At 42.8% G+C, this 71362-nt stretch overlaps 5 protein-coding genes, 1 long non-coding RNA gene and 1 pseudogene across 11 annotated transcripts; 1 reads left to right on the forward strand and 6 right to left on the reverse strand.

Annotated features, from left to right (window-relative positions):
* The first annotated feature begins 10123 nt into the window (after positions 1-10123).
* On the forward strand, positions 10124-11503 carry LOC127315115 (F-box protein CPR1-like). Its single transcript, XM_051345639.1, has one exon. The coding sequence runs from the start codon at positions 10124-10126 to the stop codon at positions 11501-11503; it is 1380 nt and encodes a 459-aa protein (XP_051201599.1).
* A 922-nt stretch (positions 11504-12425) lies between these two features.
* Positions 12426-12830, reverse strand: LOC127315113 (uncharacterized). Its single transcript, XM_051345637.1, has one exon. It carries the CDS (start codon positions 12828-12830, stop codon positions 12426-12428), a length of 405 nt encoding a protein of 134 aa, XP_051201597.1.
* Positions 12831-20889: 8059 nt separating this feature from the next.
* Positions 20890-26731, reverse strand: LOC127315112 (BTB/POZ and MATH domain-containing protein 1-like; annotated as a pseudogene).
* Positions 26732-27548: 817 nt separating this feature from the next.
* Positions 27549-30081, reverse strand: LOC127311989 (14 kDa zinc-binding protein). Its single transcript, XM_051342464.2, has 6 exons — positions 29938-30081; positions 29775-29834; positions 28538-28624; positions 28305-28452; positions 27955-28072; positions 27549-27846 (listed from the first exon to the last, which is right to left on the reverse strand). Exons 1-6 carry the CDS (start codon positions 29991-29993, stop codon positions 27779-27781), a joined length of 537 nt encoding a protein of 178 aa, XP_051198424.1. The 5' UTR covers positions 29994-30081; the 3' UTR covers positions 27549-27778.
* Positions 30082-35345: 5264 nt separating this feature from the next.
* On the reverse strand, positions 35346-38980 carry LOC127311987 (F-box/FBD/LRR-repeat protein At1g13570). The gene is made up of 5 exons (XM_051342462.2): positions 38827-38980; positions 38178-38293; positions 37092-37958; positions 36845-37000; positions 35346-36048 (listed from the first exon to the last, which is right to left on the reverse strand). The coding sequence occupies exons 1-5, from the start codon at positions 38864-38866 to the stop codon at positions 35740-35742; spliced, it is 1488 nt and encodes a 495-aa protein (XP_051198422.1). The 5' UTR covers positions 38867-38980; the 3' UTR covers positions 35346-35739.
* Positions 38981-39766: 786 nt separating this feature from the next.
* On the reverse strand, positions 39767-42360 carry LOC127311988 (uncharacterized). The gene is made up of 4 exons (XM_051342463.2): positions 42215-42360; positions 41401-42103; positions 40948-41304; positions 39767-40287 (listed from the first exon to the last, which is right to left on the reverse strand). The coding sequence occupies exons 2-4, from the start codon at positions 42089-42091 to the stop codon at positions 40244-40246; spliced, it is 1092 nt and encodes a 363-aa protein (XP_051198423.1). The 5' UTR covers positions 42092-42103; positions 42215-42360; the 3' UTR covers positions 39767-40243.
* Positions 42361-45439: 3079 nt separating this feature from the next.
* Positions 45440-50052, reverse strand: LOC127311990 (uncharacterized). 6 transcript variants are annotated; one of them, XR_011749595.1, is made up of 8 exons: positions 49996-50052; positions 49202-49280; positions 48999-49108; positions 47379-47553; positions 46875-47032; positions 46353-46554; positions 46137-46211; positions 45440-45852 (listed from the first exon to the last, which is right to left on the reverse strand). It is a non-coding gene; the product is annotated as an uncharacterized lncRNA (long non-coding RNA). The 6 variants fall into 6 exon arrangements; XR_011749592.1 differs by having other exon boundaries at positions 46345-46554; XR_011749593.1 differs by lacking the exon at positions 47379-47553 and having other exon boundaries at positions 46345-46554.
* Between the last annotated feature and the right edge of the window lie 21310 nt (positions 50053-71362).

Raw genomic sequence — 71362 nt, forward strand, 5'->3', positions numbered from 1 at the left:
TGTGCTTCATTGTCGGATCTTGTGAGCTGCCTAACATGATCAAGATCATCTATCTGTAATTCTATATGTTGCGTTTGTTGGGATCCGATGAATAGAGAATACTTGTTATGTTGATTATCAAAGTTATGTCTATGTGTTGTTTATGATCTTGCATGCTCTCCGTTACTAGTAGATGCTCTGGCCAAGTAGATGCTTGTAACTCCAAGAGAGAGTATTTATGCTCGATAGTGGGTTCATGCCTCCATTGATATCTCGGGACAAGGATGAGAAAGTTCTAAGGTTGTGGATGTCTTGTTGCCACTAGGGATAAAACATTGGTGCTATGTTCAAGGATGTAGTTACTGATTACATTACGCGCAATACTTAATGCAATTGTCTGTTGTTAGCAACTTAATACCGGAGGGGTTCGGATGATAACCTGAAGGTGGACTTTTTAGGCATAGATGCATGCGGATGGCGGTCTATGTACTTTGTCGTAATGCCCAATTAAATCTCACTATACTCATCATAATATGTATGTGCATGGTCATGCCCTCTTTATTTGTCAATTGCCCAACTGTAATTTGTTCACCCAACATGATGTTTATTTTATGGGAGAGACACCTCTAGTGAACTGTGGACCCCGGTCCAATTCTCTATACTGAAATACAATCTACTGCAATACTGTTCTACTGTTTTCTGCAAACAATCATCTTCCACACAATACGGTTAATCCTTTGTTACAGCAAGCCGGTGAGATTGACAACCTCACTGTTTCGTTGGGGCAAAGTACTTTGGTTGTGTTGTGCAGGTTCCACGTTGGCGCCGGAATCCCTGGTGTTGCACCGCACTACATCCCGCCGCCATCAACCTTCAACGTGCTTCTTGGCTCCTCCTGGTTCGATAAACCTTGGTTTCTTTCTGAGGGAAAACTTGCTGCTGTGCGCATCATACCTTCCTCTTGGGGTTCCCAACGAACGTGTGAGTTACACGCCATCAAGCTCTTTTTCTGGCGCCGTTGCCGGGGAGATCAAGACACGCTGCAAGGGGAGTCTCCACTTCTCAATCTCTTTACTTTGTTTTTGTCTTGCTTAGTTTTATTTACTACTTTGTTTGCTGCACTAAATCAAAATACAAAAAAAATAGTTGCTAGTTTTACTTTATTTGCTATCTTGTTTGCTATATCAAAAACACATAAAAAATTAGTTACTTGCATTTACTTTATCTAGTTTGCTTAATTTACTGTCTTGCACTCTACATTAAAAATACAAAAAAATTAGTTACTTTTGTTACCATGTCTAGCTCTGAACCTGTTACTTCTTCGCCTGAAGAATTAGTCTTCACTTTTAAACAAGGGGATGAGGAGAGTTTTAAGGATGCTTGGTCTAGAATTTTTACTTCTTATCGTAAAACTGAACCTCAAATGACTCTAAGTTTGCTCCTTAGTAATTTTTATTTTGGTCTTATGATTCGCTATAGATATGCTTTGGATGCTTTAGTGGGAGGAGATTTCCTTCATTGCAATGGGGATCAAGCTTTTAATGCCATAAAGAAGTTGGTTGCATCACATGATTCAGCTAATAACTTTGATTCAGCCCTCACTAGCATTTATAATAGATTAAACAATCTCGAGATAAGTACATCTCGCTTGGATGACAACTATTGCCATGTTCGTAATCGTCTTGAACAAGTTTTAGTGAACTCTAAACTTTCATTATGGGATCCTACTGTTAAAATTGTTATCGGTGATCGAACTCTTCGTGCCAACTGTGATATTATGTCTGAATTTTGCCTTATACCTGAGAGCGTTTATAAATCTTTGAAACTTTGGGGAGTCGATGAAGGAGGAGAAGAAATAACTCTCATTGATAACTCTGTTATAATTCCTAAGGGAATAGCCGCAGGTGTGCATACAACCATTCTTGGAAGAACAATATCCATTGATTATCTTGTTATTGAATGTGTAGGGACAGGAAAAATCACACTCGGAAGATCCCTGCTGAAACTATTGGGAGCAGTCATTGATGTGGGAGAAGGCACCCTGAAATTCACCTCTACACCGGGGGGAAATCATATATTTCCTAAATCAAAGGGAAAGAAAAACAATAAGAAAGGTAAGGGTAAAGCCCAAGGTAAGGTTGACACACCATCTCTTGATAATACTTGATACACACTTTCTGCGCCTAGCTGAAAGGCGTTAAAGAAAAGCGCTTATGGGAGACAACCCATGTTTTTACCTACAGTACTTTGTTTTTATTTTGTGTCTTGGAAGTTGTTTACTACTGTAGCAACCTCTCCTTATCTTAGTTTAGTGTTTTATTGTGCCAAGTAAAGTCGTTGATAGAAAAGTTCATACTAGATTTGGATTACTGCGCAGAAACAGATTTCTTTGCTGTCACGAATCTGGGCTGTTTTCTCTGTAGGTAACTCAGAAAATTATGCCAATTTACGTGAGTGATCCTCAGATATGTACGCAACTTTCATTCAATTTGAGCATTTTCATTTGAGCAAGTCTGGTGCCTCGATAAAATTCGTCAATACGAACTGTTCTATTTTGACAGATTCTGCCTTTTATTTCGCATTGCCTCTTTTGCTATGTTGGATGAATTTCTTTGATCCATTAATGTCCAGTAGCTTTATGCAATGTCCAGAAGTGTTAAGAATGATTGTGTCACCTCTGAACATGTTAATTTTTATTGTCGCTAACCCTCTAATGAGTTGTTCTAAGTTTGGTGTGGAGGAAGTTTTCAAGGATCAAGAGAGGAGTATGATGCAACATGATCAAGGAGAGTGAAAGCTCTAAGCTTGGGGATGCCCCGGTGGTTCACCCCTGCATATTCTAAGAAGACTCAAGCGTCTAAGCTTGGGGATGCCCAAGGCATCCCCTTCTTCATCGACAACATTATCAGGTTCCTCCCCTGAAACTATATTTTTATTCCATCACATCTTATGTGCTTTTCTTGGAGCGTCGATTTGTTTTTGTTTTTGTTTTGTTTGAATAAAATGGATCCTAGCATTCACTTTATGGGAGAGAGACACGCTCCGCTGTAGCATATGGACAAGTATGTCCTTAGTTTCTACTCATAGTATTCATGGCGAAGTTTCTTCTTCGTTAAATTGTTATATGGTTGGAATTGGAAAATGATACATGTAGTAAATTGCTATAATGTCTTGGGTAATGTGATACTTGGCAATTGTTGTGCTCATGTTTAAGCTCTTGCATCATATGCTTTGCACCCATTAATGAAGAAATACATAGAGCATGCTAAAATTTGGTTTGCATATTTGGTCTCTCTAAGGTCTAGATAATTTCTAGTATTGAGTTTGAACAACAAGGAAGACGGTGTAGATTCTTATAATGTTTACAATATGTCTTTTATGTGAGTTTTGCTGCACCGGTTCATCCTTGTGTTTGTTTCAAATAAGCCTTGCTAGCCTAAACCTTGTATCGAGAGGGAATACTTCTCATGCATCCAAAATACTTGAGCCAACCACTATGCCATTTGTGTCCACCATACCTACCTACTACATGGTATTCTCCGCCATTCCAAAGTAAATTGCTTGAGTGCTACCTTTAAAATTTCATCATTCACCTTTGCAATATATAGCTCATGGGACAAATAGCTTAAAAACTATTGTGGTATTGAATATGTACTTATGCACTTTATCTCTTATTAAGTTGCTTGTTGTGCGATAACCATGTTCACTGGGGACGCCATCAACTACTCTTTGTTGAATTTCATGTGAGTTGCTATGCATGTTCGTCTTGTCTGAAGTAAGAGCGATCTACCACCTTATGGTTAATCATGCATATTGTTAGAGAAGAACATTGGGCCGCTAACTAAAGCCACGATCCATGGTGGAAGTTTCAGTTTTGGACATACATCCTCAATCTCATATGAGAAAATTATTAATTGTTGTTACATGCTTATGCATAAAAGAGGAGTCCATTATCTGTTGTCTATGTTGTCCCGGTATGGATGTCTAAGTTGAGAATAATCAATAGCGAGAAATCCAATGCGAGCTTTCTCCTTAGACCTTTGTACAGGCGGCATAGAGGTACCCCTTTGTGACACTTGGTTAAAACATGTGCATTGTGATGATCCGGTAGTCCAAGCTAATTAGGACAAGGTGCGGGCACTATTAGTATACTATGCATGAGGCTTGCAACTTGTAAGATATAATTTACATGATACATATGCTTTATTACTACCGTTGACAAAATTGTTTCATGTTTTCAAAATCAAAGCTCTAGCACAAATATAGCAATCGATGCTTTTCCTCTATAGAGGACCATTCTTTTACTTTCATTGTTGAGTCAGTTCACCTATTTCTCTCCACCTCAAGAAGCAAACACTTGTGTGAACTGTGCATTGATTCCTACATACTTGCATATTGCACTTATTATATTACTCTATGTTGACAATATCTTTGAGATATACATGTTACAAGTTGAAAGCAACCGCTGAAACTTAATCTTCCTTTGTGTTGCTTCAATGCTTTTACTATGAATTATAGCTTTATGAGTTAACTCTTATGCAAGACTTATTGATGCTTGTCTTGAAGTGCTATTCATGAAAAGTCTTTGCTTTATGATTCACTTGTTTACTCATGTCATATACATTGTTTTGATCGTTGCATTCACTACATATGCTTTACAAATAGTATGATCAAGGTTATGATGGCATGTCACTCCAGAAATTATCTGTGTTATCGTTTTACCTGCTCGGGACGAGCAGAACTAAGCTTGGGGATGCTGATACGTCTCCGACGTATCGATAATTTCTTATGTTCCATGCCACATTATTGATGTTATCTACATGTTTTATGCACACTTTATGTCATATTCGTGCATTTTCTGGAACTAACCTATTAACAAGATGCCGAAGTGCCAGTTGCTGTTTTCTGCTGTTTTTGGTTTCAGAAATCCTAGTAACGAAATATTCTCGGAATTGGACGAAATCAACGCCCAGGGTCCTATTTTGCCACGAAGCTTCCAGAAGACCGAAGAGGAGACGAAGTGGGGCCACGAGGTGGCCACACCCTAGGGCGGCGCGGCCCACCCCTTGGCCGCGCGGCCCTGTGGTGTGGGCCCCTCGTGCCGCCTCCTGACCTGCCCTTCCGCCTACTTAAAGCCTCCATTGCGAAACCCCCAGTACCGAGAGCCACGATACGGAAAACCTTCCAGAGACGCCGCCGCCGATCCCATCTCGGGGGATCCAGGAGATCGCCTCCGGCACCCTGCCGGAGAGGGGAATCATCTCCGGAGGACTCTACGCCGCCATGGTCGCCTCCGGAGTGATGAGTGAGTAGTCTACCCCTGGACTATGGGTCCATAGCAGTAGCTAGATGGTTGTCTTCTCCCCATTGTGCTTCATTGTCGGATCTTGTGAGCTGCCTAACATGATCAAGATCATCTATCTGTAATTCTATATGTTGCGTTTGTTGGGATCCGATGAATAGAGAATACTTGTTATGTTGATTATCAAAGTTATGTCTATGTGTTGTTTATGATCTTGCATGCTCTCCGTTACTAGTAGATGCTCTGGCCAAGTAGATGCTTGTAACTCCAAGAGGGAGTATTTATGCTCGATAGTGGGTTCATGCCTCCATTGATATCTGGGACAGTGACAGAAAGTTCTAAGGTTGTGGATGTGCTGTTGCCACTAGGGATAAAACATTGGTGCTATGTTCAAGGATGTAGTTACTGATTACATTACGCGCAATACTTAATGCAATTGTCTGTTGTTAGCAACTTAATACTGGAGGGGGTTCGGATGATAACCTGAAGGTGGACTTTTTAGGCATAGATGCATGCTGGATGGCGGTCTATGTACTTTGTCGTAATGCCCAATTAAATCTCACTATACTCATCATAATATGTATGTGCATGGTCATGCCCTCTTTATTTGTCAATTACCCAACTGTAATTTGTTCACCCAACATGCTGTTTATTTTATGGGAGAGACACCTCTAGTGAACTGTGGACCCCGGTCCAATTCTCTATACTGAAATACAATCTCTTTGCAATCTTTGTTCTACTGTTTTCTGCAAAAAATCATCTTCCACACAATACGGTTAATCCTTTGTTACAGCAAGCCGGTGAGATTGACAACCTCACTGTTTCGTTGGGGCAAAGTACTTTGGTTGTGTTGTGCAGGTTCCACGTTGGCGCCGGAATCCCTGGTGTTGCGCCGCACTACATCCCGCCGCCATCAACCTTCAACGTGCTTCTTGGCTCCTCCTGGTTCGATAAACCTTGGTTTCTTTCTGAGGGAAAACTTGCTGCTGTGCGCATCATACCTTCCTCTTGGGGTTCCCAACGAACGTGTGAGTTACACGCCATCACACGATCTGGCCATGGTGACCACGTCGCGTTCTGTGTGATGCCGTGTGTCTACTGGCCAGGGCTCGCGCCAGCAGGTACAGGGGAGTGAGGCAAGCTTCCAGGACATGGTTAGGGAGAGAGGGGAAGAGAGGGGGCAGGTGTGACAAGGTGGTGACCATGATGATTGGCATGGTGCTGTCCTTGAGGTTTTTGTGCATAACTCTTGGTTTCAGTGGCATGGCAAGGTCAAGTGGGGTGAGTCCAGGCTATTTGACAAGGTTAGCAAGGTTGGATAGGTCTAGGGCTTGTAAAAATAATTTTTGCCAAAGTTGTATGTGACACATGCAAGTACTTGGCATAGTTGATGTGTGATGATCATGGACAATCTATGTGAGGTCATGGTGGGGGTTTAGAGGTACCAAGGGCACTATAGAGAGGTACAAGTGAGGGAGAGAGGGGAAGTACAAAGTTGGTGGGGTGATTGTACCCTAATTTTTACTCTATGTAACAAAAAGATCACATGCAATGGTCTCTCTTGGGTTTGATTTTTGGCCAAATTTCTGCATGGGAGTGGTCTACATAATGTTTGGCACTCATTGGTGGTCTTGGTTTGAATTTTGGAAATGATTTGTGAAGATTCGAAAATTGGAGGGAATCTAGATTTGGTTTCAATGTTGCAACTTGGCTTGACTATTGTGAGCAATGGTCAACTCTCTGGTTAAAGTGGTCAACATCAAAAGTGTTCATCTTGATGAGGTCTTGGATGACATGGCAATGGTTGACCAAATTTGGTTGCAGAAACAAAAGATAGATGGGTGCAAAGTGGGGAAGAAATTATAAATGGCCCAAGTGACCATTATCACATGTTATTGAAATTTGATTTTTCTCTTGGTTTGATTCTGGTTTCTTTGGGTCAATTGTGTTTGTTTTTCATATATAAACATTCTACAAGCAAGAGATCAAGCAATGGTGGCCTTTGGTGAAGATTTGCAAAATTGGCCTTATGTGTATGTGAGTGAAATTGGGAATTCCTCACCATTTGATTTCTCTCCAATTTATTTGATATTTCTTGACTCAAATGTGATTCTTATTAGTTTAGAAACATTTCCCAACCATTGAAACCAATTCAAATGGTCTTACTCAAAGATTTGCAAAAATGGCCATAACACATAAGAGGTGATGTGTCATATTTTATTAAACTTGTAGATTGTTGATCTTGCTTTACTTGGACTTGGGTTAAGGTCAATTTAGTGTTATATTAGGTTGAGAGATGGTTTCACATCATTTGGTCAAGGTTTAAAGGCATAGATCAAGAATTGGGTATTATGGCTATGTGTCACATATGCCTCTATGCATATGTTGCATTTGAGTTTTAGTTTGACTTGGCTTGACCCAATTGGTGTTGTTGAGTGTTGAAATGGTATATAGGAGTGATCCCACCATTCACCACAAGACTTAGGGTCAAGATTCTTAAATTCACAAATTTGCTATTTTACTCTCATATGCCTCTAAGGCATTTTTAGTTTCTTTGGAAATCACTTGGAATTGGTTTGATAGGTACTAGGCAAGGTGTATGAAGGTTTTCCAAACCTCTAAGCAAAGTAGAAAAGCTTAGGGTAAAGTTTTATAAATATAGCCATAGGCACATATGCCTCTTTCTTATTTAATTTCCTTTTATTTTAATTTAGCTAGGGTGGTGAAAAGAGGGGTGAGGTTTAGGGTTTAAGATCACCTCAAATACTAATAACAAGCAATCATAGCAATAACACAAGAATTAAGCAAGATCACTATGTATCATACTTAATTTAATAAAAGTTTTTGTTGGTTCCAAAATTTGGAACTAGGGAAATTCATTTGTTTTGTTTTGAATTTTTGGGATGCTACAATAATCATGTTATGCATGATGACACATGCGTCCATGATATACCAAAGGCATTCTTGGTCCCAAAATCTAGACGGCCTCCTCCCAATTGCAAATTGGGCTTGCAAAATCCCAAATGCTCTCTCTACATCTTTCCTAGCCGCCGCTTGTGCATTGTGAAAAGTTTATTTCTTACCTCGTTATTGAATAACCATCTTCAAAAATGTTAGCCACCTTGGATACATGCCATCGGCGAGGAAGTAGTCATAGTTATACTTGTGACCATTTGCTTCAAACTCCACCAATGGACCTTCCCGCATTGCAAGTCTTGTCATTAGTGGTGACCGTTGAAGAATATTGATGTCATTGCAAGACCCGGGCATTCCAAAGAATGCAAGCTATATCCAAGTCTCATGGTTGGCGAGCGCTTCAAGGACTATAGTGGCATCCTTCTTGTACCCTTTGAATTGTCCATGCCATACCGCTGGATAATTCTTCCAACTCAAATGCATACAATCAATGAAGCCAAGCATACCAGGAAATCCCCAGTCGGCGTTGAACTCCAAAAGTCTTGCCGTGTCTTGAGCATTGGGGGCTCTCAAGTATGTGGATTCAAAAACATTCACAATTGCCACGGCAAATCTCTTCACACACAAGATAGAAGTGCTATCTCCCATGGCCAAATGGTCATCAACTAGATCCGCCGGTATAGCAGATGCCAACATACGCAAGGTGGCGGTCACCTTCTGATATGTGGTACGAACAAGTTCTCCGGCGTCATTTCTCCATTGCTGAAAGAATCGATCATACTTGGTCACCTCCGTTGCGATGTGCTTGAACAAGTCGATGCTCATCCAAAAACGACGCATAAAATAGCTTTTGGGAAATATCGGATTCTCATTAAAACACGACCACATCAACTTCTCGTGCCCGTCAATCCTTTCTCTCCACAACTTCTGTCTACCGAACACCGATCCACCTATTTTTGGCTTCTTGACGACGCGGTATCCTAATAGTATGGATATGTTTTCTTCTTTCTCTAGGTCGTACTCGTCATCCGATGAATGGTATGATGAATTCTAAAAATATACATATGAAATTACTTCACTACAACTAGCTAGTAGCAAAAAAATTGACAAAATGATGGCGGTCGGTGGAGGCACATACCTTGCGAGCAAACCGGCGAGCATCTTGGCTGCGCCATGTTGCAGTAGGATCGACAACGATGACATGGGCGCCGCTCGAGCGCGCTGCTACTAAGAGGAGGAGGCGCGGGACAGGCGAGGAGGAAGCGTCGGCCTTGTGCCCATCGGTGGCGGTGGCGACGTCTCGGTACAACGCGGTGGAGCGGTCGGAATTGCCGGGAGGAGGCGTGGGCGAGGCGGATCTATGGCACGGCGGCAAGCTACAGCGGGGCCGGCGGCAGAATCGACCGGCGCCGGTGGAATCGTGCGGTGGCGCCGGTGGAATCGTGCGGCGGCGCCGGTGGGGAAATGGATGGCGCGGGCGAAATTTCCAGCCATTGTATATTCGCAAGTGTCCGAACATATGCTACGCGCCTCGGATGGTGCAAAAACCGCGCATCCCAAAAAATTTGCAACGCCGCCACGGATAGCTGCCTGCTGGAGGGCCGCTTTCTTCTCCGCGCGGTGCATACTGGCTGTTTTTATAGCGCCCACGCAAGATAGCGCCTTTTGGAGATGGAGAATAATTTTCCTATGTGTCCACCTCACATATAAACCCACAATAGGAACCCTTAGGAAAACTGATTTACGCGCTGACGACTTGATTTGCAATCAAAACCAAGATCCTAAACTCACGGAAGGAAGAGATTGAAAAAAGGCATGGATCGATCTGTCCGTTCTCGTTTGGATCGATCGCGTACTCCAAACCAGCACTTACCCGCCGCCGGCCATCCGGCACACCAGCGATGCCCGTCACTCCCGGACCATGTCATGGAGGACATCTTCGCGCGGCTGCCGGGCAAGTACGCGCAGAGGTGCCGCTGCCTCTCTCGCGGCTGGGCCGCCACGCTCGCCTCCGACGACTTCGTCGACCTCCACCTCCGCCTCTCCAACCGCCAAGGCGGCCCCAGGATTCTCCTCCTGCAGGACAGGCGCTGGTGCGACGGACGTCCGCCGGTGCTGCAGACATGCTCGCCGGACCACCCTGTCAGCACAACGACCATGGATGTCCCCCGCGCCCTCACGCGCGTCCGCTGTCCGTTCCCTCTCCCGGCGTTCAGGGGCATTAACGCCCCGTATAGAGCCCCGGCCAACATCGCTCCGCGCCTCGTCACGCAGCAGTGTCGCGGCCTCGTTGTCCTCGAAGCTGCCGCTGCACGGGCGCACCACGTGTTCAACCCGTCCACCGGCCAGATGGCGGTCCTTCCCGAGGGGAGGCCAACAGCCCGTGGTGTCGCCGATGCGAAGGCTTCCCACAGTTATGCAAGCTTGGCGCTTGGCTACGACACCAGCACCAAGAAGCACAAAGTTGTGCGCATCTACTATCGCGGCTGTGGTGTGGACACACGTCCCTGGCTCGCCGGATGTGAGGTCTACGTGATCAACTCCGGAGCGGGGCTTTGGCGGCCGGCAGAGGGCGGTGACCAAGCGAAACCGCCGGGCTGGGTAAATGCAAATGAGACAAGTGTCTTTGCGCAAGGACACGTACACTGGTTAGCCAAGCCTAGGCTAAACTCCTGGCGGGAAGAGATGTTTGTGGTGTCATTCTCCCTAGACAGTGAGAAGTTTCAGATTCTGCCACTGCCCTCACCGGTGGATGGGAAAATTTTCTATGAACTTAAGGCATATTCGACAGACATTGGTGGGCATCTATGTCTTTTCTGCAGCGAAAGTTTGTACACGCCGACCTGCTATGACATCTGGGTACTGCGTGAACATGAAACAGTGACATGGGATCTTCGGCACCGAATCAACTTGGCGCCAAAAATCATTGCGTTCATGAGGCCCGGGGGAGGGATCAGGCCCCTCGCCATTGCTGACAATGGTCGTCGCATCGTGCTCATACAACCATGGTTCTTGTCGTATATACCAGACTTTAGGATGTGCATATACTCTGCTGGAACAGGCCAGATGGAGGATCTCAGCTCACTCGCTGATGATAACATGATCTTCAGACATGCTGCAGTGTACGAGGAAAGTGTTGCCTCCCCTGGGAAGCCTCATGAGGACATCATCTTCCCCATGTCACTGGTGCTACTACGACAAGAAACGACTCACAAAGCACTTGCAAGGCTCAAGTGTGTTTGCCGGAGTTGGCGCACCATGATCGAGAGCGATGACTTCCGTGATACAAGACGATGGTTGCTTTAACTTCTATGTGTTAAATTATAATAGCGGCATGAATATTCTATGTATTAACAATAGGTATAAAATGAAGACCAAATGTTCGTATACATAAATTTACTTCGATGCTGAGAATGGCAAACAAGAGATAAAATAGCCAAGTTATCAAATTCACAAATTGCGAACCACTTTAAACAAAACTAATTCCTCAGTTTCAAGAAAAACTGCAAGCAGTGGTTACTTATATATTATGGAAATAATGTTTAAGGACTTTGTTTAATTACTAGTGGAATGCCCGGTTCCTTACCTTATGTGTAGTGTCACAAATATTGCACTTGTAACTAATTCATGTAAATATTTAAGTACATAAAAAACATAATATTGAAACCTCTTAAGGTTTACTTCACATAATTCAATGTAATGAGTATAAAATGCAAGGACCGGCATATTATCCCAGATTTTTTAAATCCATGGTCCATTGATGCGCGTAAGGTATCCTCAACTTCATTAGACAAGTACTTTACTATGTGTATCAAAACCTTCTTCTCAACTGGTAGCCATCATGCACAAGCAATGTACGTTAACATGAAGTTTTCTTCACATAAAAATGTAAGAATGTAAGCATAGAGTACTCGCATTGCAAACTGGATGAACAAATATTGTACCATCCCATGAGTGCATAAAACTAAATACTAACTATCCGGACAACTTTATGCAAATGAATGAAACATATCATCATCTTGATCATTAGGATGACAATAAATAAATTTCTTGCAGTGATAACGAGAGAAAATCACCTATCAGGGCTTGTTGGTATTGTAATACTATGAGAGTATTTACGTGGCTAGAAATAAATATTGGAATTCCAGCTAGGTTGTGCCATTTCAAGAGCATCATTTAGATAGAACGATCACCTTTGTAATTTTAATTGGTACATCTCCACGGTCATTTAGATAGAAACGGCCACGACGAATGTGACATCCGCTCCAGTCCCGGCACGCAGGAGCTCAGCGAGGTGCTGGTGCAAGTTAGAGGATGGCATGGGCAGCACCTGGCTCACCGGGACCATCGGCACCGGCATGTCCTTGAGCACCGTGATCGTGCACTCCACGGTCAGAGTATCATTCCAGAGGTAGCCTGACGCTGGTAGATCACGGGACGGCAAAAGAAAAACGAAGACTGGAGATGAGAAGCCTTTGCGACCACTGAACGTTCTATCCTGGCTCTTCTGTTCGGACGCTTGAAGCGACCCTCGAGGATCAACCAAACGGGCCGCTAGATTCGCCCTCACGACGTTCGTACGGCCTTGGCTGAGAAGGTTGAGCGCCGCTGCTACCCACGGAACTTGATCCATGGGAACGCGTTGTTGGCGTCCCAAACCCACCGGCGAGCAACGGCTGGCAACACGAAGAGCCGGGAACAACTCAGAGCTGCGGCTGGCCCTGGTCCCTCGAGCGACGGCCCGCAAAGCTCCTGGTACGCACGTCCCGATGCTGGTGCAAGGGCGTGCCACCTGACCTATACCTGGTCAGGAAGGTGATGGATTTGCTTCGCTTAGTTTCCTGAATGGCATACACGTAAACATTAAATACGAGCCTCGATCGGCTCTCAGGTTGTCCTGTGAATCGGCTCAAGGAGCCGATCCACCCATGGTTCGTATGAGGTCTACGATCATGGTGGTCCTGCTTGATCAATATAAAGCTAAAACGACCTACGACGATTTAGGGTTTTCACCACATAATCGGAAAGTCCTACGCGTGATTGAGCCTGGCAGCCACGCACGGTGATAATAAACCAACCCTAGACAAGGCCTAAAAACCAACACGAAGTTGATCCCCGGAACGTCCTGTCTAGGGATAGCAAACTACACCCTACGTGCTACTGGATCCTTCAACCCGTTTGCAAGGCCTAACTATGCAGATATTAAACTAATCCTTGAAGAACAAGGAGCAATCATAACAGATCGGATCTACTAAACATGGATCAAGCAAGGTGCCGCCCTTACACCTAAGATAGGTGTAAGGGCGGCTAGACGTTTAAGGGTTGCATGGACAAAAGCATGTGACACGATGAAACAATGCTAACCCTAACACATCTATGATAACTACGTTGCTCGCCATCAACAAGGCTTCAGCACGAGCAACGCATGAACGACGAATAAACGTATACTGGCTAGATCGCAAGATGCGATCTAGGCAGCATGATGCTTACCCGGAAGAAACCCTCGAAACAAAGGGGTTGGCGATGCGTCTAGATTGGTTTGTGATGAACGTGATTGTTGTTTTTCTCAATAACCCTAGATACATATTTATAGTCCGTAGACTTTCTAACGTGGGAATAATCCCAACCGTGCACGAGCCAGATTCTACCTAACCGACACGTATCCTACTATATTTACAGATACACGGGCAAACTAGCCCAAACTTTCTTGTACAAGGCCGCTTCATGTATATCTTCCATGTATATTCTTCAAGCCCAATCTTGATCGCGGCCCACCTCTAATCCAGTCAAATTCTGGTGATAACACGCGTACCCTTGCAGGATAGACGCTGACTTCCCACTCGTACCCATCCACGCTCCATCTGGATTTGATGGAGTCGTTCTTACCCATGCATGTCCGTGGTCGCGCTGTAGCCATTGAAAGTGAAATGACGTGAAAAGACTTGAATGTCCTACCCATGCCCTGTTCAGTTTCCAGGATGGTAGATTGCCATCACTGGGAGGCCAAACTCATGGGGTAGGTGCCTATACTAGGGTATGTAAGTGAAAGGTTAATGGTTGATGATCCGCATACTGAGTATGATTATTCAGGGCTATCCTTGACAGATGTAATCAAATGTTGTGACACAAGTGTGCAACCTCTGCAGAGTGTAAACCTATTCGAATAGCCGTGTCCGCGGTTATGGACGGTTGGATGGCCATACTGTACCGTTCTCAGATGATTTCTAAAAGTGATTGGTGAAGTGAAAGGTGAATTTGACTTGATCACAACAGAGTTGTGGGAATGACACTAATGTTCCCACTTGAGTTAAGTTAGGAAAATGAAGAGTCTTTGATTACTAAATGCTTATGAAATAAAACTGACTTTATGCAAATAAACCTAGAGCTTAGAACCCTCTTACTAAAATTGTTAGTACTTACACTAGTGTTAGTTTGCGAGTACTTTAAAGTACTCATGGCTGTGTACCTGGCTATTCAAATGGCCAGACTATGAAGAGGAGCAGCAGTATCAGGATGCTGGACAACAGGACATCTACGATAACTAGGATCGTCTCTTAACGTCAAGCGTTGCCTGTGGAATAGATGGATCTCTCTACTACTTATTTTCGCTATGTGTTTTGTAATTGATCCTTAGATCAACTGTTGTATTAAGACTGGATCATGTGATCCTTTGATGTAAGACTATTGTGGTTTGTAATGAATGATGTGTTGTGATATGAACTTATTATGTCTCGCAAAAACAATCTTCCTGGGATTGCGATGTATGACATAATAGGCATCTGGACTTAAAAATCCGGGTGTTGACACTAACTTACCATGTACACCATGGGATTTTATTGTCTATCCCAGGCTAGCTATGAATTTTTTTTGCCAACTCCTTAATATCTAGCTTCACGCGCCAACGTGGATGTCTTTTACCATAGAGTATCGCCTACTGAGATAAAAGAAAGTATGGTTTAGATCCATAATAGTGATAATTAGTACTCCCTCCGATCCGAAATATAAGACGTTTTAGAATTGTCCCGACCAGGTGAAAAACGGGGGAAATTACAGTAGTGCCCTTCTCAATTTGAATCGGTATCTTCCTCGATCCCGTTCTCGTCGTCCTCGATCCCGGCGATGTCGTCTTCGCTCCCGATCCCGGCGAGCACCTATCCCAGCGCTGGAAAGATCCCCGCACGCGCCCATCCCCGCGTGCGCCCATCCCCGCGCGCCTGGGCAGGTGCTCCTGATCTGGGCGTCGGTAGAGGACCACATCAACAGCAGCTTGGGGAGGAGCTCGAACGGGAACCCAGCAACAACTCACCGCCGGCGATCTGCAGTCCACGCGCGCCTAAGCAAGTGCTCCTGATCTGCACGTCCTGGGCATCAGCTTGGCAGGGGCTCGGGAGACGGGAGGACCACATCAACAACAGCTTGGGGAAGAGTTCGAACATGAACCCAACAGCAACTCGCCACCGGTGATCTGCAGCAAGATCGCCTTAGGAGCTTCTCTTCCCCATCCAAGGAGCCGATCAACACAGGAGATCTGCATCAACATCACCTCGCCGGCTTCTCCTTGTCGCCGTCCCAGTAGCAGGACATCTTGCTGGCTCCAGCAGTGAACCTGGACGGCTCCCAGCAGCCCGACACCGCTGGTTTCCAGCAGCACACCTAGTCGGAGATCTGCACCAACCCTCGCCAGCTCCCAGCAAGAGGGCACCTGGCTGGCTTGCGACAACACCTCACCGGCATGGTAATCCCGGACCTAAACTTCACTCCTCCTGGAGAAGAACAAGAAGAAATCATCACATGGGAAGTTGATCAAAATGTAGGTATAATCACAGTACAACTTTCTGCGGATTCAATTTCGTTCAATACATAGATCAATTATTCCGCGGACAAAATGCTTCCAAATGGATGAAAATTCAAGCGTCATGAGCAAATTGTCAAGTCATATTGAGAGTGAAAGTTCATTGCATGACTAAATACTCTAGACTATCAAAATTGTAACAGACTATGATTTGTTTCCATGCATTCCATTTACTAACTGAATTTTATCTCAAATTCATAAAAGAGTAGACAAGGTTGTCCAGCCACCTTTGCAAAATTGTTGCGATTTAAAAGAAAATAAAACACATGCCAAAATGGTCAATAAACTGAGTTGCTTACTGAATTTTCATACACATATGCAGAAATGGGTGAGCAACATGAAGATCATGATGAGGAAGATGCAGAAATGGATGAGAAACCTGCTCCGCAAGCAGTGAGGCACAGAAAGTCACTAAATGATCAACAAAAATATGCTGCATATGTAGCAATGCATGCGCTCTGTATGAGTAATGGTGGCGAATTTAGAAAAAGCGACAAGAAACAGATTGCAACATTTTTCAAGGCAGATATTCAAATTATACAAAGAATATGGAAGACCGCTATGAGACAGATTGGTCAAGGTTTGGAGGTCGATGTTTCTAACAAGAAGAAAGGAAGATGTGGTCGAAAGCCGATTAATGTAGATCTAGCATGTATTCCTACTATTCCACTAAACAAGAGATCAACGATCAGATCTCTTGCTTGGCAATTGGGAGCTAGTCCAACTACACTGTATAGAAGATTCAAACTCAAGCAGATAAAAAGGTGTTCAAATTCTTTAAAACCAGCACTAACAGAAAGCAATATGATGGCCAGGGTACAATTCTGCTTGGACAATCTTGATGAGGCGACTAAAGGAAATCCAGAGCCAAAGTTCACCACTATGCACAATGTTGTGCATATTGACGAAAAGTGGTTCATGATGACTAAGGAAAACAGAAACTATTACCTGCTACCAGAAGAAGAGGAGCCTACAAGAGCTGTGCAAAATAAAAACTGCATAGGCAAAGTTATGTTTCTAACTGCAGTTGCTAGGCCTAGGTTTGACAGTGCTGGCAAGGTCACATTTTCAGGGAAGATAGGCATTTGGCCGTTTGTCAAAGAAATTCCAGCTGCTAGGAGAAGTGAAAATAGACCGAGAGGAACGTTGGAGACAAAATCAATAAAGGTGACTAGGGAGGTCATGAGAGAGTTTTTCATTGAGAAAGTTCTGCCAGCAATCAAACTTGTTTGGCCTGAAGATGATGGTGGACAGACAATCTTCATACAACAAGACAATGCAAAACCACACATCCTTCCTAATGACCTTGCATTCGCAGAAGCTGCAGCCAATATTGGACTGGTCATCAAACTAATTCAACAGCCACCCAATAGCCCAGATTTGAATGTGCTTGATCTTGGGTTTTTTAGGTCCTTGCAGTCTCTAACAGATACAAGAAGTCCTAAAACTTTAAAAGATCTGATTAAAGATGTCGAGGAAGAATTTGATGATTATGATTCTTCTAAATTGAATAAGATTTTCCTAAGTCTCCAGGCCTGCATGGTTGAAATAATGAACCATGGAGGAGAAATTCGGTATGACACTCCTCATGGGCACAAAGATGTACTGGAAAGGCTAAAGATTCTACCTACAAGGCTTAAATGTCCTCTTCAAGTTTATCAAAATGCCCTAAAAGCAGTAGCGGCAGCAGTAGCAAAGCAAGCGGAAACCACGCAAGCACAAGAAACGCAAGCAGCCGAAGAAACACAAGCAGACACAAGCTCAGGCACAAGCAAGCAGCCTAAGCAATGCAAGCGCAAGAGAATAGAGGTGGGTACATCACTAGCAGAGCAAGCGGAAGCTACGCAAGCACAAGAAACACAAGCGGCGGAAGAAACACAAGTAGAAGCAAGCTCAAGCAGAAGCAAGCAGCCTAAGCAACGCAAGCACAAGAGAATGGAAGTGGGTACATCACTAGCAGAGCAAGCGGAAGCTACGCAAGCACAAGAAACACAAGCGGCGGAAGAAACACAAGCAGAAGCAAGCTCAAGCAGAAGCAAGCAGCTTAAGCAACGCAAGCGCAAGAGAATGGAAGTGGGTACATCACTAGCAGAGCAAGCGGAAGCTACGCAAGCACAAGAAACGCAAGCGGCGAAAGAAACACAAGCAGAAGCAAGCTCAAGCGCAAGCAAGCAGCCTAAGCAACGCAAGCGCAAGAGAATGGAAGTGGGTACATCACTAGCAGAGCAAGCGGAAGCTACGCAAGCACAAGAAATGCAAGCGGCGAAAGAAACACGAGCACAAGCAAGCAACCCAAGCAACGCAAGTGCAAGAGAATAGAAGTGGGTACATCACTAGCGAAGCAAGCAGAAGCTACGCAAGCATAAGAAACGCAAGCTGCGGAAGCAACACAAGCATAAGCTACGCAAGCACAAGATCAAGTGGTGGTGGTGGTGTTGTTGTTGTTATAGTCAAGTGGTGTTGTTTTTATAAATGTAAAAATCATGCAAGTGTTGTATTGCAAGTTTCAGTGTTGCCATTGAATACTCCAAGAAAATCATGCAAGGATTATTACTACTGCAAGCAAGGAGTGTTGCAAGTTTATTACTGCTCAGCCTCTCTTCTTCTACTCCACCTTTGTCTCTAAAACACACAAGCACACACACAGCATATTACACCAAGAGAAACAACAATCTTGCTCTGCAAATAGACGCTCCCCCTTGGTGACAGTACAGACTACATTGTTTGCTCAGCAAACATCCAGCGCCAATCACAGAAACCATCAGTAGTACGGAGTACATGGAGTACACTTGAATTTTTAACGTGGAGTACAGTTTCAAATCGCAGCAACCATCTAGTGCCTACACATTCTTTTTTCAGAGCTAGTGCCTACAGGCTACACATTCTACAGGAGAAAAGATACAAATTTTAGCAATAGATGGAGGAGGAAGGGAGGGGGCTCACCAGGTAGCAGCAACATGTCGAGGACGTGCAAGCACCCGCGGCAGATATGGAGGAGGGACTTGACGCCGTCGGAGCAGCGGGAGAGGGAGCTTTTGCCGGCGTCGACGTGCTAGGGCTTCAGATCCCCTTCTGTTGCTGCTTCCTCAAACGCTGGAGATTCACGCACGGCGGGCGGCGGAGAGGAGTAAGAGCCAGCAACGGGGTGAACTGCCGCCGGCGGGTGGCCGGCGAGGCTGGGCTTATGTGGCCGGCGGCAGCGCCTCCCTCGCTGCGGGCTGCTCCACCCGTGCTGATCCAGGAGGAGGTGCACCAGACGCCACTGGTCCGGGAGTTGAAGGCGGGGGAGAAGGGAATCCCTGCCGGCGGCGAGGAGCAGGGGAGCTGCCGGCGGCGGCGAGGAGCAGGGTAGCTGCCGGCGGCGCTCGATTTGGAGCATGAGAGCGTGAGAAGTGAGAGCTGAGAGGTGACAGGAACAGCTTGGTCGGTCGCGAGGCGAGGGTAATTTAGGAAAAGCGGAAATTTCGTGAACGTGCGAGAATGTGACATGTATTCCTAAAACGTCTTATATTTCGGATCGGAGGGAGTATGTGATAATAATAACTTACACAAGAACTTAAGTCCATGTTATGTACATGAGGCTCTATCAAAAATTGTATCTCGTCACATGCCACTATACACACAACCATGTTGAAATAATCCTTATCCATAGGCTTGTCCATTTTAAATGTATTGAATTTGCTTTAGAGTTAAGCTGAGTGGATAAGTTTTGGAGCTTCTCACCCATTCTTTTCTGCCAAACAATTGATAAGAATAATGATATATATCATAATAATAGTATGTACTGACACTTGATGGTTATGTTAACATGAGGCTTACTCCAAACATGTTGCATCGTCGATGGATATGATGTATTTGCATATATCGTCAACTAACTCGTGTGTTTTGGTGGACACGGTTGCAAATAGGAATGTGTCTGTTTTCTCTGCCTACATCTTGTGGGTGTTTTCTCTCTAGGCTGGGAAGTTCATTAATATCACAGCCAGATCCATTTTATTGACCTTGAGATTGATTGTATGCCGCTAAGGAATGCATCCATATCGTTTGAAATATTGCCAATCTATAAGCAATGTGTCGGTAAGACTAGACATACGAAGTTGAGTAAAGATGGGAGAATTACCATCGTTTTCAATAGTCTATGCCGGCGTACTCATTGAAGGGGAGACGGCAGGTAAGCTTTCTTTGGAGTGAGATGAAGGATTGTTGGTTGCCAACAAGGTTACCAAGGCTTGTAAGCAGATTACCAAGGCAATTGCAAAAACTTTTGCTAGAAATCAGGTGGTGCGTCGACAATCTGCTTTATTTGTTCAAACCATATTGCTGAATCTTTCTTACTAATAGGAATAAGTAAGCACTGATAAATCTACTAAAAATATGGGCTTCAACTAGTCAGATGCAAGATGTCATTTGGAAGAGAGAAGCAGATGGTAAATGAAAATGCGAGTACATGCAGATACATATGTTCTAGCGAGAACAACAATACCTCATATTTCTTATTATCAGAGTTTGCAAACTGTCGTGCCACCAATACAAAAGCACGTTGTAACAGTTTCAAAATTAAGCACGTCACATGGGCAGCCATATATATGCTAAAATAAGCTCAAATGCACATGATGAGAAGCAAACCCGAAAAGAGATGAGTTCCCATTGCTTGAAATATTTAGAACGAAATTAATTTCATAAATTTTAAGCGGAAATTCAAGCGCTAGATAATTGCTCAAAGCATACATAGAAAGCCAGACATAGATCAACATTAGACAAAAGATAGGCATCTTCAAGCTCAACTACATCATCGATCCACTGACTTATTTAGGACACATTCAGCACCTAATTATAGGCTTCAATTCCTTCTGCCACGCATGGAGATGACAATGCTAGTAACCGCTGCAGGGCAGCTTGCCTCCAGCTGCCTATACCCCTCCGTCGCCACCACAGCATCAAGGATCGCGGGAGTGCTCACGATAAATTCGACGCACTTGGCCTTGAGGTGCGAGCAGCTGTGCTTCTCAGCCAGAACCAGAGTCGCCGCTGCTGTGTCGACGGTGATGCCAGCAGAAAGCTTTATTTCACAAATCAGCTTGAGCCTGTCCAGCCCATACCTGTCAGCAGCCACAAGGAGATGCTGAGCCCATGACGTCACCACGGTCATCACCTCCTGATCAAGTTCAGGCACAGTGTCGGTGTAGACGAAGTGCAGCATTGCCTTGAAGGCTGCCGGCGCAACACCCCGCACCTGGACACGTCCAGAGCTCGTTTCCCTCATGTGCCCGAAGAACTCCGCCATGAGCACAGGGGACCTTGCAGCGAGTATGGCCTTGTGAGCAGGAAATGCCTCGCCGGCCACGACGAATGTGACATCCGCTCCAGTCCCGGCACGCAGGAGCTCAGCGAGGTGCTGGTGCAAGTTGGAGGATGGCATGGGCAGCACCTGGCTCACCGGGACCGTCGGCACCGACATGTCCTTGAGCACCGTGATGGTGCACTCCACGGTCAGAGTATCATTCCAGAGGTAGCCTGACGGCTGGTAGATCACGGGACGGCAAAAGAAAAACGAAGACTGGAGATGAGAAGCCTTTGCGACCAATGAATGTTTCAGCCTGGCTCTTCTGTTCGGATGCTGGAAGCGACCCTCGAGGATCAACCAAACGGGCCGCTAGATTTGCCCTAATGACGTTCGTACGGCCTTGGCTGAGAAGGTTGAGCGCCGCTGCTACCCACGGAACTTGATCCATGGGAACGCGTACCCTTGCAGGGTAGACGCTGACTTCCCACTCGTACCCATCCACGCTCCATCTGGATTTGATGGAGTCTTCCTCACCCATGGCAGTAGTCGCGCTGTAGCCATCAATCCTGAGCGTCCGCACCGCGCGCGCAGCTTCCGTTAGGTTTGTTGCCATCGCCAGGGCTGGAGGGTGGAGAGTGGGATGCGTGGGGAAGGATCAGGGCAAGACATCGCGGTGGAGCAGGGCGATTTATACTGCATGGTGGCGACTCCTCGGATAGAGACTAGAGAATCATGCATTCACGGGCGTTGGAAACTGAAACGCTATTACTCCAATAGTAATCGATCAGTCAATGCAGAATACCAAAAATCACCTTCGCGGTCTACTCCTCACCACCTATTAACTGCTCCGATCTTTGGCCTTCACGACGAATCGTAGTAGCGGCCCCCATGCCGTTTTGTTGAGGCAACGGGCGAAGGGGTTTGCTGGGAAGTGAGGTGAATTTTTTGGGTTCAGAAAAGCTTAACCAGTTGGCTCTTACGGACGACCTTCAGTGATAGTGATGGGTGTTTTCAGTGGCCGGCCAAAGTCAGGTAAGCAGAGATCGAACATGGGGTCCAAGAAATCGAGACACACTCAATCAGATAGAGGCAGCATGAAACATTACTATTTTCGCTCCAAATTTTAAGGCTTATATTATTTTTAGAAAATTAAAATATATCAAGTTTAACTAAAGTTTTACCAAAAATCATTAACAAGCAAAATACAAAATCAATATCAATATCATTCGATAGATAATAAAATATATTTTTATATGATAAATATTATATTTGTTGATCGATTCTTTTAAAAGTATGATTAAACTTTACTTTGTTTGATTTAAAATAAATAAACCTTAACTTTTATGATGAAGGTAGTATCATACGACTGGCTTGTGCATATAAATACGGATCTAGTGATACTACTCATGCGCATGGATCGCTATCCATGCAGCCATATCAAGCAAAATCTTTAGACATTTTATCCCTAAAATATCTTTTACCGCTTCCATGTTCCATCTATGTTAAATTTAGTCGCCCTCTCTCCTTGCTTTTAGTTTTTCATACTCATCAAAATTTCTTTGTTAACTTATACTTCTGGGAATGTTTTATTGGATATGACCAAACCACATTAGTTAGTGTTGAACTAACTTCTCATCGACCGATGCCACGTCTAGCATATGACTTTTTAGGCTAGTCATAGTATGCTTGAGCCACCAAAATTTCCACATGCATCTGACCGAGAATAGAGAGAAACGGTTGGGCCAAGCATTAACTTATGCAACGGGAGTATGTGGCATTGCATGTACAACCTCCGCCCGGTGTGTTGGGCCTACATGTATCCTTTGGTTGTCAATTTGACCAACATAATACATGATATATATTACAAAATATATAACATTAGAAAACTCAGATGTTATATTTTCTAATGGTGTAATTTCCTGTTCAGACTCTGTTTGCTCGGACGATGATGAGAACCCCGTCGCTGCCCCATTCACCTTTCTCTAGTTTTTTGACGTCATGGTGGTTTTCAGTCGATCAGCCCTATCCCTCTCCTTCTCCATATAAGCAGGGTCCCGTTGCATAAGAATCCCACTCGAAACCTAGGGTGAAACCGACCCGGAGAGGGAGATCGAACGAGGACTCTCGACTACCGCTCGAGAAGGCGGAAATCCTAGCTCGCTAGGGGAAAAGGACTTTATGAACTGGTCTCTCCTATCCCTAATCATGTAGCAATAAATAAGAACATTATCTTGCAAGAGTTTTCAACAACATACTTTAGATTTTTTTGGCACTTCCTTTTTTAACTTGAGTGTCTTATCGAGCCAACTTCTATGTCTCTTTGAACTCTTTGGTTGGACAACATTTTTTTAGGCATGCATAACTAGGAAAACCCTCATCTTGAACATTTGGCTGGAAATTAGAATACATGAATCACCCAAAATTCATGTAGATGCACTCATTTTATCCTCTACTTGCTTAGCAATACATTCTAATAAATTTTCCACCAATAAGCTACATTTTGGATCGATTGTGTATTTGTATGCAAAATCATGAAATTTATGAGAAAGAAACTTTTAGCTTAGCATAGCATCCAATTTTGGATTTTCAATGATGTTCTTTCCTTGTTAGCTTACCTCTACCATGACGTTGTTGCGTTTCACTCCACACTGTGCAAGCACAACCGCCACAACGTGATATTGCCACGCAAGTGGTCAGCGTCCTCCTAGTGTATGTGCGTACACCGCTTCTCCTCCAGATTCAACATGGTGTACATCCATGTCATCACCTAACGTCATACTCCGTGTGGAGGGCTAGCTCGCTTGTACCGAACATCTCCTCCTAGAACTCGTCTTGGACCAGCCATGATAAACATCTGCGAGGATCGGCGGACCATGATTTATGGTTTCGGCGCTGACAAGGAATGCGGAATGTAGGATTTTTTTTTGATTGGGGGGGGGGGGGGGGGGGGCACATAATGTCTAGTCATTGTGGTCAGTCACACATGAGGTTCACATGATCTATTTCCCGCCAGTCAACATACCAAATCAGCAAAAATAAAAATTAGACCTCATCTCCACGTGGTGAGAGTGGTGGTGCCCCCAATGAGATCATCGTCCACTGTTGGGAGCCAGCGGGTGGTGGCGTGGGGCGCGTAACAAAGGAGGTAGTCATTTGGTTCTTCATGCGCCAAGACGATGTTCTGCTTGATGTCGGCCATCATTGATCTAGCGGGTGACGAGTTCTGGAAGGCTCTGCCAGCGATCTCTATTGGGCGCCTAATGCATGTAGATTGTTGGATCGGATGTGATTCGGTCATGTGCACCCATATTTCTAGTCGTGCAACTTCAGGAGGGAGTAATGCGAAGTTTCGCTATCTATTGCAATCATGGGACATGTCCGTTTTCAATTTGCATGAGAAAGATAGTGGCGGAGAATGTTATGGCTGCTGAGCTCCACTAATGGCGGACTTAGTCTTCATGGCGATGCGCACTTTTCTTGGTATTACTTAACTTGCAACATCAACATTGGTAAGCGGGGCGGAAGCTCAGAAGGAGTACATAGTTCTCAGGGTGAAAACTCAATATCTGACCTTAATTGGTTGTGTTTAACAATGACCTTATTGAGAACATTGTTTTTGAGAGGATGGTCTTGCTCTAGGGTGAAAATTCAAGATTTGACCTTAATTGGTTGTGTCTGTCAATAGCTTTGAAAGCTCTTGGGAGCCTGACCTCCGGGTGGTGTGTTCCCAGTGATTTGGGTTGTAGCTACAAGGTTTTCATCACCGTTGCAGGATATGTGCGTCAGCAATGTTGTTATGATATTTCGCTGTTGTAGAAGATGAGTCTAATTGGTATCTTTACAATAGTAATATCTTTCCTCTATAAAAAAAACTTACCCATCTCTAATGGGTTCTATAATTCTATGCATGATGACGCGATTCCCACTTTCAACAAATATATCGAGGGCCCTCTCTACCGTCCACACAACTAAAGTGGCTGGCGAAATTTTAATCCTTAGCATTGCCTTGTAAGCAGATTACCAACGCAATTGCAAAAAAAAAATTGCGAAAAATCATGTGGCAGGTGGATAATCTGTTTTATTTGTTTAAACCATATTGCTCAGTTAATTTTTCTAACCTCATACGAGTAAGTAAGCACTGATAAAACTACTCAAAATAGGGGCGTCACTTTGTCAGATGCGAGATTGCATTTGGGAGAGAGATGCACATTGTAATTGTAACTGCAAGTATAAGTAAATCTTCGCCTTCCGTCCGAGTGCATGCAGATGCAGAGGTTCCAGGTAGAATAATAATACTACATGGTCTCCTTTTGAACAGTTAAAATATGTTCGCAAAACATTTTACCAGCCTATTTGTTATTTCCAGTGTTTGCACACTGTCGTGCCACTAAGACAAAAGCACACTGTAAAACAGTTTCAAAATTAAGCATCTCACTTGAGCAGCCGTATATGCTAATAAGCGCAAATGCACAGCGATGAGAAACAAGCCCGAGAAGAGATGAGTTGCCACAGTTCGAAACACGTAGAACAAAGGAAATTCCATAAATTTTAAGGGGAAATGCGAGCACTAGTTAGTTGCTCAAAGCATACATATAAAGTTTGACATACTTCACCATTAGGCAAAAGATAGTCGTAGTGAAGCTCTACTACAGCATCCATGTAGTACTTATTAGGGCCATTCATCGCCTAATTATAGGCTTCAATTCCTTCTCCCACGCATGGAGATGACGATGCTAGTAAGCGCTGCAGGGCAGCTTGCCTCGAGATGCTTATACCCCTCTGTCGCCACAACAGCATCAAGGACAGCAGGAGTGCTAACCATGAACTCAACGCACTTGATCTTGAGGTGCGAGCAGTTGTGCTGCTGAGCCAAAGCCAGAGTCGTCGCGGCTGTTTCGATAGTGATGCCACCAGCGAGCTTGCCCTCGCAGATCACCTTGAGCCTGTCTAGCCCGTACCTGTCAGCAGCTGCAAGTGCGTGCTGAGCCATCGCCGCTACAGCCTCCAGCTCCTGGTCAAGCTCAGGAACCGTGTCCGTGTAGATAAAGTGCAGCATGGCCTTGAACGCTTGCGGCTCCATGTCTTTGATGACGACACGTCCAGCGCTCGCCTCCCTCATGTGCCCGAAGAACTCAGCCATGAATACGGGAGACCTCGAGGCTATTACGAGCTTGTGCGCGGCGAAGGTCTCGCCAGAGACGAGAAACCCGTCGACGTTCCAACATATTCGCTGCCCCACCCAGATGCAGGATAGCAGTGGATTTCCCACTCGTAACCGTCGACGTTCCAACGAAATTTGAAGCACTCTTCGCTGTTCATGGTCTTGGCCGCCAAGCTGAACCCGTCGACCTGGAACAGACGCACCGAGCACACTGTACCGGTGAGCTTCATGCAAACATTAGCCATGGCGAGGGTTGGAGAAGTGGAGAGTGGGATGCTGGGGATTTGGTGGTCCGGGCGAGAAGAAGATGGTGGAAAAGGGCGATTTAAGCAGCAGCGCCTGGTTGCACTTAAAACCAGGACAGCGACTCCTCAGGTACAAGAAGGATCCATTCATGGACGTTGGAAGTTGAGAACGCCAGTAATGATCGATCAATCAATGTAGAATACCAGCAATCACCTTGAGCGCCTGTTGGAGTACTTCTACTCTGTTCGCAGAGTGACAAAAGGCCCAGTCGATCTCAGAGACTCCATGATGGTTGAGGTGGTAGTGGGGTGCAGACAACTGTAGGAATATGCGGCAACAGTCGACTGGGTTCCGATGATTTCGCCACCGCCGCATCAGGGTTTCCTCAAGTATTGGTGTTGAGGAAAGCTATACATTTCTCTGTTTACGGTGTTCCTAGTATGATTTTCACTGAGATAAACTATAGTACTGCCTGATATACTCAGCATGGGTGGTATTACAACCAGGTTGCAATCTGCAGAATATAGAGAGGCAGCAGCAAACATGACCAGACTGGCTTGTGCATGTCCATGTACAGAGAGAGCATGCAGTATCGATAATACATCAGGACAACTAAAATACTATAATGCACATGCTCAGTTTCAACCAACAGAGGACTCTACTATCTACATAACTGAAATGGCTGCCAGTTTTTCAAGAGCAAGCCCAAGCATCTCGGTTGATTGTTTGCTTGGCAGCCTGAAGCCCAGAGATAAAAGACTGCCAAAATAGAATATATGTGCAAAAACAGTTACTGAGAAGTACGAGGTAAGTACACAAGCAGTTTTAAGTTCTCAACGTTCTCGCTGAATTCTTCACACTTGTAAAGCAAGACCAGAGAAAACTGCTCAGAGTAGGGGCACCACAAGTGCAGATGCCAGATAGTACATCCACTTTGGCCAAACACTCAAACTACATGGAAGTAACTCAATACACGAGTAGTCTATGATCGATCACAGAGGAGCAGAAAAAACGTACATTGTTCAAATGTTCCTAAATTTAACCAGGAGGCCATTTCATCTGCCTTCCGCCAAGTACATGCACGTGCAGATGGTAGACTGATTGACCTGTGAGCAGAAAAACGATGCGGCGTTAGCATAGATGCTTAAAAATACTGTGATGGAAGGAGCGGAAAGAAATGTTGGGTGAAACATCTGATGCATGGGCTTGCTTACATCCTTCGGCTCCATTGTTTATGACGACGCGGTATCCATCTGCCACACCTTCCTTCTCAGCCACTACTTTTGCAGCGTAAAGAAGCTGCCCAAGAATATCAGCATGCCTTGGTTCAGCCTACATGCATGGCCTTCTATAAATAAGATGACACATTGGATATGGAGAGCTATCTAAAAAGGTTAAATTACTAACGTAGGTCAAAGAGACAGTTGAAAAGGCATTAATAGGTAGTAACATAAAGCCAAATACATACTAGGATACTGCTAAGGTGCCAATCTGCCATGGCATAACATTTAACAGGTTGAATTCCTTCAGCGAACATAGTTGATAACTAAGCAGTTGCACATACCTTATCAAGCCCAGTTAGCCCATCTCTTAGCTTTGGGATGACAAGAACATGCACAGGAGCTTGTGGATTAATATCTCTAAATGCCAACACTTTCTCATCCTCATATACAATGCTTGAAGGGATTTCCTTTGCAATGATTTTGTCAAAACTAAGAAATGGACAAAGAAGAATATTCAGAGCCACACAAAGGGTAGTATAACATAGTAAAATAAGCAATCTGATCAGAAATCTACATGGTTGGTCCACCAGTATCAGCAGTCGCTGCTGCTGCTCTGGCAGCAGTCTCTTCATTCGTTGATGAAGCAGCGTGGCGCACAAACCTAGTATAATAGGGAACACATATTAAAAATATTGGTAAAGGGCCATAAGTGTGCAGTTAGAGATGGACTCAAGAAAAATAGCAGTGAAGTTTCAAGATGGCCTTGACTGGACTAGAGGCAAGTTAGAGCGAGTCAGACAATGTTCAGGTTATTATAGATTGTTTGCGTGGGGAACCAAATTTCACATGACACGATGGAATCTGAAACGATTGTTACCAGTGAAAGCTTACATGGTTAATGGTTGAAATTGGACTACTTCCCGCCTGTGTATGGCCAGTGATGAATTCTGAACTGAAATTGGATTACTTCCCGTCCGTGTATGGCCAATCGTGAATTCTAAAACTGAAATGTCAGTTACTAGCATATCCTAACTAACGGGGATTCAGTAATGGCCTTTTTTCAGTAAGGTTTCAGTAATGGCCTTGTGAAACCAAACAAGGAACTACTCTAGGATATGAGCCCTTTTTACTTGTTGGCTTGTTGCTTACTGTCAACCGCCAAAAATTAACAGGTGCATCCACAGCAGTAAATAACTTCAAGCACATCTTCAGTGATACGCTGTTGATATTCTATTGGACCAAGGTGCCTACCAATCCTAACACAAATACTAGGGAATGACAATCATTTTAAGCCGATTCTTCATGACTCACTAAATCTGGGAATGCACATGCACAGGTGCTTGTATGTTTCTATGCATCTGGCAGTTTATCCAGACTCAGTCAAGTGCTACAAGTAAAAAACATGACTGTCACTCGAGCATATTTCAACAAAAGTATAAATTATTTCAATCGGGTAAACACATCATATCACTAGACTGAATTTATTCGTGCCTTTTCAGTTCACACAATCTGGAACTGCATCTGCACATGTCCCTCAGAGTTGCTACACTAAATCGAGTGCTATATATTATAATGAAAACCTCCAGCATTTTACACAAAAATGCGTAAACCGTTTCAAGAAGCTAACTCCAGATGCTACTAGTAATCACAAACAGTCTCAAGAATCAGCATAATCACAGAATGCCGCATAAAACAAACCAGTCCATCAGACCATCACCACACATAATCCAGAATCCTGGCCCAAATTCCCGACTGAATTGAAGAGGAATCGAAGGGGAAACTAAGATCCCTGATACAAGGAGACACCTCACCTTCGGGGAGCGAAGTCGCGGGCGACCCGGAACCCGTGCGGCCGCAGCAAGGGAGAGCGCCTGCGACAACAGGGAGGAGAAGGCGTTAGATTGACTGAAGTGGAGTACTGGACCGGATGTCTATCCGCTCGACAGGGCCGAAGGAGGCGCGGACAGAGCTTACCGGAGGAAGGAGGAGGTGGCCGCCGCGAGCGTCGCCGCCGCGGCCGTGGCCGCCATTGGAGACAAGGTCGGGAGTGAAAGTCTGCGGCCGTGCGCGGCGTGAGTGATGCTGTTGCGCAAGGTGGGCTAGGTGTATCCGGTTTATCGGCCGCCCGATGGAATAACGACGGCCCAGATGGAGCGTCATGTCCGTTGTACTCCATCGACATTTGCACAGTGAAGATGGCAATTTCAGTAAAAAAATCCCGGATAATTTATAGAGAACCTTTGTGCTAAAAGTCTCGGTTTGCTAAATCTAGGTCATTTTATGTCCTCATAAAAAAATCAGGCACCATACGAAAAAAAATATCATATTACTATGGTTCGACTTATTTTTTAGTGAACTTCACTTTTTACCCTGTACTTGTGCATTTGTGACACATATTACTCCGTTTAGTGGAACTTCTACCGAAATATCTCATTTAGGAGATCTTAAACACAGTTTTAGCCAAGTTTAGAATTTTACTTGTGTTGGTTAGATAGGTCCGGCATACTACGTCAATGTGGCGCGATAAAATGGGTAAAGATCGAAAATCAACATCGGCGATCATGTCCAAACTTAACATCTCCATTTGTTCCATCCCTTGTAACCATTCGCATAATTTCGAACCCCTTTCATCACTTCACACCTTTTTCAATGGACACACATCAAAAATGAGGGTTTGAAGCTTCTAAAAGCGGTATTCTAGATGAGTTTTCATTAAATGAGGGTAATATGTGTCACAAATACACAACTACGGGGTAAAGTGGAATTCACTCTTATTTTTATTTATTTTTTGCAAAAACTATGATTCGATTTAGACCAGTGTCGTGCCTGAGAAAATGGAGACCTTGTGCCAAACAAGATACTCGGGGCCTTGACTGAACCATTGACAATTAGAAAAATATGATATTGTTTCATATTGTACAGTACATCAGGACAAGCAATGCGACACCACCTTGTTATGCTAATTGAGCCCTCCATGGTTTTTGGTACTATTTCGGACCCCGACCTCTCTCGTCCCAGCGCGGCGGCGCCGCGCCTCGTTTGGGCGGCCGCCGGCGGATCCCCTGGCCCCGCCCATGTGCTCACTCCTACCGCCGCCGCCCTAGACATTGCCGGGCAAAGATCTCACTACTAGGAAAAGGCCTAGCCGTAAGATGGGTGTTAGTGGCGCACCAGGAGGACAGTGCGCCACTACTACTTAGCAGTGGCGCACCGAAAAGTGGTGGGCCACTATAAAAAAATGTAGTAGTGGCGCACCTCCCTATGGTGCGCCACCACTAAGTTTGACCATGGGTTTGACCCAGCCTTATACATAGCAATGGCGCACCGTGCAGAGGTGCGCCACAGCTACATGGTGCGACATTGCTATGTAAAGGGGAGGATGGACATGTTAGCATGGTGCGCCACTGCTAAGTGGTGCCCAAACATTTCCACCACCACACCCCCCGATCGCCTTTTCGAGTTTGGAAAAAATAAAAGAAATAGATAGAAATTTCAAAAAATAAAACTCTTCGAGATGACCATATGTTATGACATCTAGTTTTAATGAAAATTTAAAATCATGAATTTCGATATATTATGCAAAATGGCGTCATCTTTCGGTAAAACGGGATTTCTGGTTGCATACGACCTACGATGAAAAACTTTTTTATATCAAAATCGATCTACACGAAATTTCCTATTCGAATTCAACCGCCTACGGTCGTTTGGAGAAAAAATGGATTCGTCAAATTCAAAACAGAAACAGGACTTTTTTCAGGTTTTAGATTTTGGGCAAAAAATAGAAAAAAATTAGCGGTGGCGCACCCATGCCTTGGTGCGCCACTACTAAGCTTCCCGCCCACGAATTTCAAAATGGGATTCAAAATGGGAGGAGCCGGCCACTTACCCCTCCTTTCTCCTCCCTCCTCCTCCACACATTCTCCTGCTCTCATTCTCCTCTCCTCCTCCTGCTCTCCTCCTCTCCTCTCCTCCTCCCTTTCATCCTTTTCTTCTACTTCTCCTTTCACTCCGGCGACCTCCTCCACTATGTCGACCTCTGTGACCTTACTTTACGGCGAGCTCCTCCACTATGGTGACCTCCGGTGACCTTACTCTCCGACGACCCTCCGACGACCCTCCGGTGACCCTCTGGCCTCCATTACCTCTGGCCTTCGTCCTCTTGTTCATCCTCTCCTACATCCTCCATCTCCTCACCTCTCCTCACCTCTCCTACCTCCCTCATCCATCCTCACAGGCGGCTAGGCTAAGAAAAATGAGAATGAACATTGCACAAATAATTCTAGCAACAAGAACGAGAAAAAATAACGAGCCAAAAAAATTCGAAACAAAATGTGCCAGATCCAGATCCAGATCCCGATCCAGATCCAGATCTAGAAATTTCAAATTTTAGTAGTGGCGCACCTTGTTTCTGTCCAGTGGCGCACCTCAGACATTTAGGAGTGGCGCACCATGAAGCTAGTAGTGGCGCACTAGTACTAAAAGTTAGCAGTGGCGCACCACTAGTGCGCCACTGATGGGTATAAGTGGTGCGCCACTGATTGCCCTTTTCCTAGTAGTGTCTGGTGGTGTGGCGGCGGCGGTCCTACCTCGCCCGGTGACCGGAGGACTTGGCAGTGGCGTCCGGCGTGACCTCCCCTGAGACATCGGCAGTGGGGGTGGCGGGGACAAGGAGGTGCTGCTCCCTGGCGGCGGCACTACCGAGCGTTGACGACTTGGCCTAGATCTGGGCCTAGATGGGCTTGGGTGGGCTTCACATGCCGTTCTCATGTTGGTGCTCCGTCCGTGGTAGTGGCATTCCTGGGCTTCTCTTGCGTCATGAGGAAGCCTAGGGCTCCAGCTTCGGGCATGGTGGTCGTGGTCATCTTCTCCGCTGGAGGTGGTTAGCATGAGGCTAGGTTGTCGGATCGTGGGATCCGTCATCAAGTCCCGGCTGCGAGTAGGGAAGACGTAGTTGTCGGTGAAAAACCGAGCCGATTGGCGGGCGATGGCGGCGTTCTGTGACTGAGCAACAACTGTTGACCTTCTCCTACCGCTTCGGGGGAAACCCTAGGATCTGGTCTTCCAGACCGGACGATGTCGGCATTGTGGTGTCGTTTTCTCTCTTGGGAGCATCGCTTGAGGAGTGGGTGACAGAGGCTAGTTGTCAAGTGATGCTTGACTGGCTGGTGCTATGTTGAGTCATGCATGTTCAGCAGGTGCTACGCACGACAGATCTTTCATGGTGGTGTTGATAACAGGCTGGCAAGGTCTATGCGGATCTCTACCTTGAAGATGGACCAGTGATACGTCTCAAACGTATCTATAATTTCTTATGTTCCATGCTACTTTTATGATGATAGTCACATGTTTTATACACACTTTATGTCATATTTATGCATTTTACGGCACTAACCTATTGACAAGATGCCGAAGAGTCAGTTGCTGTTTTCTGCTGTTTTTGGTTTCAGAAATCCTACAAAGGAAATATTCTCGGAATTGGACGAAATCAACGCCCAGGGTCTTATTTTTCCACGAAGCTTCCAGAAGTCCGAAGAGGATACGAAGTGGGGCCACGAGGTGGCGCCACACTAAGGCGGCGCGGCCAAGGAGGGGCCCACGCCGCCCTGTTGTGTGGGCCCCTCGTGACGCCCCTAAACCTACCCTTCCGCCTACTTAAAGCATTCGTCGCGAAAACCCCAGTACCGAGAGCCACGATACGGAAAACCTTCCAGAGACGCCGCCGCCGCCAATCCCATCTCGGGGGATTTAGGAGATCGCCTCCGGCACCCTGCCGGAGAGGGGAATCATCTCCCGGAGGGCTCTTCATCACCATGATCGCCTCCGGATTGATGTGTGAGTAGTTCACCCCTGGACTATGGGTCCATAGCAGTAGCTAGATGGTTGTCTTCTCCTCATGTGCTATCATTGTTCGATCTTGTGAGCTGCCTATCATGATCAAGATCATCTATTTGTAATGCTACATGTTGCGTTTGTTGGGATCCGATGAATATGGAATACTATGTTATGTTGATTATCAATCTATCATATATGTGTTGTTTATGATCTTGCATGCTCTCCGTTGCTAGTAGAGGCTCTGGCCAAGTTGATACTTGTAACTCCAAGAGGGAGTATTTATGCTCGATAGTGGGTTCATGCCTCCATTTAATCTGGGACAGTGACAGAAAGTTCTAAGGTTGTGGATGTGCTGTTGCCACTAGGGATAAAACATCAATGCTTTGTCTAAGGATATTTGTGTTGATAACATTACGCACCATACTTAATGCAATTGTCTGTTGTTTGCAACTTAATACTGGAAGGGGTGCGGATGCTAACCTGAAGGTGGACTTTTTAGGCATAGATGCATGCTGGATAGCGGTCTATGTACTTTGTCGTAATGCCCAATTGAATTTCACACTACTCATCATGATATGTATGTGCATTGTTATGCCCTCTTTATTTATCAATTGCCCAACTGTAATTTGTTCAACCAACATGCTTTATCTTATTGGAGAGACACCACTAGTGAACTGTGGACCCCGGTCCATTCTTTTACTTCGAATACAATCTACTGCAAACATTGTTCTTTACTGTTCTTCGCATACAAACATCATTTTCCACACCATACATTTAATCCTTTGTTACAGCAAGCCGGTGAGATTGACAACCTCACTGTTACGTTGGGGCAAAGTACTTTGATTGTGTTGTGCAGGTTCCACGTTGGCGCCGAAATCCCTGGTGTTGCGCCGCACTACACTCCGCCACCAACAACCTTCACGTGCTCCTTGACTCCTACTGGTTCGATAACCTTGGTTTCTTACTGAGGGAAAACTTGCTGCTGTACGCATCACACCTTCCTCTTGGGGTTCCCAACGGACGTGTGCTTTATGCGTATCAACCAGCGGTTCGATGGTGGCGACGGCTTCTGAAGCGAGGGCATAGGCGCTCACCAAGGGTCTGCTAAACCGGTTGTGAGCTCTTGTTTTCGCCATAGGGTGACTCATGGATGCCCCTGGTTTTTAGGGTAACGACCCTAGCCCTGATGACAGTTTACTTCACCCATTGTCGGCTTTATAGGTCATGAGTGGTGGTTTTGGATTTTGTGATGTAGTATGATCTTGATAGTTCTATTGAATAAAGTTTAAATAAAAATGGTATGCATCACTTTGATGCAGAGGTTGAGGCTCCCCATTTTGAAAAAACAATTGTGCCCTCCCTTCAGGCTGTGCTTGTCGTTCAATGTGTGGTTTAATCACTTTAATCTGTTGTACGTGTTGAAAGTATCAAAAAAAATATAATCTTTTAATCCTCTCTAAGTGAGTTTGTCACGCTATTACTGATCACTGATGGAACAACATGATCAGGAGAAGTTGGATTGGTACAAAACGTAAGGAGAACAAACAGGGTTGCATGACCTCCACGGTCAAAAACAAAAGGTTGCACGACTTCTTTATTAATTTCTGAACTTGCCTGTCTACCAACAACAGCAAATGAATGAATTGCTTATGTTCAGAAATCTCTAACTCAAAGACAAACGAATACATCTTGTGGTTAAATCCTGTATAATCAGTACCCTATTTCTCTTTCTCTGGACAGAAATCCTGTCTACCAACATATTGTGCTTATATAAGTACCAGATAGTCTAATAAACACAACATAAATAAAGATACATGTGATTCAACTTCCTCTTTCTCTGGACAGAGGGTAAGGACGACTTTCCTGAGCCCCTTTTTCTATTGCCGTCTCTCATACCTTTAAAATATAATATAAAATATACCTACAACATAGTTTCATATCCCCTTAATAGAGAATGTCAAGGACTTTACTGAACTCTTGCCTCGAAAGTTTATTGAGGGCAATCGACGTGCCCCTGTCTATGTTAGGCTTAGCTCCACCCATGGATGGAGTAAACCAGTTATTCCTCACCACTGGATCTATGATCATACGCTCAAGAGAAGTTGCACTCCGAAGGAGGTAGAGTGCTAGCTCAACCTGACCAAGTAAACCATAGAACCCTGTCATTTTGATAGTCTTGAGGTGATGGTGAGGATGTGGCCGGTAGGCATCTTCATTTGGTTCACCGTCAATTGCCGAGTCAAAACAACACATCTGCATGATTATATTGGTGTGTTAGACATAATTAACCAAACAATATTAAATTTAGAGCCAACAAAATGGATTAAGATTTTGCCATCCCATATATGATTCGTGAAAGATGCAAGAAGAAAATAATGGCAAAATAATCATTCCATACACCCAAGAGTTCTAGAAAATTCAATAGTAGCACATTTAGATTGTAAAAGAACTTCAGGAAAAAATCATATGTGTAGTTTCTTTTTTGGATGTTGTTTTAGACAAAGAAATAATCTCCAGTGTACTACTTAGAGCATATAAGGGATATATAGGTTCATCTGCACAATACAGTCTCACTATATTACACCATGTTCAGACTCGAGCATGGAAGTAATGTAATATACTAATCAGCCACATATTTATCTCACTAAGAAACTATGAATACGATGCGTTCCAATTTAAAATAATACAAACTCATCAAGTTTGTAGCACATTGGTTGATGTAATATACTAATCACTCCATTGGTGTAATATGCTAATCACTCCATTGGTGTAATATACTAATCACTCCATTTTAATGTAATATACTAATCACTCCATTGGTATGCGTGCAACACAAATATGTATACAAAGATGTTCGTTGATGCAGGTAAACTTAGGACCGAAAATACCCCTACCAATTATTTGCACAAAACATTGCACATGCACCCTACAATTGCTCAACGTACATCTAGGATTATCCTTTCCAACAAAATACAAATACTTTTTGTTTTCTGACCAAATGCACCCAAGATCATTTTAGAATTTTCAATTGTAATGTGAGATCACTTACATGGAGTACTAACTCTTCCAAAGCAGGGGCTAACTCCAAAAGATAGGCCAAACGAAGAATCCCACCAGTAACTTCTGGTGACCCAACAATATCGATTTTCAGGACCAGACGTCTCAGATTGGTGAGTCTGGTCTGATTTTTCACAAAATTTATCACCTGTACGACAAAGCATGGAAACACTGATTGAGCCAATGACCTGCTCATAGAGCACGAAGAAATGGAAGCTGGATCACGAAGGCAAACAGACCTTGGTTTCAATTCGGAAGCTTATGGAGAGGGACTGAACATGCGAAAGAGCATCGACAAGATCAGTGAAGACATAACTGAAGCAGTCCGAGGATGTGATCAACTCGACTGTTGCCTCCAAAATCTTCACAGGTTCACCCAGCAATATAGGTATCGTACGACCAGCGAACAAAAACATGGTAAGGTTTGGAGCTCGGATATCCAACTTCTGCAGTATACAGTACTTCACCTGCAAATAATGGAGCCTGCTCAGTTCCTGGCCTATGCTTAGCTCATCCATTCTACACTTGCTGAGGCTTAGCCACTCAAGAACAGCGCAATTTGGGAGTAGGCACCGGAGATCCCCTGTGACATGAACCATTTGCAGAGAGAGCTTCTTAAGGTTTGCAAATCCACAGTGATCAGGAGGCAGTGTTAAATACACGAACCCTAGACTAAGAGACTTCACGCAAGAACCACCCGAGGCGCTGAGAAGATGCAGCGGGAAACTGTACTTGTCATCTTTGTCGCTGCTGCCCTTCGGCCCTGGACATAAATCAAGAACAACATGTTTCGCCCTCGAGGCGGCACAGAAATTGATCCATCTATCGATGTGAGGTGTGTGCCTTTTGCGAAGCGCAAACTTGACCACAAACTTATTCAGGTTAGATGACTTGAGCTGTCGCTGGATGCTGTTGATCCCCCTGATGAACCTTGTCCGCAAGGGTTTTGCAGGGCCTGTCGTGGCGGCGTTACTGCCGCGCATCGTGGCTCTAGTGAATACTAGCTTTGGGTAGCATTTCCAAAGCCTGCTCCACTTCTTGGATAGTATGCTCATCCGCACGGCTTCTTTCATTGTCAATCGCGATAATATACCACGCAGTACATCCTGCAAGGAATCAGAAAATAAATCAACGGTCCTCCTCAAAGTGTTTGGGCCACCATAAAAGATAACGTGTGTGTGTGGGAACAAACGCACCAAGGTTCAAGTTACAGTTCTACCTTAATTTATGTATGAGGATCAAGTATTATCACCCTTCACAGGAATAAGAAGGATATGCACGTGCTACTGCCCAGTAACAAAGATGCAAGAACAAAATTAACTTACGTTGGGTAGATGGTGAAGCTGAATACCCTTCGATGTTGACATAGTTTTTTTGACACAACGATCAGTCTTCGGTCCCTGCCCACAAACCATCGGGGCACTTGTTTTCATCATCGGATCTGCATTGAAGTAGTCATGCTATCAGGAAAGGCCAGCACAAAAGAAATTTCTTTTACATGAGAACAGAAGCAGGCTTGGTATTGTCCAAGTTTTTTTTACATGAGCACAGAAGGAGGCTTGGGCTTGGTATTATTCCAAATAATCAACTTTTTAAAAAGCTATTGGGTTCATCTGAACATTTGCTGCGGATAGTTTGATTAACATCCAATCCATTAGCATGAACTTTTCTTTGAGCAGGCTCAAATGCCCATAATGCATCAGAGCAGGCACTAGTAGATCTTTTTTTACTGGCTATAAAAAATACAAATAACTAGAGTGCTACTGAACGTTGGGTGCAAAACAAATCCGAGAGCTGTAGCACTCCACAAATAAGTTTGCTGGGCCAATCCATCTGAGCAATATTCGACAATACGATTTACTGCAATAAAAAAAAACCTAACCTATCTGTACTCAGATTCGAGCCGTATAGGACACGATGAAAACGGATCCAGGGAGCAGGAAGAGAGAGGGGAGGGGGGAGGGGGAAGGAGACCTGGGCACTCCTCAAGTCGCCGGGGAAGGGAGGAAAACATGGGCACTCCTCAAGTCGCCGGCTAAGGAAGACGATGAAGGAGAGGAAAGAGTAACCGGAATTCGGTCGTTCCTACTTCGGCCCGGCCGATACTTATCGTGTAGGAGACACAGGGGCAACGTGGTGAGTCGGGACTCAGGAGTCAGGACTCAAAACCGATACTGACACAATGTTACCGATACAGTACACCTTGATCTTAAAAAAAATTGATACAGTCACCTTAATTGGCTTCAAATATTTTTTTTTCGAGAGTACACAAAGCCGTATCTTACATTTATAAAAGGCAAAAACAATATTTATAAAAATAGTCCTCACGTAAAAACCACGGAAAGACTAAATAACTCCAAAGCAAAGCAGTAAAAGATTACTCTAACCATTATCTATCGCTCGAACTCCTCTCTCCCTGTAGACAACCTTCAGCTTGGTTAGCTCCTCCAAGACCATAATGGCGTCGGTGCTACGTTGTTGCTGAACATTACCATTGCGATTCTTCCAAAGTAGATGTCCAATGGTACACATCATCCCGTTAAACCATTTGCAGGCCCCAAATATTTATTAGGATATATACTTGGTTAAAGAGTTGAGCCCTATCTTAGTTCTCAGCTAGCTAAGAACTAGCAAATCCCTTCTTTAAAAACTATTTTAGTGAAGTATTCAAACTTAGACAAGGAATAGACCTTAGTTTATACTTTTGCTTAGGGAATTAGCAAGAGAACTGGGCAGTACTGCGGATATGGATTCAAGACTATGCCACCTCTGATGCAAGTATGATGCAACAACTTCTAGTTGAGGTGAGAAGAACTCAAAGCTTGCAAAAATCGCTTTATCTCCAAGTTATTCTCTTCGCGATGGGTTAAATTCATCATGGAACTAAGGTGACCATGGTCAAACCCAATCAGTCTAGCTCGCTAATGCGAGGGTTAAGATAATCATTGCTGATAGTAGTAGTATTTTGACATGACAGTGGATGGTAAATTTTGATGGATTACAAGAGCAACTAACACATGTCTACATACCAGGACTGCTGTCAAACTTTGTAGAAAATCATCAATGAAGACAACCACCATTCAATTGTTCAGTCAAAAAAAAAAAAGAGCTCTGCCTTTGAAAGCTAACAAAACTCAGTCTCCTCTTGTTGCAACTCATGTTCAGAACTTTTGAAACACGTATCAGCAAAGCAAGCACGACTTAGCTACGCATTTTCAGATAATACACGCAACAAGTTCAAAGACAGAGAACTATGTTTGCTTCGTTTGACGAGTTGTGTTCCCGCACTTTTCCTACACTTCTTCTCCCTACACTTCTCCCTGGATCTTGTGAACGCTCAGTAATCAGTTGACCATCCCAAGCTGTCCTCTTTTAGTCAGCTCTTCAAATTTCAATTACCCTCGGCAGGATTGGCATCTTCATAACGAGCAAGCACTGGAATTGAAGAGAAACGAAATGAGCATTATGAGACAGATTCAAAATCTCCTATATCAAAATAGCTGATTGAGATTAGCTGACTTAAAGATGACCGAGTTTGGCTGACTTCAAGTCACTGGAATGTGGCAGTGACTCACATAATAGTAGGAAATAGCACTTGAGACAAACTGTCGCGCTGCGCTTCAGCACGGGAAAGACCAACCTGGCTCCACCAAATTTCTTAATGGTACTAAAATATTTTTTCTCAGTATTATATCCTTGGATCCTGGAGTGTCATTGGGTTCTTTTAAATAGTCAAGTGTGATAGTGGAAATATTTCCAGCTTTGCCAAAAAAAACATCTTCATAGCCAATATTGGCAGTCTATATAAATTAACAATAGCTCTATGGTCCAAAATCATGTTTACTTTATAATTTTGTTTTAAGACCAATCACATTTTGTTCACAGCAACTGCTTGCGACAAACTGTAGCGCTTGAGCCTACATTGGCAGTCTACAAACTAAATATAGCTTTGTGATTTTAAAAAACATTCATAGCGTACATCTGGCATGGAGAATGTCTCATTTAACGTTCAGTCCTCACTAATCTCAACATCATCAGGAACAAAAAAGCTGATAAGGATGCTTGAGCTAATGTGCAATAGTTCAAGGAACGTACCTCCTACAAGTGTATGGCAACTTACACACTCTCTGATGTAATTCCGAGTCGGATTAATGGCTGTGGCGACAATGTTCCTGGAATTGGAGAACTTTGCACGGACATTCACGTTGTAATCGTGAAATTCCAGAATTGATTCTGCGTCCATCAAGTTGTATTCAGCCTGGCGTATAGGTAAATCTTCGGGAGTGTCCTGCTCCTCAGATCCAAGCTGATCCATAGCCAACTCAAGTCTTGTATTAGTGGCAGCGGGGTCTTCTTGATACAGATGTGGCTGGCAGTGATGGCAGTGCTCCTGGTAGACTTCATCATGCATCGCTGGAAACATGGTGTAGATTGCATCATGCGGGTCTGCAGCTACAAAAGAGTAATATCAAGAAGGTTAGTTGATAGGACTGTGAGGAAAACATGCTTCAATGATAAATAAGTGTGTGATTAGTATTAGCTGCTCACCTAAGTCACCTTGTGCATAGGCCTCAAGAAGAGCAACCGCAAGGCGGCGCCTCGCATCATCTGTAATGCAAACAAGCTGCTCAGTGCTCGGTCCTGGTGCGCTGCCACGCAGTAGATTTGCGCAAAGATCCATTCTGCGCATGCACTCATCTAATGGATTACTGACATAGGACATGATGCTGAATATCTGAGCTTTAGACAAGAGGAGCCTATAGTTGACAACAGTAAAGGTGAAAGTGACTCCATCGGCAACTTCGACTACCCCCTGCATCAGGCGTGGGTCTGCTGCTGCGCTCTCCTGGTCATGGTCCAAGATCAGTGCCTGAACGGCCATGTGCTCGCTGGCTGAGGCGTCAGGCGGAAGTGGGTCTGCATTCTGTATGAGCTCGTGAAGATAATAAGAATCCCTTAGCGGGCTGTATGGCATTACATACACATAGAGGGGGTGGTCAATGGGGTGCTCTGTGGACTCGGACTCCAACCAATAAGACCGGCAAGCATCAACGAACGGAAGAAAATCGCAGAACCTAATCCACTTTGCCTGAACCCCATCGGGACCTGGAACCGTATCGAAGGAAGGAATAACTCGATTGTCGTCATGACCTCGCAGGGTAAAGGGAACACCTGAAACGAAACAGGCCTTGGGAACTTGGTAGTACAGATCTGTGACAACTTCCGGGACGTGCACCATGATGACCTACGTCTTGAGAGGGAGGGAGGGAGGGAGGGAGGGAGGGAGGGAGGGAGGGAGGGGGTCAGCGGGGTCGAGTAAGCAAGGATAGGATGATCAAAGAGCACTGGGGACGGAGATTACCTAGTGGGGACGGAGCCGGGAGCCGGGAGCCGGGAGCCGGAGAGGCGTCGGGGAGACGGCCGTCCTGATGCGCGCGACGGGAGGCGGCGAGGGTGGGGGGGAGAAGAACTGCAGGCGAAAACTAGGGCAGGCCGTCTAATTGCGCTCCTTGCGGCCGGAGGCGTACCCCCATCCGAACGTGGCTACATTATTAGGCCGGCCCATTTAACACGTTATGCTTTCGTTCGCCTTCTGTATTTTTTTTTTTGTTTCCTTTTCTTTTCTGTTTATTTTTTTTTTGTTCAAAATCGAAAAAATTCAAATCTGAAAATAGTTTAAATTCGAAAAACGTTCAAATTTTTAAAATGTTTAAATCTGGAAAATGTTCAAAGTTATAAAAATCCTGTATTCGAAAAATGTTCATATTCGAAAATGTTCAAATTTAAAATATGTTCATTTTCGAAAATTGATCATTTAAAAAAAATCAAAGTTTTGAAAAATGTTCAATCTCAAAAAGTGCTCGAATTTAAAAAATGTTTAAACACTGAGAAAAAAATAAAAATAGTCTTTTGAAAAAAACATATTTTTTTAAAAAAGTCATAAAAATAAAACTTCTAGATTTTAAAATAAAAGGCTTTAAAAATGTTTTTCCTTAAAAAACCAAAAATATGTATTTAAAAAAAGAAACACAGAATAATAAAAATAAAAATGAACTTACCTGATGGGTCGCGGCCCATTAAACAACCACCGAGTCGGGGGGGAGGGGGGTGCGGCACCCATCCACATCGACCTAATTGGTGTATAGTAGGTCCCCATGCAGCACGAGATTCCTATATGCCGACCACGTCGGCACGTGCACCCCGTCGCACACCCCCGCATGCGGTATGGCTCGACCCGATTAGGCGTTTTTCTCCTATTTCTTTCTTTTTTTCCTTTCCTTTTATATTTCCTTTTTATTTTTCATTTTTTTTGTTTTTGTGTTACTTTTTCCTATTTTCTCGTTTTATTTTTCTATTCAAAAATAATTTTCAAATTTTTGCAAATTAAAAAGTGATCAAATTGAAAAATGTTTATATTCGAAAGTTGCATGGATTTCGAAGTTTGAACAATTTCAAAATTCGAATGAATTTTCCTTTTTTGAAATTCGAATGATCTCCCTTTTTACGAACAAATTTTGAATTTTGAACGATTTTTTAATTTTGAACAAATTTAAAATCGAACATTTTTAAAATCCATAGACACGAAATTTTGAAATTTTTTTGAAAGAAAAGAAACTTAAAAAGCTTAGTTGTTAGAAATAAAATTGCAAAGAGAATAAGTAATATATAAAGAAAAAAGATGGTTACATGATGGGTCGCGGCCCATTAACAGCCGCTGGGTCAGAGGGGTCTGCGCCCGGTACCTGCCGACCCGATCGACATGTAGCACCTCCCGAAGCAGAGAGCTTGAAAGGAAGAGATGTCGCCTAGAGGGGGTGAATAGGCGTTTAAAAACTCTTACGGTTTTGGCTTGTAAGAATGTGAAATTAAACTATGTTTATTCTACAAGCACAAACCCTAAATATACTAGGCTCAATTAAGTGCAACAACAACAACTAGAGATAATCAAGATAGGCACAATATATATATATATATATATATATATATATATATATATATATATATATATATATATATATATATATATATATATATATATATATATATATATATATATAGGTCTGCTATTCTCGAACCGGTTCGAGAATAACTATTCTCGAACCCTTTACGAACTTCCGTGTTTCACAAGTGAACTTCTCGACGGAATACCAGAATTGCATGTTCGTGCGGACAGTATTTTCATGATGGTTTTCAAACCGCTTATCGGATTGATGCGTATAATATACCGTTGGATTCGCACGGAAATTTCGCATCTTTTTCTTGTTCATTGTTTTCCCAAATTCTATAGTGATTAAAACTAATTTGAAATATACAAAACAACGTTTTCGCGGATTTCTCTATTGTTGTACAGTTTTGGGGTTCCAGTTTTCAAACCGTTTATCGGAATGATGCGTATGATACGCCGTTGGAAAGGTACTGACTAGGCGCACCTTTTTCATGAAGAACACTTTTCTAAATTTTTTATAGTTTAAGAGCAGATTTGAAAATACGTGATTACGTTCTTCGAACTTCTCGGTTTTTCGAACTGTTTTTGGGGCTTATTTCTGAACCACTCATCGGAATGTTCCAAATGATATTGCGTTGAAAAGATATTGATTAGGCGAATCTTTTTCATGTTGAATGTTTTTCCAGATTCTAAATGGTTTTAGTTTAATTTCAGAAATACATAAAAGTGAAGATAACGCCGACACGAGAACATTTCGAAATTGGCTCATCTAGATTGATTAGGTGTGGCATTGCGATCTGTTGGAGTATTAGTAGAGTTATATTAGTGCTAATTGTACGTTGAGTTGGTCGATTTGCGCAATCGGTGGTTGTACGGACGATTTCTATGCGTATGATTTCCGTCCAGAAAAACATAGTGCATGAGGTGCTCGAATATAGAAGTGAACTTCCTTATATCTGTTAGTGAACTTCCGATCGCGGTATAAAAGTTTCAGGCATATAATAAAATTATATCGAACTTCTGTGGATGTGAACTTCTTCTTCCATGAATCTGAACTTCCCGACGGACTTCAATAATGTACAGGGCGAACTTCCGAAACTTTAGTCCAGTTCGAAGTGAACTCCATTTTTAGAAGATTTATCGACATTCTTAACAATTTGAGAGCAGATTTAAAAATATAAAACTCCATTTTTAGAACTTGTCGTTGTTCTTTCAAACTATTGTTCATAGTGAACTTCAATATTATATGAACTACTAATATTCACTGAGAGAACTTTTGTGTATTTTCTATGCGAGCTTCTAGAAGAATTTTGGTGTAATGTTCATGAAATGAACCATGCAACAACAAAATAATGAACTTCCTAGATCATTTTAAATTTATCATCTAATTTTCTAAAACAATATTGAACTTCACAACCACGTTACACATTTCATATAAAAATGAACTTGGTGGATAGTTCGAAGCGAGCTTTGTATAAGAATTTTGGTGAACTTCATGCTATAAAAAATGTGAACTTTCTTGAGAAGAGGATTAATTGAGTCTTTATGCGGACTAAAAAAGTTAATTCCTACGTCAGATAAGCTAAGCTTCTCCAAATAATAAATAGTGAATAGTGAACGGTTGATGTTTAGAGAGCGAACTTTTGGGAAAATACATAGTGACATTGTTGATAAAAAATAAGTAGGAAGTGAACTCCAGGACAGAAAAAACATCAGCCTGTCATATCAAAGTGAAATTATTACAACAAAAAAATGAAAGAAAACTCCCACACTGACATTGTTTTGATGCATATTTGGAAGTACCATTAGGTTGCCAAGTAACATAATCATTATTTTGTAAATACTTGCATGTCCAAGGCTGTGGCGCATGCCTCCATCAATGTGCCGTGGCTGGAGATCACGCCATAATGTAAAAATAAAAATTAAAGAGAGGTCAAACTAGAACAGGATGCAGAACTCTTGGCGAAGTACTCAGTGAGCCACGCTCAGTCATCCCCTGAAGCTGGTAAGGCGCACATCTTGAAGGTGGTTCAGAGAGGTCAAACGCGATATACCTGCACTTTCAAATTGGCAAGAAATGAACTTCGAACCCAGGAGTGAATTTCATGGAATTACACATCTTAAAATACGGCAACAATAATTCTTTGTTGTCAAAAGGAAGAACAAAAATCCAGTACTAAGCGAACTGCCAGAAGTTCAATGAATTTCTCAAAAAATATACTTAACTGCTAGAAGTGTTTTTTATACTAAGCAACAAGGCACCAAAACGCTATTAATAGTAGAATAACTATGCCACTATGTTTTATCAGTATCACCTAATATAGGGGAAGAGACTTACATGTTATTACTACGTCTACTGGTTACCATTCACAGCCTGCCACAAATCATACTTTCCTTGAAATTGCACGTCATCCTGCAGGCAACAGTACAACACATAGCTTATGACAAGTGAACTTGACACATTATGATGAACTGAACTTCAGGAAAAGGAAAAACTGAACTGAGAAACAAATAAACTAAACTGCAGAAAAATGGCAGAACTTAACTCCAGAACCTGGTGCATCACCCCTACTTCATCGTGTAAGTGAACTTATGTCTTTGCCGAATGAGGCATTCCCACGATGAGCAAGTGAACTACTGCATATGTCTAATCCGGAGTTCCAACGAGCCTTGTGCAACACCGGCACAGGACTCTCCTGCTCCACCTCATGCCCTGCTACATCCACACACGGCAGGTCCATGGTGTCCTCACTTGCCTGCAACACAGGAGGAACTTCAGATATAATAACTGAACTTTCATCTACAAGCAACGTGAACTTGCAGCAAAATTGTTTACACTAGTCAATTCACGGAGCAGAACTTCAGAATAGAGCCAACCAAAAATAAAGAAGTGTATCGGTTACATTTTTCTCTGTTTTTTACAGGAACGTGAAGTCCCTCCTTCGGCCTAATTGAACTGCTCAGTTGTCAAAAATTACCGTCTACTAAAACAAAATAAACTTCCTACAATTTTGAGTGCTGGCAGAGAAGGCTTAGTCTATGATACAAAAAAAAGTATGTCAAGAACTGCCATTACCTATTAACCATAATAGTATAATACAACTGCAATGTTTCATTCCTGTGTTTTATCAAAACTCCACTGCTTTTCCACCTCTCTCAGATCTTATAGGCTTACAAATATCAAAAAATGGAGTATCCAAAAGCATTCAGAAAATGTATTTTGTGAAGATACACCTGCACATACGAGATGCAATGAAGTAACTTCTTGAAATCGGAAAGTTAACTTCAGAAACGAATGTTGTGTGTTGCAATTATCCAAACTTTGCCTAAACAGAATGCTACTACTCCCTACATATAATGTAAAAAATCTAACACATTATTAGCTCTGAGCTCCTCAACAAACGAAATGTATAAATATACTAGTAGACAGTGGTAGATGGTCAAGAGCAAACGAAATACTAGATAATGCTTTATACATCAAAACAAGATTGCTCTGAGCTCCTCAGCAATATGCATTTTTTTTCAAATGAACTTCATTTTATTTGCGGAGTGAACTTCACTTTTACAAAAGTGAACTCACCATTACCATTTAGTTTGTTTCATAATAAAATGAAATGAACTTTCACGGTGTGCAAATTGAGCTTCCCATTATGTCCGAAGTGAACTTCCCAAAAAAAGTGAAGATGGTTTGATTATATTTGAACCCCAATGCGGCAGCCAGGTGCTCGGTCAGCCCCAAGAAGACCTACACTGATCTGCTACGGAATGAAGTGTGAACTTCCAGAAATGAAGATAAATTATCACTAATATTGAACAGAAATATCAAATTTATCCATCTGCACTTCCCGAATGCAAATAATGCACTTCCAAGAAAGAAAATAAAAATATGGAGGCGAGCTATACTTTTTATTTAATTCATGTTTGTGGTTTTAACTAAAAAGGTAGACAAAATAAACTTCCTGATAATAAAGATGAACTTCCCTTTCTGAATAATGTGAACTATACTAGTCCATACTTAGGTTCGACAAGCGAACTTGCATTTTAAATAAAAGCGAACTTCACAGTCTATGAAACAATAAATTTCCAAAAAACAAATGAGTAAACTTCATATGTGAAATAGGTTAAATTGTTTTATGTGCTGCAATCGTCTAACATTTGCTCAAATACAAAGCTAGCAAACAATCTTTATGTGAAAATTCATACAAGGCAGCAGTTAAGAAATATAGTGCAACACCAACAGTAGTTCAGAAGCATTACAACCTCACCAACAATTCTAAAATCAACCAGCAGCAAAATCAATCCAAACATGAAGTGAAATTATAGCCCGAACGAGAGTGTTGCCACCATGGAAACAGATTAAGGGAGACGGAAGCCGGACTAGCAGTTGTGGATGCACTAATTAAGAAGAAATAAAAGAGAAACATGGGACAACATAAGCGAACTTCCTCCATGTTGCCCCTGTAGTATCGCTGTTGTCTCCAGGCGAAAATGGACCGGCGACGTACGTTGTATCGGTGTAATTATTATATTTGGACCAGTATGGGAAGGCTATGGTCAGGACTAGAAGAGACATAAAACAAATACAAAGACCACAACACGTTTCTACTTACTCTCACTAGGTATTCACTTCAATTATTTATCCTATAATAATACCATGTGTTGATTCAGTCAAAGAAAATGAAGTTATTGGAGCTGCCTACTGCTCCATGTGTTGTTTTGGCCATCTATCCAGCTATGCATATTAGAGGAGGCAACGTCCCATGTCGCATCAATGTTTTTATGCTAAACTTTTTAATGTGGGCTTTAACAACAAAAAATTGGACAAAGCGAACTTCCATTAAAAAAACAAGTAAACTTCATGTGTGGACGAGGTAATTAACTTGGAATGAACCCTGCCAACAATAGAGCAGAACTTCTATTAAATATTTAATGTTAAGATGAAAATAAATGGCAAGTGCACTGTATAAACCAAACGAATGAACTTCCTAAAACTAACAAGTGACCCGAGAGCATTTTCTGCTATCTTTTTTAACAGGAAAGTGAACTCCCTATTTTGGCCTAATTGAGCTGCTCATAATTAACATGTGAACCGCTCAATGCTGTAAATAAACAAGCAAGTATGACCAAGAATAAAACCACATGCAGCAATAGAATTTCGCATAGCAAGAACCATAGTCGACAATGCGAGGAGCAGGCTGACCTGGGCATGAGAGTCCAGCTATTCTTCACACTTCAAATGGTTAGGACTCCCTGCGGCTGCATGGAAGCCTTCCTAGTCGTGGGCCGCACATCACAGATGGAGGCTTCAAACTACAGAAGTAAAAAAGAAAGACGTCATAGTTATAAGTCTATTTGGTTCAGGTCTTTCTCTGGTAAGAAACTACACAAATCGAGGAATAACACCTGACTAGATAACTTCTTCAATTGGAGGGCTCCATGTGCGTCCTGATAGAACTATTTTTCAATCCAAAGTGAACTTCCTCTATTATTTGGACGGAAGAAGGTAAAGTTACAAAAAGAAGAGCACATCTTTTATTTTACATACAATGAACTACCTATTTTATCCTATGTGCACTTCCAGACATATACTTTGTATTATTACATGGCACTGCATAACAATCATTTTTTAGTGTAATAATCCTTGAGAATAATAGATGCAGATTCATGCTGCTCCTCTTGCTAAAGAGGTTCATTTTAATGTGCGGGATACTTCAGACCCTAGATAGGTTGTTCCAATGTTGTTAAATCAAATTATCGCACATAAATTTTAGAAGAAAATATATGACAGTCACATGGGGGAATTTGCTCGTGCACCTGCCATGTAACCATCTACATATGAATTCAAACAGGGGCACTTTTGAGTGCCTACCGGCAGCATAACATCAAAAAGCTTTTAGCAAGACATCAAAGAGCAGGTAACCAAACTTGGTCAGGAACGTTGTGGTTGCACTTCCCGGCAAAAAGAATTGAACATCACAACCGCACATGCATTTTTCATCTTACAAAAATGAACTTCGTGCAAGTACCAAGTGAGCTTCCGAACGAAGTTTCAGTGAAGTTCAAAAATATTTTCGCGAAATGGGCTTCATATATGTATAAATAGAACTTCCGCGCAATTAAAGTTCAAGTACTCTTAGTGAAATAATATTCAGAATAGTACCTTGATCATATAGTAACCATAAGAACTAGAAAGCTACCTCGAGAATCAGAATAGTACCCACAACCTGCGGGTGCTGCGCTTCAAGTTGGACTCCGCCATGGTTCTGGCGAAATCTAGCGATGAGCGCTAGTGAACTCCCCATAGGTGTCATAAGTGCACTGCCTGTAATTAATTTTAGAGATGATTTATTTGTAACATAAAATAAATGGAGATAACTCCTTGCATAACAATTGTTAAACTATCCAAAATAGCAGCAGTTAATTCATATCAGCAGGTCACCAGTTCAGTTCAGCAGCTGGAGCAAGTCAGAAATAGCACCCAACGGTGCAGGCACTCCTAGCGGTGGCTCTCTTGGTGGACCAGATGCAAAAAATTCATGAAATTAGTTTGTGTGATGTAATTATCTAAACTTTGGCGAATATAAATCACGAATACACCATTTGTATAAAAATCTCAGCACACCTGCAGCTGTATTCAGAAGTTTAAGCATCGCCGACAATTCTACATCAACTAGCAGGAAATGGTTTTATCCAAAAAAAAGTAACTAAAGCAATCCTACAGAGAGGCGAACTCCCTCACGAAAGAAATGCACACCGTGCAGTGCACCCATGATATACCGGCTAAAAGAAAAGGAACAGAGTCATCCATCCAACAGTGTAAGAAGTGAATAACCTGAAGTATTTAAAAGCCAACTACAGGCATTAGGACGAGCTGAACTTCTAGACTTCACGCATTAGTTCAGGGAAAGAAGGAAGTGAAACAGCGTGCCGGGATAGGAGCCGCACCCACGGCCCAAAAGCAGAATAGGGGCAGCCACAAAGGCAGGCGTCGTGCATCCAGCAACAACACAGATGGCCAGGGATGGTCGTTGCTCGCGCAAGTACCACGGGGGTTCAGAAAGGCTCCGGGGCATGTGGACGAGGAGGGAAGGGTGGGCTATGCCGGTGTGCTCCAGATCGGGCCGGGGAAGGTGAACTCCTAGCGGTGGAGGGCGCCGGCGGTGGCGTGGAGGTAATCCGGCCAGTGATCCATCGGATCCATCCGGGAAGAAGGGGGCGGGGGGGCTACCAGGGAAGGGGAGCGCATGAGGCAGAGTGGAGAACCTGTCGGTGCGCGCGGCAGGGCATCGCCGGGCGGGATGCGCGCGATTTGGAGGCGAATTTGGCGGCGCCGGGACGGATGCCCTCATCCTAGAAGGGGAGGGCGGCGCGGGGTGCACGGTGGCCTGCCAACGCAGCGCAGAAGGTGGTTGAGGGAGTGTGGCCCGCCGCGGGGCATGGGAGGTCGGGGAGGTGGCTCGCTGACCCGCCGGCGGCACGCCGGAGCTCGTGGAAGGGGCACAGGCGGGCGACTGGGTCGCGTGGGGGTTGACGAGCGTTGGGGGGCGTTTGGGTCAGCCCGAGGTGGTTCCGCGTGGGCGGTGGTACCTGCTTTTCTCGGGCGTTCAGATGGGGCGGTTTTGGGATAAGAAACTAAAGCGGGAATAGGGGGTTCGAGAATAGCTATTCTAGAACCCCTCTTAAGGGGGGTTCGAGAATAGTCCAGCTCTATATATATATATATATATATATATATATATATATATATATATATATATGAACAACAAGTGATAGCAAGATATAATAGATACTTCAAGCTCGATGGTTATCACAAGGAAAGTAAGCTCGGGTATAGAAATAACCGAGGCACGCGGAGATGAAGATGTATTCTCGTGTTCCCTTCTTTTGCAAGAAGGTACGTCACGTTTGGAGAGGCGGAGGTCCCACGAAGGATTCCCCAACGCCACGAAGACTCACCTTCTTCTCCGAGCCAAACCCACGAAGGATAATAGCCCTTTCCTTATGGTTAGCTTTTCCTCCACTTCGGAGATGGCAAGTTCCGCAACCACTTCACAAGCTCCACGAAGGAGAAGCCCGGGCCTCTTCACAATCTTCCTTGAAGAGATCACCGGAGCACCAACCGCCAAGCCAACTAGGAGGTGTCCCTCCAAGTGTAACAAGCTCACGGTCTCTCACTCGAACTAATCGTGGTGGAGAGCTCAACACTATGCAATGATGCAAAGCAATAACACTAGAGGTGTTCAAATCCTTCACACTCAAATCCCACCAAAGCAATAAATGCTAGGATGAGATTAGAAGAAACAATAAGGAGGAAATCAACAAATGACTCCAAGATCTAGATCCAAAGGGTTTCCCTCACTTAGAGGAGAAATGGATTGGTGGAGATTGTAGATCTAGATCTCATCTCTTAGATCCCTCAAGAATGAGCAAGAATCATGGGGGAAATCAAGAGATATGGCAAGTTCTTCAAAGTCAACAATAGAGGAGAGAGAATGTAAGAACTTCTCCAGTCCAAGGTGGAAGAAGGTCTATTTATAGTCTAGGGAGAAATATAACCGTTGGGTGAGTTTCAGCTCAACACAGTCGAGGAGGTCGGTCAACCGGGCCTGGGGCCGGGCCGTCCAGTCCAGGTGCCGATCAGACAGGGCCAGGGACCAGGCCTTTCGGTTCAAACCGGAGCTGGGACCGGGCCTTGACCGGGGCATGATTTGTCGTGCAGTAATAGCCTCCGGATGTCACCAGCACAGGAGCCGGTTGGCGCCGAGCCGTCCGGTCCACAGCCCGGTCGGACCAGGCGCATGACCGGACCAGGCCGGTCCAGACCGGGCCATGACCGGGACCCTTCTGTGTCTTACAGAACATGTCCCCGGCTGGCACCAGTCCAGGGGCCGGTTGGAACCGGGCCATCCGGTGGGACGGCCGGTCACGCCGGGCGAGAAACCGGGCTAGCAGGAAAACATGTTATACAAAAACTGTGATAACTTTTGTGTCCGGACCCCGATTGATATGAAACCAATTTTGTTCGAAATATAACAACGAATATGGACACTCCTCACAGGAAATTTTTAGATGTTTTTAGAGAGGGATTCTACCAGCATCAAGAAACGGTGAAGACGTCCAAACTCGAAACCGCAATAGAAGATGCATGCGGATTCCATTTTCGATGAACTTAGGCTTGTTTTAAAGCTAGCAACAAGCTCAAGAACCTCTCACAGAGAAACACTAAGAAGAAATAGGGATATGCAAAGTATGCAAAGGATTGAGCTCCCTAAGACGATGTGATCAAGTTACCCAACCGAAAGCCCCTCTTGATAGTGCGGCTATCTATCCTATAATCCGGTCTCCCATCAACCACCTTGAGACCGGTAAAAGAAAAACCTATCAAGGCCATACCTTCACCTTGCGCATCCCGCTTGATCTTGATGATAACTCTTCAAGCTCCATGATGACCCACAAGTATAGGGGGTGTATCGTAGTATTTTCGATAAGTAAGAATGTCGATCCCAACGAGGAGCAGAAGGTGTTGACAAGCAGTTTCGATGAAGGATTCACTGTAAATGCTCACAGATAAGTATTCAGGGGTTTTGATGTAGCAGTTGAATAAAGTACGAGTAAGTAAAGTGCGAGAGTAATAATTGCAGCGAGTGGCCCAATCCTTTTTAGCACAAAGGACAAGCCGGTTTGTTTACTTATAATGACCAAACGTTCTTGAGGACACACGGGATTTTAGTCTAGTGCTTTCGCTACATATGGCTAATTAATCTTCATTGTTTTGATAAGTGTTGTGTGGGTGAACCTATGCTAATGCACCGCCCTTCCTAGGACTAATACATACTTGTGATTATACCCCTTGCAAGCATCCGCAACTACAAGAAAGTAATTAAGATAAATCTAACCACAGCCTTAAACTCTGAGATCCTTCTATCCCTCCTGCATCGATATACCTACGGGGGTTCAGGTTTCTGTCACTCCGGCAACCCCGCAATTGGCAAACGAGTACAAGATGCATTCCCCTAGGCCCATAAAGGCGAAGTGTCATGTAGTCGACGTTCACATGACACCACTAGAAGAATAACACCACAACTTAAATATCATAACATTGAATGTTACTCAACCATAATTCAATACTAACATTTAGACTTCACCCATGTCCTCAAAAACTAAACGAACTACTCACGAGACATCATATGGAACATGATCAGAGGTGATATGATGGTGAATAACAATCTGAACATAAACCTTGGTTCAATGGTTTCACTCAATAGCATCAATAACAAGTAGAAATCAACACCGGGAGAGTTTCCCCTATCAAACAATCAAGATCCAACCCGAATTGTTACAGTGGTGACGATGTGCAGCGGTGGAGACGGCGGTGATGATGATGTAGATGATGACGATGGTGATGGAGATGATGTCCATCTCGATGACGGTGACGATGGCGTCGATTTCCCCCTCCGGGAGGGAATTTCCCCGGCGGATCTCAGCCTGCCGAAGAGCTCTTTTCTCTCTGGTGTTCTCCGCCCCGCAGAGGCGGCTGTGACTCTTCGCGACTATCCCCCGGATCTTACGTTTTCGGGACGAAGAAATACGCGAAGGAGAGGAGGCCAGAGGGGGCTGTGGGCCCCCTCCCCACAAGGCGGCGCGGCCAGGCTCTGGCCCGCGCCGGCCTGTGAGGTGGGCCCATGGCGGCCCTCCTCGGCTCCCCCTTCTGGCTCCCTTCGTCTTCTGGAAAAATAGGATTTTTCATATAAATTTCGTCAATTGTTGATCTTCCAAAATATTGCATTCTGACGGCGCTTTTTCCAGCAGAATCCTGACTCCGGTGCGCGATCCTCAAATAATCATGAAACATGCAAAATAGATTAAATAACATAAGTATCATCTCCAAATATGAAATATATCAATGAATAACAGCAAATTATGATATAAAATAGTGATGCAAATTGGACGTATCAACTCCCCCCAAGCTTAGACTTCGCTTGTCCCCAAGCGAAACTGAACTCGGTAAACAGGACCACATGTTTATGGAGTGAAGAGTCGATAAATAAAATATGGACAAGAAGCATCATATTCATTCACACAAGACATTCTAGTAAACAACTTCCTCATATAATTAAACTTGGAACAAGTATAAGGTAATCACAAATAAAGGTGCATAAGAAATCATAGTTGGTGATGGCAAACTTCGTTCTTGGTCAGAGAACAATTAACAGGTTATACTTATCTATCGAGCAGCGCTCTCATGTTAAATTTTATATGGCACAACTTGCATACTCAATCATAATAATCTCCTCATAATCATTGATAACTTTCAAAGCTATATTCATTCGGATAAAACTTGTACTAAACAAGGAAGAGTAAAAGACATGATGAAGTAAATCACAATATAGATGGTTTGATCACGACAACTCAAATGCTTGCTTAAGATGGAGGGAAATAGGTTTACTGACTCAACATAAAGTAAAAGACAGGTCCTTCGCAGAGGGAAGCAGGGATTAAATCATGTGCTAGAGCTTTTTCAGTTTTGAAATCATACAAAGAGAATAAAAGTAACATTTTGAGAGGTGTTTGTTGTTGTCAACGAATGGTAGCGGGTACTCTAACCCCCTTGCCAGACAAACTCTCGAAGAGCGGCTCCCATAAAGTTTTATTTTAGGTTGGCACTCCTCCCAACCTTTACTTTCACAAACCACGGCTAACTGAATCCTCGGGTGCCTGCCAACAATCTCATACCATGAAGGAGTGCCTTTTTATTTTAGTTTTATTTAGGTGACACTCCTCCCCTCCTTTGCTTTCTCAAGCCATGGCTAACCGAATCCTCAGGTGCCTTCCAACAATCACATACCATGGAGGAGTGTCTATTTGTAAAATTATGAAAGTTAATTAATTTGGGACTGGGAACCCCATTGCCAGCTCTTTTTGCAAAGTTATTGGATAAGTGGATGAAGCCACTAGTCCATTGGTGAAAGTTGCCCAACAAGATTGAAAGATAAAACACCACATACTTCCTCATGAGCTATAAAACATTGACACAAATAGGAGGTGGTAAATTTTGAATTGTTTAAAGGTAGCACACGAAGTATTTACTTGGAATGGTAGGAAATACCATGTAGTAGGTAGTTATAGTGGACACAAATGGCATAGGTTCGGGTTAATGTTTGGATGCACGAGAAGCATTCCTTCTCAGTACAGGTTTTTGACTAGCAAGGTTAATTAGCAAGCACAAGAGTTGAGGGAAACAAACAAATATACATGTGATAGAAACAATCATGCATCTTCCTAGTAAGCACAAACAATTTTAACTTCAGAATAATAAGCTAAGGAGCTAGAAAGAAAGAAAGACAATGAAACAACATATCTACATGTATTTCTCTTTTCTACTTAAACCTCAAAGTGTTATTGCTATTGACCAATGCTAAGTTTGCCAAAACCAAATAGATTAAATCAATGCTCCCAAAGTGGTACCCATACTAATAACAAGATCAATCATATAATAGAGGTTGCAAACTAAAATAAGATGTGCAATATGTAAATGATAAGACTTCTCATTAATATTTCATAACGATAACTCACACCAAGGGATACATAGACAACCAACTAAAGGAGAGATACTTCCACACTGCAACCCATCTTATATGATAACTTCCCTACTCATGATATGACACTACTTGATAGTAAAAAGTAAAAGGTAGTGATGATGTGATACCGCGGCACTCCCCCAAGCTTGGGACAAACCAAGGGGATGCCAATACCGATGATGAATTACTCCTTCGGCGATGGTGGTGATGAATTCCCATCATCAGACTTCCAAGGAAGAGGCTCTCCATCAACAAACGACATCTTGGTCTCGGGGATCCTGAAACTAGCAGCATAGCTTATGTGTTTAAACCTATTTTCATACTCACAGTTCTGATTCTGGACGTCATAGAGTTGAGCTTGGAGTTTGTTGGTGGTGTCGTGAAGCGAGAGGATGTCGTCCCACAGCCTTGCAGTCTCCTTCTTGTGTGCATCAATAAGTTCAGACACAATCTTGTGGAAGATGTCCACTTCACGCTCAGCCATCTTCTTGTAGTTGAAGACCTCTTGTTCTAGCTTCTCCGTCCTGTCTTCCAAGCTTCCTTCTCCTTTAGGACCCTAGACATCTTTGATCTGCAACTCTCCATCAACGAGCAGCAACTTCTTGGGGTGCATCTTCAACTCGTTCATGTACAGGTTGATGAAGTCCTCGCAGAAACTGTCCTTCGGAGTTTCCGACGAAGACATGATGGCTCTAGATCCGAAGCAGATCCTGGCAGAAAACAGCTCGAAACAAAACACGTCGAGAAAACGATATACGGACCTCCAGGGGTCCGGGGGATTATATAGCCGGAATTTTTACGACAAAAGGAAAGTACCAGGTCGAACCAGAGTCGGAGAGAGGCGACGAGGGGCTCACCTCATAGGGCGGCGCGGCCAGGCTGGGGCCCGCGCTGGCCTATGGGGGCACGCCCTCGTGCGTCTCCTCCACTCCGTTTCGATCTCGTAATTTTTCATATTTTCCAAAAACAGCAAAAACATTGTTCGGAAAGTAAAACGCGAACTTTTTATTACCAGTATTGTTACCTATTCGGAATCGCATTCTGCCGGACTGTCAATTTGACCTTTGATGAAAGCCTCCGGTGTTTCCACTAGAATAACATCAACATCTTCATTATAAGAATCACCTGAGATATAATGCTTGAGTCTTTGTCCATTCACCACTTGTGAGGCATCGCCTTGGAGAGAGCTAATTTTAATTGCTCCTGAACGATACACCTCCTCAACGACATATGGTCCTTCCCATTTCGAGAGTAATTTCCCTGCAAAGAATCTGAGACGAGACCGATACAATAGGACTTTATCCCCAATATTAAATTCTCTTTTGATAATTCTTCTATCATGCCATTTCTTTACTTTCTGTTTAAAGAGTTTAGCATTTTCATAAGCTTCACTTCACCATTCATCTAGAGAACTCAATTGTAGCAACCTCTTCTTACCGGCTAGTTTAGGATCTTTATTTAATTATCTTACAGCCCAATAAGCTTTGTCCTCTAGTTCTAGAGGTAAATGACAAGCTTTTCCATAGACCATTTTATAAGGTGACTGATACGTCCAATTTGCATCACTATTTTATATCATAATTTGCTGTTATTCATTGATATATTTCATATTGGGACACAATACTTATGTTATTTCATCTATTTTGCATGTTTCATCATTATTGGGAGATCAAGCACCGGAGCCAGGATTCTGCTGGAAAAAGCACCGTCAGAACGCAATATTTCGGAAGATCAACTGTGGGAGGAAATTATACCAAAAATCCTATTTTTCAAGATGACGAAGGAAGCCAGAAGGAGGAGCCAGGAGGAGCCAGGGTGGGCCCACACCCTAGGGCGGCGCGGCCCAGGCCCTGGCCGCGCCGCCATGTGGTGTGGAGGGCCCACGGCCCCTTTCGCCTCCTTTTCTTCGCCAAACCCTTCGTCCCGAAGACCTAGGCCACAGAGGGTACCTCGCGAAGAGTCACAGCCGCCTCTGCGGGGCGGAGAACACCAGAGAGAAAAGAGCTCTCCGGCGGGCAGGAATCCGCCGGGGAAATTCCCTCCGGGAGGGGGAAATCGACGCCATCGTCACCGTCATCGAGCTGGACATCATCGCCATCACCATCATCATCATCTCCACCATCATCACCGCCGTCATCACCGCTGGACACCGTCACCGCCGTAGCAATTTGGGTTTGATCTTGATTGTTTGATAGGGGAAACTCTCCCGGTATCGATCTCTACTTGTTGTTGATGCTATTGAGTGAAACCATTGAACCAAGTTTATGTTCAGATTGTTATTCATCATCATATCACCTCTGATCATGTTCCATATGATGTCTCGTGAGTAGTTTGTTTAGTTCTTGAGGACATGGGTGAAGTCTAAATGTTAGTAGTGAACTATGGTTGAGTAATATTCAATGGTGTGATATTTAAGTTGTGGTGTTATTCTTCTAGTGGTGTCATGTGAACGTCGACTACATGACACTTCACCATTTATGGGCCTAGGGGAATGCATCTTGTATTCGTTTGCTAATTGCGGGGTTGCCGGAGTGACAGAAACCTAAACCCCCGTTGGTATATCGATGCAGGAGGGATCGCAGGATCTCAGAGTTTAAGGCTGTGGTTAGATTTAATTCTTAATTACTTTCTTGTAGTTGCGGATGCTTGCAAGGGGTATAATCACAAGTATGTATTAGTCCTAGGAAGGGCGGTACGTTAGCATAGGTTCACCCACACAACACTTATCACAACAATGAAGATTATTTAGCCGTATGCAGCGGAAGCACTAGACTAAAATCCCGTGTGTCCTCGAGAACGTTTGGTCATTATAAGTAAACAAACCGGCTTGTCCTTTGTGCTAAAAAGGATTAGGCCACTCGCTGCAATTATTACTCTCGCACTTTACATACTCGTACTTTATTCAACTGTTACATCAAAACCCCCTGAATACTTGTCTGTGAGCATTTACAGTGAATCCTTCATCGAAACTGCTTGTCAACACCTTCTGCTCCTCGTTGGGATCGACATTCTTACTTATCGAAGATACTACGATACACCCCCTATACTTGTGGGTCATCAATACTATTTTCTGGCGCCGTTGCCGGGGAGTGAAGCGCTATTGGTAAGTGGAATTGGTAAGGAAAACCTTTACTGTTGTGCTGATTTTATTTCTGCCTGCTGCTATAAGTCATTATGGAGAGATCTTCTCTTCAATTTCTATTTGGGAAATCTACTACTACTGCAACGGTAGTGGATGAAGCGCCAGGTGAGGAAGTGATACCATATAAGATACCTACGAAAATTATTGAACGTGTTATGGATAACCGCTATGAAGGGGATGGAACTGTCCATCCCGGTGATCATTTACTATTTTTGCATGAATTATGCGGGTTATTCAAATGTGCAGGTATTGCTATGGATGAAGTGAGGAAGAAACTATTCTCTTTATCGCTGTCTGGTAAAGCGGCGCATTGGTATAAATTACTGGATAATGGGGATTCTCTTGAATGGAATGATATTGTGCCCCGGTTTTATTCTAAGTTCTATCCTCCAAGTGAAATTCATAAGGATCGGAATCGCATATATAATTTTTGGCCTCATGATGGAGAGAGTATTGCCCAAACTTTGGGGAGATTGAAGTCTTTAATGCTCAAATGCCCCATTCATGAGCTTCCTGGTAATGTTATTATTGATAATTTCTATGCAAGACTTTCTTTTCAAGACAAGACCTTGCTGGATACTTCTTGTTCTGGATCATTTACACGCAACAAAGAAGAGTTTAAAAGGGACCTTCTTGATCGGATCCAAGAAAATACTGAAGGTTGGGAGAACGACAAGGATAGAGAATCAGGTATAATTTATGATTATAAATGCATTGAAACTTTTATGGATACTGATAAATTTCGTAATATGAGTGCTACATATGGTCTTGATTCTCAAGTTGCTGTAAATCTTTATAAAGCTTTTGCCTCTCATTATGAATTGCCAAAGAAGAATTTTGATAAGTATCATGAACCGTATAAAGATAAAATTGATTCATCTATTAATAAATGCGTTGTAGTTGAAACTGCTGATCATGTTATTCCTGAAGCTTACATTGAAAAAACTCCTTTTCCTGCTAAAATGAAAGAGTACTCTGTTATAAATAGTGCGGTTCATAAAAGTGAAAAGAAACCTGTAGAGCCTGAAGAACAAATAAAAGTTGAACCTTCTGTTGCAATAATTAAAGATCTTGTGACTGAAAATGTGGAGGATGGTCATATTATTTTCTGTGAAGATGCTTCTAATATTGTTTCACATCCTAATAAACCCAAACAAGCTAGTGTTCCTATGCTATCTGTTAGAATTGGTGATCATTGCTATTATGGATTATGTGATATTGGTGCAAGTGTTAGTGCTATTCCGTATGAGCTTTACACGGAGATTATGCACGAAATTGATTCTTGTGAACTTGAAGATATTGATGTGGTTATTCAGCTGGCTAATAGAGAAACTATTTCTCCAATTGGTATTGTTCGAGATGTGGAAGTTTTATGCGGTAAGATTAAATATCCTGCTGACTTTTTGGTACTTGGTTCTGCTGCTAGTGATTATTGTCCTATTATTTTTGGTAGACCTTTTCTAAATACTTGTGGAGCTATTATAGATTGCAAGAAAGAGAAAATTTTGACTAAATTTGCTGGTGAATCTTATGAGTTTAACTTCTCTAAATTTACTAAAACTCCTTATAAAGCTGATTTGCCTAGTAATGATTTTAAAATGGAGCAATGTGCATCTATTGTTCTTGTTCCTAATAATCCTTTGCAGCAACATTTGGAGGATAGCGAGAGCGAAATTTTTAGGAAAGAAAGAGATGAGCTTGAGGAAATTTTTCTTCGCCAACCTATTCTCAAGCATGATTTACCGGTGGAAGATTTGGGTACAACACCGCCACCAAAGGAAGATCCTGTTTTTGATTTAAAGCCTTTACCTGATAATCTAAAATATGCTCATATTGATGATAAGAAAATATATCCTGTTATTATTAGTTCTAAGCTTTCAGAGATTGAGGAAGAAAGGTTATTGGAAATATTGAAGAAGCACCGAGGAGCTATTGGCTACACTCTTGATGATTTGAAAGGGATTTCTCCTTCTATTTGCCAACATGCTATTAATATGGAAGATGATGCAAAACCTGTTGTTGAACATCAGCGTCGTCTAATTCCTAAGATGAAGGAAGTGGTAAGGAATGAGGTATTACGACTTCTTGAAGCTGGTATTATATATCCTATTGCTGATAGTAGATGGGTTAGTCCTGTGCATTGCGTTCCCAAGAAAGGAGGAATGACTGTTGTGCCTAATGATAATGATGAGCTCATCCCTCAAAGAGTAGTTGTAGGGTATAGAATGTGCATTGATTTTCGAAAAGTTAATAAAGTTACTAAGAAAGATCATTACCCTTTACCATTTATTGATCAAATGCTAGAAAGATTGTCTAAAAATACTCATTTTTGTTTTCTTGATGGTTATTCCGGGTTTTCACAAATTGCTGTTAAAGCTAAAGATCAAGAGAAAACCACTTTTACTTGTCCATATGGAACTTATGCTTATAGACGTATGCCTTTTGGTTTATGTAATGCTCCTGCTACTTTTCAAAGATGCATGTCTGCTATTTTTCATGGTTTTTGTGAAAGTATTGTAGAGGTATTCATGGATGATTTTTCCGTCTATGGGAATTCTTTTGATAGTTGTTTGCGAAACCTTGATAAAGTTTTGCAGAGATGTGAAGAAACTAACCTTGTTCTTAATTGGGAGAAATGCCACTTTATGGTTAATGAAGGAATTGTATTGGGACATAAAATTTCTGAGAGAGTTATTGAAGTTGATAGAGCTAAAGTTGAAGCAATTGAGAAGATGCCCTATCCGAGGGACGTTAAAGGTATTCGTAGTGTTCTTGGTCATGCTGGGTTTTATAGGAGATTTATTAAAGATTTCTCCAAGATTTCAAAGCCTCTTACTAATCTTCTTCAAAAAGATGTACCATTTGTTTTTGATGATGATTGTAAGGAAGCTTTTGAAACTCTTAAGAAAGCCTTAACAACTGCTCCTATAGTTGAACCTCCTGATTGGAATTTACCCTTTGAAATTATGTGTGATGCTACTGATTTTGCTGTAGGCGCTGTTCTTGGACAGCGAGTAGATAAAAAACTGAATGTTATTCATTATGCTAGTAAAACTCTTGATGCTGCTCAAAGAAATTATGCTACAACTGAAAAGGAATTATTAGCTGTAGTTTTTGCTTGTGATAAATTTAGATCTTATATTGTTGATTCAAAAGTTACTATTCATATTGATCATGCTGCAATTAGATACCTAATGACAAAGAAAGATGCTAAGCCTAGGCTTATTAGATGGGTACTTCTTTTGCAAGAATTTGATTTACATATTGTAGATAGGAAAGGTGCTGATAATCCTGTTGCTGATAATTTGTCTAGATTGGAAAATATTGCTTATGATCCTGTTCCTGTTAATGATAGTTTTCCAAATGAACAATTGGCTGTAATAAAGGTGAGCTCGCGAGACAGTCCTTGGTATGCTGATTATGCTAACTTTATTGTTTCCAAGTACTTGCCTCCAACCTTTTCAGCTCAGCAAAGGAGGAAATTCTTTTATGACTTGAGGCATTATTTCTGGGATGACCCACACTTATATAAAGAAGGAGTGGATGGTATTATGCGAAGATGTGTCCCCGAATATGAACAACAGGAGATATTGAGTAAATGTCATGGTAGTGCTTATGGAGGACATCACGCTGGAGAAAGAACCGCGCAAAAGGTTCTACAATCAGGTTTTTATTGGCCAACTCTCTTCAAGGATGCGAGAAAGTTTATTCTATCTTGTGATGAATGCCAAAGGGTTGGTAATATCTCCAGACGCAATGAAATGCCTATGAATTATACTCTTGTTATTGAACCGTTTGATTGTTGGGGATTTGACTTCATGGGACCTTTTCCCTCTTCAGAAGGTAACACTCATATACTTGTTGCTGTTGATTATGTTACTAAATGGGTGGAAGCCATACCTACAAAAAGTGCTGATGGTGAGACCTCTTTAAGAATGCTTTTAGATATTATTTTTCCTAGATTTGGAGTACCTAGATATATTATGACTGATGGAGGTTCTCATTTTATTCATGGAGGTTTTAGAAAGACTCTTGCTAAGTATGGTATTAATCATAGAATTGCTTCCGCTTATCATCCTCAAACTAGTGGTCAAGTAGAATTATCAAATAGAGAGATTAAATCTATTTTGGGAAAGACCGTTAATAAAACTAGAAAGAATTGGGCTAGTAAATTGAAGGATGCACTTTGGGCTTATAGAACTGCTTATAAAAATCCCATGGGAATGTCACCTTATAAAATGGTTTATGGGAAAGCTTGTCATTTACCTTTAGAACTAGAGCACAAAGCTTATTGGGCTGTTAGAGAATTAAATAAAGATCCTAAACTTGCCGGTGATAAGAGGTTGTTGCAATTAAGTTCTCTAGATGAATGGAGAAGTGAAGCTTATGAAAATGCTAAACTCTTTAAAGAGAAAGTTAAAAAATGGCATGATAGAAGGATTATCAAAAGAGAATTTAATATTGGGGATAAAGTCCTATTGTATCAGTCTCGTCTCAGATTCTTTGCAGGGAAATTACTCTCGAAATGGGAAGGACCATATGTTGTCGAGGAGGTGTATCGTTCAGGAGCAATCAAAATTAGCTCTCTCCAAGGCAATGCTACGCAAGTGGTGAATGGACAAAGACTCAAGCATTATATCTCAGGTGATTCCTATAATGTTGATGTTGATATTATTCAAGTGGAAACACCGGAAGCTTTCATCAAAGGGCAAATTGACAGTCCGCCAGAACTCGACTTTGAATAGGTAATAAAGATCGGTAATGAAAAGTACGCAATTTACTTTCCGAACAATATTTTTGCTGTTTTTGGAAAATATGAGAAATTACGAGTTCGAAACGGAGTGGAAAGGACGCACGAGGGCGTGGCACCATAGGCCGGCGCGGCCTGACCAGGGCCCGCGCCGACCTATGGTTTGGCCGCCCCATCGCCCCTTTCCGACTCTAGTTCGATCTGGTACTTTCCGTTTGTCGTGAAAAATTTTGCTATATAATCCCCCGGACTCCTGGAGGTCCGTATATCGTGTTCTCGACGTGTTTTGTTTCGAGCTGTTTCTGCCAAGATCTGTTTTCGGTTTAGAAGCACCATGGTCTCCAAGAACAAGGGCAAGGAGTTTCCGGATGAAGATGATCGAGATCTTGGGTGGAAAGAGGAAGACAAGGATGTCAAGAAAGAAGATGAAGAAGAGGTGGAGGAAGACTCGCGCGCACATCCGCGTGCTACCATCGCAAGCATCAAGGTGATGGACAACCCTTTTAGTGCAAACAAGAGCGCAAGAATTCGCACTGGAGGAGCGGTTCCACGTCATTACCTAGCTCCGAGAACATCTCCATCAGGCACTCATCACCCCTTCCACAATCTAATTTTCAATAATCAAATTGAAGGGACTCCCAAGGCAGTATTGCCTAGCCAGTGGGATATAGATCGCTCTAACACTGCAGGAGAGAAGGAGCCTGAGGCTGAAGAGTGGGGAAATAACTCCAAGAGCTGGGACTCGCCGTCAGACAGACTCTTTAACCGCGTCGAGCACAATTCAGAGATGATTCGCAACCTCATATATAGGATTGACGAGCTTCAGGAGCTTATTGAGAAGCTTGTCAGGAATTCATCACCACCATCGCCAAAGGAGTAATTCATCATTGGTATTGGCATCCCCTTGGTTTGTTCCAAGCTTGGGGGAGTGCCGCGGTATCACATTATCACTACCTTTTACTTTTATTGTCAAGTAGTGTCATATCATGAGTAGGGAAGTTATCATATAAGATGGGTTGCAGTTGGAAGTATCCCTCTTTAGTTGGTTGTCTATGTATCCCTTGGTGTGAGTTATCGTTATGGAATATTAATGAGAAGTCTTATCATTTACATATTGCACATCTTATTTTAGTTTGCAATCTCTACTATATGATTTACCTTGTTGTTAGTATTGGTATCACTTTGGGAGCATTGAATAAATCTATTTGGTTTTGGCAAACTTAGCATTGGTCAATAGCAACAACACTTTGAGGTTTAGTTAGAAAAGAGAAATACATGTAGATGTTTCATTGTCTTTCTTGTTAGCTCATAGCTTATTATTCTGAAGTTAAGATTGTTTGTGCTTACAAGGAAGATGCATGATTGTTTCTATCATATGTATATTTGTTTGTTTCCCTCGACTCTTATGCTTGCTAATTAACCTTGCTAGCCAAAGACCACATCTTGAGAGGGAATACTTCTCGTGCATCCAAACCTTAACCCAAACCTATGTCATTTGTGTCCACCATACCTACCCACTACATGGTATTTTCTGCCATTCCAAGTAAATACTTCATGTGCTACCTTTAAACAATTCAAAACTTAGTATCTCTTATTTGTGTCAATGTTTCATAGCTCATGAGGAAGTATGTGGTGTTTTATCTTTCAATCTTGTTGGGCAACTTCCACCAATGGACTAGTGGCTTCATCCGCTTATCCAATAATTTTGCAAGAGAGCTGGCAATGGGATTCCCAGTCCCAAATTAATTAAACTAAATAGACACTCCTCCATGGTATGTGATTGATGGACGGCACCCGAAGATTCGGTTAGCCATGGCTTGTGTAAGCAAAGGTTGGGGGGAGTGTCATCATCATAATAAAGCTAAAATAAAAAGGCACTCCTTCATGGTATGAGATTGTTGGCAGGCACCCGAGGATTCGGTTAGCCATGGTTTGTGAAAGAAAGGTTGGAAGGAGTGCCACACAAAATGAAAATAATATGGGAGCCGCTCTTAGGAGGATGTCTGGCAAGGGGGTTAGAGTACCCGCTACCAGTCGTTGACAACAACAAACACCTCTCAAAATGTTACTTTTATTCTCTTTATATGATTGCGAAACTGAAAAAGCTCTAGCACATGATTTAATCCCTGCTTCCCTCTGCGAAGGGCCTGTCTTTTACTTTATGTTGAGTCAGTAAACCTATTTCTCTCCATCTCAAGCAAGCATTTGAGTAGTTGTGATCAAACCATTATATTGTGATTTGCTACATCATGTCTTTTATTCTTCCTTGTTTAGTACAAGTTTTATCTGAATGAATATAGCTTTGCGAGTTATCAATGATCATGAGAAGACCATTATGATTGAGTATGCAAGTTGTACCTTATAAACTTTAACATGAGAGCGCTGCTCAATGAGATAAATATAATCTGTTAAATGTTCTCTGACCAAGAACGAAGTTTGCCATCACCAATTATGATTTCTCATGCACCTTTACTTGTGATTACCTTATACTTGTTTCAATATGAGTTATAAGAGGTTGTTTACTATAATGTCCTGTGTGAATGAATATGATGCTTCTTGTCCGTATTTTATTTATCGACTCTTCACTCCATAAACATGTGGTCATGTCTATCGAGTTCAGTTTCGCTTGGGGACAAGCGAAGTCTAAGCTTGGGGGGAGTTGATACGTCCAATTTGCATCACTATTTTATATCATAATTTGCTGTTATTCATTGATATATTTCATATTGGGACACAATACTTATGTTATTTCATTTATTTTGCATGTTTCATCATTATTGGGAGATCAAGCACCGGAGCCAGGATTCTGCTGGAAAAAGCACCGTCAGAACGCAATATTTCGGAAGATCAACTGTGGGAGGAAATTATACCAAAAATCCTATTTTTCAAGATGACGAAGGAAGCCGAAGGAGGAGCCGGGGAGGAGCCGGGGTGGGCCCACACCCTAGGGCGGCGCGGCCCAGGCCCTGGCCGCGCCGCCATGTGGTGTGGAGGGCCCACGGCCCCTTTCGCCTCCTTTTCTTCGCCAAACCCTTCGTCCCGAAGACCTAGGCCACAGAGGGTACCTCGCGAAGAGTCACAGCCGCCTCTGCGGGGCGGAGAACACCAGAGAGAAAAGAGCTCTCCGGCGGGCAGGAATCCGCCGGGGAAATTCCCTCCGGGAGGGGGAAATCGACGCCATCGTCACCGTCATCGAGCTGGACATCATCGCCATCACCATCATCATCATCTCCACCATCATCACCGCCGTCATCACCGCTGGACACCGTCACCGCCGTAGCAATTTGGGTTTGATCTTGATTGTTTGATAGGGGAAACTCTCCCGGTATCGATCTCTACTTGTTGTTGATGCTATTGAGTGAAACCATTGAACCAAGTTTATGTTCAGATTGTTATTCATCATCATATCACCTCTGATCATGTTCCATATGATGTCTCATGAGTAGTTCGTTTAGTTCTTGAGGACATGGGTGAAGTCTAAATGTTAGTAGTGAACTATGGTTGAGTAATATTCAATGGTGTGATATTTAAGTTGTGGTGTTATTCTTCTAGTGGTGTCATGTGAACGTCGACTACATGACACTTCACCATTTATGGGCCTAGGGGAATGCATCTTGTATTCGTTTGCTAATTGCGGGGTTGCCGGAGTGACAGAAACCTAAACCCCCGTTGGTATATCGATGCAGGAGGGATCGCAGGATCTCAGAGTTTAAGGCTGTGGTTAGATTTAATTCTTAATTACTTTCTTGTAGTTGCGGATGCTTGCAAGGGGTATAATCACAAGTATGTATTAGTCCTAGGAAGGGCGGTACGTTAGCATAGGTTCACCCACACAACACTTATCACAACAATGAAGATTATTTAGCCGTATGCAGCGAAAGCACTAGACTAAAATCCCGTGTGTCCTCGAGAACATTTGGTCATTATAAGTAAACAAACCGGCTTGTCCTTTGTGCTAAAAAGGATTGGGCCACTCGCTGCAATTTTTACTCTCGTACTTTACATACTCGTACTTTATTCAACTGTTACATCAAAACCCCCTGAATACTTGTCTGTGAGCATTTACAGTGAATCCTTCATCGAAACTGCTTGTCAACACCTTCTGCTCCTCGTTGGGATCGACATTCTTACTTATCGAAGATACTACGATACACCCCCTATACTTGTGGGTCATCAGTGACATACCCATGGGATTTTTATAAGCAGTTCTATAAGCCCATAGTGCTTCCTTCAATTTACTAGCCCAATTCTTTCTAGTTTTATTAACAGTCTTTTCCAAGATAGATTTAATCTCTCTATTTGATAGTTCTACCTGCCCACTGGTTTGAGGATGATAAGCGGAAGCAATTCTATGATTAATACCATATTTAGCAAGAGTTTTTCTAAAACCACCATGAATAAAATGAGAACCCCCATCAGTCATAATATATCTAGGAACTCCAAATCGAGGAAAAATAATATCTAAAAGCATTCTTAAAGAAGTCTCACCATCAGCACTTTTTGTGGGTATGGCTTCCACCCATTTAGTAACATAATCAACAGCAACAAGTATATGAGTGTTACCTTCTGAAGAGGGAAAAGGTCCCATGAAGTCAAATCCCCAACAATCAAATGGTTCAATAACAAGAGTATAATTCATAGGCATTTCATTGCGTCTGGAGATATTACCAACCCTTTGACATTCATCACAAGATAAAATAAACTTCCTTGCATCCTTGAAGAGAGTTGGCCAATAAAAACCTGATTGTAGAACCTTTTGCGCGGTTCTATCTCCGGCATGATGTCCTCCATAAGCACTACCATGACATTTACTCAATATCTCTTGTTGTTCATATTCGGGAACACATCTTCGCAGAATACCATCCACTCCTTCTTTATATAAGTGTGGGTCATCCCAGAAATAATGCCTCAAGTCATAAAAGAATTTCCTCCTTTGCTGAGCTGAAAAGGTTGGAGGCAAGTACTTGGAAACAATAAAGTTAGCATAATCAGCATACCAAGGACTGTCTCGCGAGCTCACCTTTATTACAACCAATTGTTCATTTGGAAAACTATCATTAACAGGAACAGGATCATAAGCAATATTTTCCAATCTAGACAAATTATCAGCAACAGGATTATCAACACCTTTCCTATCTACAATATGTAAATCAAATTCTTGCAACAGAAGTACCCATCTAATAAGCCTTGGTTTAGCATCTTTCTTTTGCATAAGGTATCTAATTGCAGCATGATCAGTATGAATTGTAACTTTTGAATCAACAATATAGGATCTAAACTTATCACAAGCAAAGACTACAGCCAACAATTCCTTTTCAGTTGTAGCATAATTTCTTTGAGCAGCATCAAGAGTTTTACTAGCATAATGAATAACATTCAATTTTTTATTTACTCGCTGTCCAAGAACAGCGCCTACAGCAAAATCACTAGCATCACACATAATTTCAAATGGTAAGTTCCAATCAGGAGGTTCAACTATAGGAGCAGTTGTTAAGGCTTTCTTTAGAGTTTCAAAAGCTTCCTTACAATCATCATCAAAAACAAAAGGTACATCTTTTTGAAGAAGATTAGTAAGAGGCTTTGAAATCTTGGAGAAGTCTTCAATAAACCTCCTATAAAACCCAGCATGACCAAGAACACTACGAATACCTTTAACATCCCTAGGATAGGGCATCTTCTCAATTGCTTCAACTTTAGCTCTATCAACTTCAACACCTCTCTCAGAAATTTTATGTCCCAATACAATTCCTTCATTAACCATAAAGTGGCATTTCTCCCAATTAAGAACAAGGTTAGTTTCTTCACATCTCTGCAAAACTTTATCAAGATTCCGCAAGCAATTATCAAAAGAATTCCCATAGACAGAAAAATCGTCCATGAATACTTCTACAATACTCTCGCAAAAGCCATGAAAAATAGCATACATGCATCTTTGAAAAGTAGCAGGGGCATTACATAAACCAAAAGGCATACGTCTATAAGCATAAGTTTCATAGGGACAAGTGAAAGTGGTTTTCTCTTGATCCTTAGTTTTAACAGCAATTTGTGAAAACCCAGAATAACCATCAAGAAAGCAAAAATGAGTATTTTTGGATAACCTTTCTAACATTTGATCAATAAAAGGCAAAGGGTAATGATCTTTCTTAGTAACCTTATTAACTTTTCGATAATCAATGCACATTGTATACCCTACAACTACTCTTTGAGGTATGAGCTCATCATTATCATTAGACACAACAGTCATTCCTCCTTTCTTAGGAACACAATGCACAGGACTAACCCATCTACTATCAGCAATAGGATATATAATACCAGCTTCAAGAAGTCTTAATACCTCATTTCTTACCACATCCTTCATCTTAGGAATTAGACGATGCTGATGTTCAACAACAGGCTTCGCATCATCTTCCATATTAATGGCATGTTGGCAAATAGAGGGAGAAATCCCCTTCAAGTCATCAAGAGTATAGCCAATAGCTCCTCGGTGCTTCTTCAGTATTTCCAATAACCTTTCTTCTTCAAACTCTGAAAGCTTAGAGCTAATAATAACAGGATATATTTTCTTATCATCAATATGAGCATATTTAAGATTATCAGGCAATGGTTTTAAATCAAAGACAGGATCTTCCTTTGGTGGTGGTGTTGTTCCCAGATCTTCTACCGGTAAATCATGCTTAAGAATAGGTTGACGAAGTAAAATTTCATCAAGCTCATTTCTTTCTTCCCTAAAAACTTCACTCTCACTATTCTCCAAATGTTGCTGCAAAGGATTATTAGGAGCAAGAGCAATAGATGCACACCGTTCAACTCTAAAATCATTATTAGGCGAATCAGCTTTATAAGGAGTTTTGGAAAATTTAGAGAAATTAAACTCATAAGATTCACCAGCAAATTTAGTCAAAATTTTCTCTTTCTTGCAATCTATAACAGCTCCACAAGTATTTAGAAAAGATCTACCAAAAATGATAGGGCAATACTTACTAGCAGCAGAACCAAGTACCAAAAAGTCAGCAGGATATTTAATCTTACCACATAGAACTTCCACATCTCGAACAATACCAATTGGAGAGATAGTTTCTCTATTAGCCAGCCGA

Source organism: Lolium perenne, chromosome 7 (assembly GCF_019359855.2).
Source record: "Lolium perenne isolate Kyuss_39 chromosome 7, Kyuss_2.0, whole genome shotgun sequence".
Taxonomy (NCBI): Eukaryota; Viridiplantae; Streptophyta; class Magnoliopsida; order Poales; family Poaceae; genus Lolium; species Lolium perenne.

Bases quoted from the DNA above. Each gene is read 5' to 3' on its own strand.
- LOC127315115 (XM_051345639.1), top strand. From the start codon at position 10,124: ATGGAGGACATCTTCGCGCGGCTGCCGGGCAAGTACGCGCAGAGGTGC.
- LOC127315113 (XM_051345637.1), bottom strand. From the start codon at position 12,830: ATGGATCAAGTTCCGTGGGTAGCAGCGGCGCTCAACCTTCTCAGCCAA.
- LOC127311989 (XM_051342464.2), bottom strand. From the start codon at position 29,993: ATGGCGGCCACGGCCGCGGCGGCGACGCTCGCGGCGGCCACCTCCTCC. The intron at 28,453-28,537 runs GTAGATTTCTGA...TCCATTTCTTAG, and splicing joins GATACTGGTGGACCAACCAT to TTTTGACAAAATCATTGCAA. The intron at 27,847-27,954 runs GTAAGCAAGCCC...TTCTGCTCACAG, and splicing joins AAACAATGGAGCCGAAGGAT to GTCAATCAGTCTACCATCTG.
- LOC127311987 (XM_051342462.2), bottom strand. From the start codon at position 38,866: ATGTTTTCCTCCCTTCCCCGGCGACTTGAGGAGTGCCCAG. The intron at 38,294-38,826 runs GTCTCCTTCCCC...ACTTCAATGCAG, and splicing joins GCGACTTGAGGAGTGCCCAG to ATCCGATGATGAAAACAAGT. The intron at 36,049-36,844 runs GTAAGTGATCTC...ATAATCATGCAG, and splicing joins TGGAAGAGTTAGTACTCCAT to ATGTGTTGTTTTGACTCGGC.
- LOC127311988 (XM_051342463.2), bottom strand. From the start codon at position 42,091: ATGGTGCACGTCCCGGAAGTTGTCACAGATCTGTACTACCAAGTTCCC. The intron at 41,305-41,400 runs GTGAGCAGCTAA...ACTCTTTTGTAG, and splicing joins CTATGCACAAGGTGACTTAG to CTGCAGACCCGCATGATGCA. The intron at 40,288-40,947 runs GTACGTTCCTTG...CTTCAATTCCAG, and splicing joins TTGCCATACACTTGTAGGAG to TGCTTGCTCGTTATGAAGAT.